General features: G+C 32.8%; 4 protein-coding genes across 8 annotated transcripts in view; all 4 read left to right on the plus strand.

Moving 5' to 3' along the window:
- The window catches only part of LOC122588406 (plastidic ATP/ADP-transporter-like), a 5,460-nt gene extending 3,654 nt beyond the window's left edge, over positions 1 to 1,806 (plus strand). Inside the window, exons 4-5 of the mRNA XM_043760511.1 lie at positions 72 to 419; positions 1,179 to 1,806. Coding sequence (XP_043616446.1) covers positions 72 to 419; positions 1,179 to 1,502 — 672 coding nt within the window. The 3' untranslated portion in view covers positions 1,503 to 1,806. The remainder of the gene's footprint in view (positions 1 to 71; positions 420 to 1,178) is intronic.
- A 3,308-nt stretch (positions 1,807 to 5,114) lies between these two features.
- On the plus strand, positions 5,115 to 7,530 carry LOC122588419 (coleoptile phototropism protein 1-like). Its single transcript, XM_043760529.1, has 2 exons — positions 5,115 to 5,936; positions 6,805 to 7,530. The coding sequence occupies exons 1-2, from the start codon at positions 5,187 to 5,189 to the stop codon at positions 7,357 to 7,359; spliced, it is 1,305 nt and encodes a 434-aa protein (XP_043616464.1). The 5' UTR covers positions 5,115 to 5,186; the 3' UTR covers positions 7,360 to 7,530.
- Positions 7,531 to 32,715: 25,185 nt separating this feature from the next.
- On the plus strand, positions 32,716 to 41,706 carry LOC122590094 (pleiotropic drug resistance protein 1-like). The gene is made up of 22 exons (XM_043762427.1): positions 32,716 to 33,274; positions 33,844 to 33,964; positions 34,066 to 34,154; positions 35,135 to 35,219; positions 35,324 to 35,483; positions 35,572 to 35,648; positions 35,735 to 35,788; positions 36,163 to 36,555; positions 36,687 to 36,968; positions 37,049 to 37,365; positions 37,477 to 37,637; positions 37,727 to 37,830; positions 38,280 to 38,430; positions 38,618 to 38,790; positions 39,180 to 39,512; positions 39,606 to 39,896; positions 39,985 to 40,068; positions 40,162 to 40,295; positions 40,379 to 40,606; positions 40,690 to 40,861; positions 40,991 to 41,245; positions 41,338 to 41,706. Exons 1-22 carry the CDS (start codon positions 32,892 to 32,894, stop codon positions 41,593 to 41,595), a joined length of 4,305 nt encoding a protein of 1,434 aa, XP_043618362.1. The 5' UTR covers positions 32,716 to 32,891; the 3' UTR covers positions 41,596 to 41,706.
- An 8,684-nt stretch (positions 41,707 to 50,390) lies between these two features.
- Positions 50,391 to 58,595, plus strand: LOC122590102 (pleiotropic drug resistance protein 1-like). Of its 5 annotated transcripts, none has more exons than XM_043762435.1 (23): positions 50,391 to 50,761; positions 50,855 to 50,975; positions 51,080 to 51,168; positions 51,559 to 51,643; positions 51,720 to 51,879; positions 51,965 to 52,041; positions 52,140 to 52,193; positions 52,579 to 52,971; positions 53,366 to 53,647; positions 53,726 to 54,042; positions 54,456 to 54,616; positions 54,706 to 54,805; positions 54,959 to 54,965; positions 55,164 to 55,314; positions 55,481 to 55,659; positions 55,927 to 56,259; positions 56,351 to 56,641; positions 56,730 to 56,813; positions 57,089 to 57,222; positions 57,324 to 57,551; positions 57,641 to 57,812; positions 57,901 to 58,155; positions 58,242 to 58,595. In XM_043762435.1, exons 1-23 carry the CDS (start codon positions 50,391 to 50,393, stop codon positions 58,497 to 58,499), a joined length of 4,302 nt encoding a protein of 1,433 aa, XP_043618370.1. In that variant the 3' UTR covers positions 58,500 to 58,595. The 5 variants fall into 5 exon arrangements, with proteins under 5 accessions (XP_043618370.1, XP_043618372.1, XP_043618371.1 ...); XM_043762437.1 differs by lacking the exon at positions 54,959 to 54,965 and having other exon boundaries at positions 50,391 to 50,439; positions 50,482 to 50,761; positions 54,706 to 54,809; XM_043762436.1 differs by lacking the exon at positions 54,959 to 54,965 and having other exon boundaries at positions 50,391 to 50,424; positions 50,467 to 50,761; positions 54,706 to 54,809.
- Positions 58,596 to 60,948: the final 2,353 nt, after the last annotated feature.

Genomic DNA, 60,948 nt, shown 5'->3' on the forward strand with positions numbered 1-60,948 from the left:
TAAAGCCCTAAGGTGCTAATTTGTTCATGAACTTGTTATATTGACTTGTGACACCCGTTTTGATCTTTCAGTATCCTAGTCCAAATGAATACTCTGCTTTCATGGGTGATTTCTCAACTGCAACTGGAATAATGACGTTCTCAATGATGTTGTTAAGTCAATGGATATTCAACAAATATGGATGGGGTGTTGCCGCCAAAATCACACCCACGGTTCTGCTTTTGACTGGGATCGGGTTCTTCTCTTTGATTTTGTTCGGTGATCCACTTGGACCAGGTCTCATGAAGTTCGGGATTACTCCTCTTTTGGCAGCGGTTTACGTGGGTGCTATGCAAAACATTTTTAGCAAAAGTGCCAAATATAGTCTCTTTGACCCATGCAAGGAAATGGCCTATATTCCTTTGGATGAGGACACCAAGGTTTGATACTTAAAACTGAAAACCAGTTTTTAACGTTATTTTAAGTTATCTAACTATAGAAAAGTGGACGGATCATTTGGGTTGGATAATGGACCAAAGAGTTTTGGGTTGGAACGGGATGATTTTAATTAATGATGATTCGGGTGGCATGGTGCAATGATGCAGACACTGCGAACCTTGTTTGTCATATGATAACAAAATCTTTCTTATTACAATACTAATCTAGTTCTTTTAATATTATTATTATTATTATAAATTTTTTGTATCGATCAAACGATTTAGAAAAATTTAAGCGTTATATATATAGTTCTTTCAACTTTCATCCTGTTCGGCCTGCTTTTGTTTTAGCTTAAGTTTTTGACCTGGCTCATTTGACTTGTGCATGACCCAAATTCGACCTATTCAAAGTAAATGTGACAACATAACCACTTTTAATGTTTAATTTATGGACCTAGAGGTGGCAAATGGGGAAGCCAGGAAGGTTGTGTGACAGATTCTGGGTTAGAATATGTTTTAGTAGGGGTTGAGTTGACTTTTGAAAATATATATGACTTATGATTAAAATAGCCATATTATTGCAATTGTAATCTAATTTATCATAATAAGGCGACTTAGGTCGTTTACATTAAAAAACACTTTTAGGGCTGATAGCAGCCCATTAGCCCTGTTCTAACCCGAATGGCCAAATCCAACCAATTTATAATTAAATGATTCACCTCTATCATGAACTTTACTGAAAAACCTTCGAACTTTTACCAGGTTAAAGGCAAGGCAGCCATCGACGTGGTATGCAACCCATTGGGGAAATCTGGGGGTGCTTTGATCCAGCAATTCATGATCTTGACCTTCGGTTCACTTGCAAACTCAACACCATATCTTGGTGGGGTATTGTTAGTGATCGTCTTGGCATGGTTAGGGGCAGCAAGTTCACTAGACAAACAGTTTACGGCCTTGAGACGAGAAGAAGAGATCGAGAAGGAAATGGAGAGGGCAGCTGTCAAAGTCCCAGTGGTTTCCTCGGATGAAGATGATAGCATATCTCTTGACAGTTCAACAGAAACATCGTCTCCTCTTGAATCTTGAAAGAATAAAGGATTTGAAGGCTTGAAGACTGTTATTATGAATCTTTTAAGTCTTTGATCTTCATATCATAGGTATGATACTATGATGTGTACTATTTGTTTTCAGGTTTATTCAACATCTAACTCTAAATCTGTGTAGAACCAAATAATAGCTTCATACTGTCACGGAATTTATTCAAAAATTCCACTGAAAGATCGACTCATTCAATGAGTAAAGTTTATGTAATACTAAATTCTTTACTTGTGTAAAAAATTCACTGTCATTTTTTTCCTCGTACAAAAATAGAACAGAAAATTAATATCTACTTTTGTGAGTAGCTATCACATTGCAAACTCTTATAACCCAGTTGTAATCTGATTTATGCTTATTGCTTATAAGGTACATATATGCATCAGTTATCTCCGTGTGATACATATAAGTCTTTGTTGATTCGAATTTAAAGTTACATCGACCTGCCTATGATTATCTCATCATTGGTACTAATAACTTCAGATATGACTGAGTAACTTCATCTTTGATCTAGTTAGTTACGGTAGAAATGTAGAATGTGAAATTTTAATAACTCAAGCAATGGACCACTGAAGAATAACATGATTACAAAACTGTTACGATCGACATCGAAATAAAAAACAAGACAAAAGATGGAAAGGTATACGTTAAGAACACTGTGAGAATACAAAAGAGGTGTGTATGGTGAGTTAAGAAAAACAACAATGCACCATAATTGTAGCACACTCTGAATGCGATGCCATATCAATGGCCTTTTCTCTCTTTTGTTTTTAACTAAAAATCTTTGGACTCGATCTCATTCTTTCTTTCCTCGGATCCAAATTGTCCCCCTTTCAATTTTGTATAATTATAATGATAATGGCAGATATAATAATATGCTTCATACTATTGTTTTTGTTACATAATAATTAGAAAATATACATGAAGACCATTTTTAAAGTGTTTGATAACATAGATAGTTAACAAAAATGTGAATCGACACAATTCTTTTTTCCACATCATCTTTGTTCAAATTCATATTACATTGGTCACAAGTAGCTACACCTCTAACATCATCAGCAACCGTTGAAAAAAATAAATTTTACTGTACTTAAAATTTTTTAATAGAAAGATATATCTAAAAGCAAGGTTTTTTTTGTGTTTGTTTGTAAACTCTTTTTTATTAACAAGTACCTCTTTAAACATTCGATATACATTCGATATCACTGTGCTATGTTATACTTTGAAAAACAACAATAGTGTACTAATATTGGTGTTTGGATTATATCTTTCTCAGACGATTATTTTGTATAACTTCACAAAGGTATGTATAACCTAGAGAACATAGGTTTTGGAGCTTTCGGAATTTCGGATATTTTAACTTATATGTTTATGTCGGGTTGTGAATCGGGTGTAATGCAACAAAATTTCATTAAAACTATCACCAGCATTTTTCGGCTATACAAATCGCCAATATTACCCACTAGCTGGCCCATTAAAGGTAGACGTGGCCGTATTCACAACATCCTTGTCAAAACCACTTTTAAGCAGGCCCGTGCCATAAATTTTGGGTGCTCGATATTATATTAATGGTGTCCATTAAACGTCAAAATTTGTCATTAACGGCTGAAGTATAGTAAGTATATATAAAAAGATATCAAAACAACCATAACAATAATGTCGTTCGAAAATATAAAATAACTATAGCAAAGTTTTCTAACTTATTTTTAAATGCATCAAAATTTAAGTTTTGATAATTAATATCATAAGTTGTTTAAGTCTCACATAAAAAAATTAATCAAAGTATATAAATCAATATATATGTTTGAACAATGAACACTTCCAGTTTACGTATTTACTCTTTGCGACTATCTGCATATATTAACGTCAAAAAATATAGGATGGGATTATTATGTATGGTATAATAATAAATCAATAATATAATTCATAAGATATTGATGGACTAGTGGACTTTAATATATGAGATAAAAACAACATCTTTTACCTATAGATATATCTTTAGCAGCAAAATTAATTTAATATATCAATATATAGAGTGACTCAGTGACATATTGTATATAAAATTTAGTGCCCCTTACTTTTTGATGCCCTGCTCAATTGAGCCTTTCGCACTTGCCCAAAACTGGACCTGCTTTTAAGGATTTGCATGAAAATCTTACAATAAAAGCTTTGCATTATCTAGTTTTAGTCCTAGCAAACAACTAATTTGCAATTAATTCTTCATCGTTCTTAAAGACAAGCAGGTTAATAGGTTTTCTTTGGATAGTGGGATTAATGGGATTTGGTTCCGTCTAAGTAGGTTGGGACAGTTGACACTTGATAGTAGCCATTAGTCATCAGATTATTCAAACAAAATTCAGGCTATAAAGAGTTTAGCTGGTCGTTAAAAAAAAATCTTACAGACTTAAATCTAGTCATGGCAAATTCAAATTATTTAAGACTAAAATTTTATTACTGTAAATTAATTAAAAAGTTAATATAATATAAATGAAAATAAAAAAAAATCAATATCATAGCATAATACCACTCTTAAGTGTTACCTCCTCTCTTTCAAATCCGTCAATACACCCCTATACATATATATATCAAAAGCTGTCGACCTGGGAAGCCGTCAGTTGTTACTCACAACTTTTTAGTCTGGCTAAAGAAATTGAAATATTATCTATATCATCTTATAAAAAAAATACCTAATGTTAAAAATTACATGAAAAAAATGTTTAAAATACCCTTAATGACTATATTATACTATTATCCTTTATCTTTAAAATATTTATATTAACCATTTACATCAATTAATTATATATCAATTATCATTTATCAACACTACTCAACGCTGCCTCTACCACTAATAGTTGTCCCCATCACCACCACAAACACCGCCGTATTACGCGGTAACCATTTTAGTATTAATAACATACATACGAGTACATTTATAGTTACTCGTAATATATTATTAGGTTTTGATAAACAAAGTCCTAAGAGCTTTCGTTAAGGTGCATTAATTAGTTATACTTTTACCATAAAATTCAGGAGTAATGGACTTTTAATATTATAATAATGTACAATATTTTTATACACGTTAAGTGAAGTTCTAAAGACTTCGTTTAACATTTTTCCGATATTATTATATATACTCACCCGTTATTATAGTCATTAATTAGGAAAATCTTATAAGAATAACCCGGAAATAAATCATCATCAGTCAGTCACGAGATGGAAACTCGTTAATTCATACCCTACAAATCCTATAAATCTGCATTATGATATATTGCCACTGACAATCACCCAGAAAGCTCATAATAATTAAAGTAAGGTTTTTGTTAATGACGGTCCTTAGGGTTGTCAGTAAAAATTAATTGGGTGCATTAAAATTTGTATCTTGCTGTTAGAAAAATCAGGGGCGGTTTTTAATATATAATGTACAAGTTTTTAAATATGTAATATGTTGTTAGTGACAGCCTTGTTATTATCATTTTCCTTAAAAGTAAATATATTTTACCTGTTCGATCACGAAAAGTTTTTGGAACATGTGGTCCGTGTTTTTTTAATATAAGTTTATCTAAATATATATAAGACATTCCCTATCTATAAAAATGACATAACATTATAACACGTACAAACACCCCTAGACAGACCAAAATACTCACTCCGGCCATTATCACTTAATTCACCGCCATGAACCACAACCAATTGTTACCGGAATCCGTCGCAACTAATTTCCCCATCGACAAACCAACCTCCCTGGCCGCGAAATGCTGGCTCGACGACACCTGCATTGCCGACCTAGACAATTTCGTAAAAACCTTGTCCGGGATTAAATCCAAAGGCGTCCGACCCGACCTAATCGGTTCCCTCATCACACATTACGCTTGCAAATGGATCCCCGAACTCTCGAACGATCATCATCAACCCCCGGCCTCCCCATCCGTCCTTAACTCGCCACCACAAAGTGCCACCGCGTCTTGGCTCAAAAGGCGGTTCCTCATAGAGACAATAATCACGGTCCTCCCACCCGAAAAAGACGCCATCCCATGCACCTTCCTTCTTAAGCTGCTCAAGAATGCCAACATGTCTGGTGTCGATATCAACGATCGAAATGAGCTGGAGAATAGAGTGGCGTGGCGGCTGGACCAAGCCACTTTGAAAGAGCTGATGATACCTTGTTTTAGTCACGAGAGGGGCACGTGCTTGTTTGATATCGAATTGATGGTACGGCTGGTGAAAAGGTATGTTGAATTCACCGACATTAATAATAGTGGTGTTGGGATGTTTAAGGTTGCGAAGCTTGTGGATGCGTATCTTGCCGAAGCTGCTGTTGATTCGGAGCTCTCCTTGCCGCTGTTTATGGAGCTAGCCGGAGCTGTTCCCGAACAAGCCCGTGCCACTGACGATGGCTTATACCGCGCCATTGATACTTATCTTAAAGTAAGCTAGCGACCTATATATATATATATACTCGAATAACCTGTTGTCATTTGAATCTTAATTTTTTCGATTTTTGAGGGGATAATTAAGATAGAACAACCAACACACAATCCACTAATCCAAAGGGTTTAGTTGAACTCACTAAAAGTACGTTTAATTTGTCCAATTTTAGTTTAAATTTAACCCTGTATGTATAAATTTGTTTTTGAATCTGTGAATTTTAATCACGAGTCTTATACTAGTTAATGATTTCACTTATGAATTCACTTTTATTGAGTGATACCTAAGTAAATTGATAAGCACCAAGATATCGATCACTCAAAAACAAACGAATCATCTATAGTTATTCTGCAACTTACCGTACTAAACAAATTTATTTGTTTGCATAACTAATTAACAATATGTAATCGTTATGCGATACTTGCAATACAGTTTTTGGTTTATATATAATATTATTATTATTTACATTTATATATCCGTTATATATATATAATATTAAAGTTGAGATAACAAATAGATATAATATTCTTGTTGTTAAATGTTTTAATTATTAGTAGTATATACTATGTTTGTGTTGTCAATTGTCACCAGTCATCACCACCAAATGACGACAGGAGCAAATAAGATAAAAGTGGCACATTATTATTAGAATTACTAGTTGGCCTTTTTATTTTGTTTGGCCTCCCGTGATGGATGTGACTAGCTAGCTTAGTTGGTCTTGGTTTTCCAAAGGCCTAGCTACCATATATGAACATGATTAAGTAATTTTGTTTTTTACACGTAGACATTTATAAAGCTATATATGTCTGGATAATAATTAATCATATCTAACGATTGATGACATTTCATATATATATATATAATATAGACCCACGTGAATGTGACAAAACGAGAAAGAAAGACGTTATGCAAATTAATCGACTGTCAAAAGTTGTCAATAGAAGCCTCCCTACATGCTGCACAAAACGAACGCCTACCGGTTAGGTCCGTAATTCAAGTGCTTTTCTCGGAACAAGCCAAGCTTCATTCTCATGTCGACTGGAGTCGCTCATTCAGCACTACCAAGAGCCCAACCCTCGGGTTGGACGCACACGACAGGTGTCATTCCTCACGAGATATTATGACGGTGCAACAGATTGAGATCAAGAAGTTAAAAGAACATGTTACAAAGTTAGAAAGACAATGCCACACGATGCAGTCTCAAATCGACAAGCTTTGTGAGAAGAAAAAATTAGGATTTTTCAATTGGAGAAAATTTGCAACGTCCACGACGTTAAGGACTATGAGCGTGGAAGTGGTCGATGAGTCGAGATTTGACGGAAAAGGGTATGATACAGGCAGTATCGGAAAGCAAACGCCTCTTATTAAGGGGAAACAAGGAAGGACCAAGACCCCGAAAAGATGGAGGCAGTCCACATCTTAATTTAATTTCGTTCGTTAATTAAGATTCTTTTTGGTCTAATGATATATGATTTGTATTATAGGAAAAATAATAATGATGTAACCTTCATCCGTTAAGTTGTTACTTACTATATATACATGTATTATATCATAATATAAGATACTGTTTTATATATATGTTTACTACTGTCAACAAATTAAACTGATTTTGGTTTTATATATACCTCCTAGTCTCATACCCCTACTTCTGAGGAAACTCCACCCCTGACTATATTTGGCATAGATGGTTTCACAGTTTCTTATCTAGCTATAAATCAAGTTTCGTACATAACTTCACGATTTCACTATGAATAACTAGTTTTAATTTGTATGTACACACAAGTATCACAAATTCTAACTTCAAATTGATTGCTTGATTGATTGATAGCAAAATGAACCGACTCACATTCACTCCAAGCTATTTACTGATGAAAAGAAAGAAAAAGAAAAACTCGGTTGTACTTGCAAATTGCAATTGTATCCATGGTAAAACCTTGGGCCTATAGGATTGGGTCCAATCTGAAAATAATATTCATTAGCGTTCAGATATTATGGGTACTTTTTATATTGGGCCTATATTCTTGAACTCAATTCTATATGCCCAAATCCCAATGCTTGTACAAAAGTTTTTAGCTCCGTAGTGTTAGTGTTATGTGGTTTGATTGACTATTTGACTACTTCCCTCTTCTTTTCTCTTTTTTAATTTTTTTAATTTTTAAATCTATGTTTTTACGGTGATGATTTTGAAGATGGTTTTCATGGTTTAGTAATTGGTCGAAACGATTTACTTTACTTGGTGGTAGGTTTTATGAAAGCACAAGTGGTTTTTGAGAAAGAAAAGTGACGAGTGAAGATGTCTTTGAATCTGTAATTTCTTTGTCTTTTATATGGTTAAGTTTATTTGATGTAAACTAAAATGGTTCCCGTAGAATGCGACAGTGTTTGTGACGGCGACAATGTGGTGGTCAGGGACGACTATTGGTGTTAGAGGTGGCGCCGAATGTTGTTAATAATTGTTGTAAAGGGTTAATAAAGATACTTAAAAAAAAAAACTGATATTATAATATAATAATTAAGGATATTTTAGACATTTCTCTCCTATAACTTTCAAAATGGGACTATCCTTTTTATGATATCGTATAGAAGTATAGACATAGACTAGTTAAGCTATCGTGGTTATTTTGGCGCATTAGTCTTATATCTATAATCTAGATCTATATTTATATCTATAATCTATACTCTCTTATAAAGCAAATTAGCTTTGAGTCATTAAGAACTTGATAAGTCTAAAATGCCCCTTACCTTAATACATCTTTCTATACCCACCTCTACATTTGGACTAAACTACCCCCGAATCTATCTCATTCTTAAAACAAAATTCCGCCGCAATGCGCGGGTATTATGTTCGTAATATATAAAGCAAACTACCCCTTCTCTTTTTAAGTAACTAAAACTTTAAAATGACCATATTACCCCTCTTCTTTATTTATTAATTTAAACATTTTCATCTATATACCTATAATACCCTTATCTATAATCTATATTATAAAGCAAACTACCCCTTCTCTTTTTAAGTAATTAAAACTTTAAAATGACCATATTACCCCTCTTCTTTATTTATTAATTTAAACATTTTCATCTATATACCTATAATACCTTTAATGAAATAACTTATAACACAGATCATCCAACTCTTAAATAATCATATTAACGCCTCTTACATCAATTAATTTACTTTCACTACCACGCCACCACCACCACCGCACATAGCCGCCGCCACTGTCATCGTCGTCATACCCTCGTCGCTACCACTATTCCTGTTGCATTGTGTGAGCATCCATCTAGTATATACTTTCTTGAATCGGCAATTTGCCAATGTTTCTATAAATAAAGAAACTCCAATAAATACATATGTAAAAGTGGACTTGAGAATTGTAAGGAAACCAGTTGATAATTTTTTTTTTATTATTATTGATTAGTCATATGAAACCCTTTTATTTGCACCCCTTTAAAATCTGCCGTTAGAATCGAAACCAAAAATGAAATGAGAGGTAGACACCTTGACCTTGTATGTATCACGCATGTATCCATATCACAAAAGGTTGTGTCTTCTAAAACCAACACAACTTTTCTCGCATCATTCTCTTTAAACCCAGTCACACTTTCTCAATTCATAAAGGCCCATACCAAACACTCCTTTACTAAAAAAAAGCCCACAAAATATCATCATCATTCACATTCACTGCTGATTTAATCAACAGTGGCAACCCCAATTCCCTCATTTCCGACCTATGTATGAAGCGAAAATTAATTAGAGAGAAAGCACATAATTTGGGAATTTTCTACCGATTGAATTAATTAGAAACACATAAACGGACGTTGTATGACCTAGAACGAACTTGGCATCATTACGTCCTCTTAAATTAGTTTCTTTTCAATAGTTTTTACAACTTACATTTTAATTCAACTACTCCAATAAAATTGAGTTTACTTCTGCAAATATGGAGATCCAATCACACTAAAGCATTGTATTAGTGGAAACCATAATTATCGACTCGTAACTTTTGACTTATCTTGAAAACATGTGACTTTGAACGTAACTCGACTCATAAGATTTAAGACATTTTCATGTACTACATAATATCATATAACTATGTATATGTGACATCTTTAGAATTAAAATACAAAATGATTATCCTAATACATTTATGAAAATATTATATGTTCGATACTTTAAATCATAATCTTACAGTAGTTTATCTTCAAATTCGTACTACAATGATCATATATATATATACACACATATATAGGAAAAATAATTATAGTACAAGCAATCCAAAAAGTAAAAAAAGTACAAGGGGATTTCTTCTTCCTCCATCCTCCTTCTCCGGCGAGACTGCCGCCGCCAGCCATCTCCTCCTTCTTCTTCAGCAAGACAACCACTGCCACCATCATCATCTCCGACCACCTAACCACCGTATCAAACCGGTATCATCTTTTGGATCGCCGCTCATCAAATCCATACGATTCCCATATGCGTCCCATGACAACCAGTTTAGAACGGATGAGGGTAACGCCCGTACCGTATACGCCCGAAAACGAACCTGATTCTCGCCGGCAAAGCCGCCAGAAATGTCGTCGTAGGTAGTGCGGTGGTTGTCTCGCCGGAAAAGAATGAAGAAGGAGGAAGAAGATCCAACGGTGTCTTGTATTATATATATATATATATATATTATACAAAATAATGTAACCATAAATATAATATTAATATATAACCATAGTATGAAGCTACAATAATTATAAGTTTCTGACTCGTATTGACTCAGCTCAAATTGACACCACGATTCGTAAGAGTCAGGTGAAAAAAAAGGTCATATAATGAATCGTCCCGTTTTTATTATAAATTGACTCGACTTGTAAAAGTAATAGGAAAAATACAAAGATTTTTTATATTGTTTAGTTACATGAATGACTCGTTTAACATATTCGTACGTTAATGATGTTGACATGAATGAATAATCCGAAATTTGCGATTGCATTATTGGGCCGCTCATATCTTTACATTAAAATGAAATAATGCATAACGCATTTCAATAAATATTCTTACAGATAACTAGATAAGAGCCTAATTGAGAATACGACACCACGGATTTTTTTTCAAAACTTTTTTTTTTTAAGGTGTATTTCAACTTAAATGTGGCTGGGACAATTTTAATCAATTATTGTTGGACTCGCGAGATGCTGAGCATAAGCTGCAGTCTCTCAGCCCCCTTCCTTGTGAAAAAATCACAGATGGGAAACCCAAGGATTATATCAGCCGAAGCTCGAACCCACAACCTTAGGAGAAAACCCACCAGGGCCCACATAGTGCGATGTGTAAACACCCCTGACCACTGAGATTTTTTTTCAAAACTAATATATTAAATAAACTTATTTACCCAAATAGTATAGTTTAAAAATATTTACCATTATAGATAAAACCTAATTTAATTTTAGATATATTGTCACAAATGGTCCCTTAACAAACCCGCTATTCCACTAACAAAATAACCTACTAGATTAGCCGCATACTGAACTCCCACACACTTTCTCGACTTTCATTAAGTATCACTGGTTCAATATCATGCCACACTGCATGAATATTAAGTTAATTATGTTCATTTATTTGTAGCTTCTATAACTTGGAAAAGAAAAAAAACTTCAAAATATACTAATAATTTAGAAAAATGTGAATAAAATATAAAAAAAACAATTTATTAATGAAAAATATCAGACAAACATTATAAAAGGAGAAATAATATTAGTACCATTCTTTTCAATCAATCTAGCATTAAGTATAAGAGCTATGTTAGAGTGACAAGTATTTTACAAACTAATTTTCACAAACATAGGTGACAATTGTGTTTGTAAAAATTTGTGTTTTGGTGGAAGTTGTGTTTGTAAAATGTTTGTGAATCTAGAATTACTCTAAATATAATATATGTAGCAGACTGTATAAGTAAGTAATGTAGTGTTGTGGTAAAAACTTCAAAAGAAATGGTACAATAATCACTTCCCTTATATAAGAAATACAATAATGGCTAGTCCCAATACTTGAGGACTTCAATTTCTCATTTGCCAATCTTGATTAATAGCAGCAGTTCAACATTGACTTGGGATAGACTACGTTCATTACCTTAATACTAATCTAAAGGCATAAATGAATTGGAAATTCGAAGTGGTGGTGCCTGTAATGATTGAAGTGATATTCAAATATGGGTAGAAACTAAAAACGATTCGAATATTAAAATAAAAGAAGATAGATGGAGAGTGGATGTGGAAAAGATTATTCATATATCACCTTGAAAGAATTATTCATACCAAGTTTTGTTGTTAAGATTAGGCTTTATTAAGATTGATGTTAAGTTAGGAATTTATAAATTTTGAAGATGATAAAAGAAGAAGAAGATAAAGATAAGGGATGTTTGATGTAATAAGACCAAATTGTTTTCATTATACTAATTTGGTAAATATTTTTGAAACTAACTCATTTTGGTAAATAATTTCTGTTAGAACTATCCCTCACCTCGATTGTATTTTTTTTTTAGTACAACAATTTATTAAGGGGGGGAGGAGTCATGTGGCTCAAAATCTCAACCCTCTCAAATCCTATCAATTACATCTCTCCAACTCATTTTTCCTTTTCAATCCTTCCAATCAACCTTCCCAACCATTTTTCCATGACATTCATCACTTTCACAAACCTCCCGATTTAGTTTTTTTAAAACAAGATAAAAGGCTAGTCAAAGTGCCCCCCTATTCAATCCCCTATTCCGATGAAAAAAATCTTCAGGTGATCAAGAGAGCCCCTCCCCCCCCCCCCCCCCCCCCCACCCACACACAAGCTCCCAACGAATTTTTTCTCTCAACTCTCCACGGCTTAAAGCCTTCCTAACCTCAACCCTCTATGATGGTGGTGGTGTGCCTGAAACGGCTAGGCTAACCCGCATGCCAATCTTCTACCACTCCCTTTCCCATAAAAGTAAATAATACTAAATGATTAAAAAGGTATCAACCATCGGCAACAAAAGAGTACTTACAACATGATAAGTGTATTTTTAATCAAATCGATCCACGAGATACTATTTTTTCTACTTCTACTATAGAACCACAAATAAGAATAGGACATAATGGATTCAAAGAGAGACTCTTTCTTCAACTTTCTAGACATGAAAACCTCGATTGTATTCTTTTAGTTTTACATATAAAAATTATTTTATAGTATAGATTCTTTTTTACTGTAACTAGCTTATAACCCGCATAACACGCGGAATTTGTATATATTTTTTTGCATTAAAAACTTTTAATATTTGAAAATTATTAACATTTAAATGGATATTTACATAATTTTGAATAACAATTATAATATCATATACATTGTCAAGTGAAATTGTTAACAATCATGTTTTATACCATAAAACTATATGCATGACATATTAAAGAGATATTATTATTAACATTAAGTTGTAACTATATCTCTACTCTTATCATAGGTACCAAATATGTTATTTTAATTCATGTATTTAAGCAATCACATTAAAAAACCATGTAGTATCAAGTTTTTTGAAAAATATTTTTAGTGTCGTTGAAATAAAACATTATTAATGAAAATAAAATGTAACTGAAATTTCTCGTAACAATATAATATTTTTAATGTTTATTATAGTTGAACACTAAAAAGGTAAAAAATAATAATAATAATAATTAAATCATACAACTAAAATTATTTACCAAAAGGTAATTAGTAAGGCTTACCTTTAACCTAACTCTCTAGTTTATGGCCTAAAAACACGGAAAAACACTACTTTTTGATTAAAACAAAAAAAAAAAAAAACCAAGAAAAACAAAAGGCCGTTATTGGTTATCAACAAATAAATAAACATATAGTAAATTTATCAAAAAAATATCATATTAAATTTATCAACCCAATTTTAAATTGAAATTTTGTCAACTATTCATTTAATGCCATTAGAAATAGAAATATACAATATATTAAACTTTGTATGTACGAAATATAATATATATTATATTTTTTTTATAAGTTATAACATCAAAGTATAAAGAGTACCGTTATTATAAAGATTTGGTTAATAAAGTTATTGAGTGGTATTGAATTAAACTATTAACTAAACTAAAATAAATAAAAGCTTGTAATAAATAAAGTATGAGGACTAAATATGTTATTGATCAATTTTTGGGTCAATGATGATGTCATCAAAAATATCTAATGGTGAAAAATAAAAAGTAAAGTGTAATGAATGATTAATACTTTTTCAAATTTGAATTAAGAGTTTTATTTAAATATATATTAAAAATTATTTAAAATCGAAAATTTCTCTAATTTATAATCTAACACGTCATGTTAAACTTTTGTAGAAAAAGAAGAAGGGCCCACCATGTAAAAAGGTGATGCATATTCAATATTATAAAACTAAATGAAATATATATATATATATATATTATATGCTTTCTTCCTCCTTCTCCGGTCGATGGCTTGCTTCTTCTCTGGCGAGACTGTCACCGCTAACCACCATCTTCTTATCCAGCGGGACAACCACCACCAACTACCATCATCTCCGACCACCCCCAACCACGAGACTGGCGCCGACAACAAGGGCTTCGCCCGTACGGTAGTAAACTTTCACTATCTCTTGGATCGCCATCCATCAAATCCATACAATTCCCATATGTGTCCCTTGACAACCAGTTTAGAACGGATGAGGGTCACTGGCCCGTACCATATCCACCTGAAAACGAACCTGATTCTCGCAAGAAAGTCGCGGGAGATGTCGTCGGAGGTGGTGGCGGTGGTTGTTTGCCGGAGAAGAAGGAAGAAGGAGGAGGTGTGGTGGTCGCCGGAAAAGAAGGAAGAAGGTTGTACTTTTTGTATTTTTTTTTCCTTGTACTCAAAATAACCCACCCTTAATAGTTCAACTTAGATCTTGATTAATTGATTTTCTGACCTCGAGAAAAAGGTGCAATATGATTGATATTATAAGCTATTTAATTATATTTATATCCGTAAACTACCTGCTGAAAATGACACTGAGCAATTCCTTTCATCCTATATCCATAAACTATAAGCTTGTGTTTACTTCTTGAAATAAAAATAAAAAACAGAAGCAATATTTCTAATCTCAAATGGATGTATAGCTAATCTACACCTATCTCATGCATGTTTTGTTTTTGATAAACTTAAATATTAATTGTTGCTGTTGTCGGTAGGTAGGGGAGGGGTGGGTGTGATACGGCGATTAGTTTAAGTTATTATTTTAGATTTGTCTTGATGAAAAGTTTAGTTAATTATTATAAAAGTAGTTAATATAAAAATGATAGTGTATTATTTTAAAAGGTAATTGATATTCGTACCATTCTTTTTGATTAATTTATAAGACTGTACAAATGATATAACATATTGTACAAGCAGTGGATGTATAAGTGTGCTACTAATATCATCTTCCATTTTAAAAATTAATAATAAATGTTGGTACTTGTGATACATTAATAAGCTAGAAAAATATACAATAAAAAATTAGGGATAAAAGTAATACAAGTAGTTTAAATCATCACTTGGAATTTCGAGAAAAAAAAAAAAAAAGTAACGCCCAATGTCGTTTTCTACGGGTTTGGGTCCCAATACCTTGACGGTGTATGAGGAGGTTAAGATGTAGACAATTTTACCCCTACCACGACGGTGTAGAGAGACTGCTTTCAGGTTTTATCTAAAGATAGAAAAGGACATCCGGCCTTGCAAGGATGAGGATAGAACCTATGACCTTTGTCTCCAGAGGCAAGGGTGTTATCACTTGATCCAACCTTGCTGCTTGGAATTTCGAGAAAAGAAGTGATAAATCCATTATAAATTTTAGTCACATGTTTTATATAATTATACTTCGTTCCATTACAAGGGTCTTATTTTAAATATATAAGGTTTTACTTTCAAACTTTGATCTTAAATAATATATATTTTTGTTTTAAAAAAAACTTTAAGAAAAATGTATTAATGAAAAATACCTAAAATACAATCAATTCATATAATCTATACTCCTTTATAAAGATTATGCACCCCCTCAAAATAGAAATAGTTACTCATATGTCACATACAAAATTACTAAATTGTCCCTTAATAAAAACCCACTATGGAAAGAGTTTTATAAATTACCAACTTTGCCCTTAGTGAATTAATTTACACCATAAACCTTTATTTTAATACTTAACACTTTAAGCCCTTATCTTTTAAAAATTTCCACCTACACCACTTGACACTACCACCACCACCAATAGTACCATCACCGACACCACTAGACCGTCTTTTCCACCACCGCCGCCGCATTGCGCGGGTACCATGCTCGTAATCATCAAATATTATTAAGTACAAAAAACATTATTTAAGGTCAAAGTTAAAAGTATTAGACTTTGAAAATATAAACATAACATTTATAATGGAACGAAAAAAGTATATAATATAATATAATATAATTTGTGTGAAGAGTTAAAGGATATTATTTTAAATTATATTTATCATTACCCTTTATTATAGATAAAAATAGAAAATTATTAAATGAGTTGAACAAACATAAATGACTTATGAAGTGTTTATTTTAATCAGATATTATTTCAATAGTTTATTTAATATTTACTATTACTATTACTATGATAGAAAATTGGAGTATTTCGTAATTGTGTTCGTGAAGCAGTATGGTTGGATTAATTAAACACTTTGGCTTTAGAGACAGGGGTTATAGGTTCGATCCTCATCCTATGCAAAGGTTGGAGAGACTTTTCCAATCATTTAGGTAAAACATGAAAGCAGTCTCTCTACTTAAGTAGATGTAAGGTCTGCCTACATCTTAACCTCCCTCATTCACCGTCGAGGTATTGAGGCTCAAAACCCATAAAAGACGGCACTGAACAATTTTTTTTTCTTTTCGTAATCGTGTTCGTGGATCGTTTTACTGGGCCCCTTTAGAGGTTTATGTAAGCTAGTGACATGTTAATTATTAACATGCATTATTGATTTCTGTATTCGTGATTTTACGTTGACTCGTAGCTAGCTATTTGCAAGAGTTTGTAATATTGGATATTTTTAGAAAAATGGTATATGTTTTTAGATCGAACTGCAAGGAAATTTTTTAAGAGGGGCAATTTAGAAAAAGTTAAATTTTTTTAAACCTAAAACCCTTTTCTAATTAATCTATAGCTCTTTTTTTTCTATAAATTTTTTATTTTCTATTTACATATTAAATAGATAGTTTATTTTAAAACTCTATTATAAATTTTTTTCTATCAAAACAAATCTTTTTAAATTTTAAATATATATAATATCCTTAAAATTTTCTCATAAAATATATATACAATTACCTTCCAATTACCTTTTTTAAAAATTATTATATATACAACCTAAATTTTTATTAATTATTCTCATTCATATTATTTCACCTCTTCCTATCTTTAATAAACAAATAAAGTTCAATAAATTTCTCAAATAAAAAAAATATACGTTTTTTTTATATAACTTTAATTTTAATTTTGATATTTTGTTCGTGTTTGTCTATTATTTTTTTTATTGAATTGTTATGTTATTTTTTTCATGTCTTTTGATTTAGTTTGTTGTCAATTGTAGTTATTTGATTATGACTTTTTCTTCTATTATAAAAGGGTTTATTTCTTTTAAGTTTGTTTTGTTCATGTTTTGTTATTTTTTACCTATTTTATTATCTATTATTATTTGAAATTTAGTTTTGATATATATACTTTGAGACTATTGGTCTATCAGAAAGGGCTATATATAGACCGGTACATAAGACATGCTCATAATATTGCTAAGGGAATTATTGATATTGGTCTAATTTGTAATATTAATTAATCGATGCATGCTTTTGTGTTTTAATAAAAAGAAAAAAGTCGATATTAGTATCACACTATCACGTCAAGATTTTATATATATATATATATATATATATATTTTTTAACACAGTTATCCACTTTCAACTTCAGGATTGCAATTGGCAAAATAAACAAGTAAAAGTCCACTGTAACGGGGCCACAGTCACACATGACAATTCGAAGTGATGTATATTATATGAGATCAGATGATCAATGATATTTATTAGGAAAAAACGATAAATAGACATAAAAATGTGTCTAAAAATCCACCTAAAATTTTAAAATTTTAATATTGTATTCTATTTAGTTTTTTTCTTAATTTTATCCATTAAATCTTTCAAGTGTCACCATCTTATTATTAGGTTAATTTTTAGGCATGCCAATTAGGTTAATTTATCATTATTTTATAAAAAAAAAATATAATGTAAGTCCCAAATAGATGGTAAACCCGACTGGCAAGCACATCTGAACTGAAATAAGACCAGTTCAAAATGACGATCCAGATAAGGATAGAACAATAAAGTAAAAGACTGAAAGTAAATTGCAAAAACTAAAAGTGTTGAAATTATATAAATAATATATATAAGTCAAATATGTACCATTGAGACACGATGTACATTTCTATGTATTTTATTCATTGATATAACATATATATACAAAACTTGTTGCAGGACAAAGATAAACACCAAAGTAATGTATCAAAACAACTTTGAAATACAAGTGATCTAATAAATTGGAAATACTCGTAAGAATTCGTTAGAGTATATCTCACAAGTTGCAATGCCAAAGTTTCGAGCAAACTTGCAAATTGTGAGAAACATTGTATTTATAGGCAAAGTCCATGATGACGTGGACAAGACTGTACAATACACAGTTGGGAAACATCTATACTCCTTTATAAAACAAACTCCCCCTCCTCCTCTTTAATTTTAAGAACCTGAAATGACACATTTACCCTTCATCTTAATATATTTTTAAAACATTTGTGATTTTTGACTTAGTTGACTTGTAATTTAATGAAATTGGAAGATGAATGAAATCGTTGACTTATATGGATTTGTGAATGTTTTGTTCTATAGTAACGTAACGTGAAGTCTAATTGTGTTTACGGAGTCGTTTTAGCGTTTAAATGGTTAACGTTTAGCTATTTGTCAAATTTAGAGGGAACGGGAGCCCAAAAATGAACTTCCTAGGCCGACCCCCATCTTCCCCTCACACACACACACACACACCACATTCATTTTCCTTATCCTCTCTTTCTCTCCTTCAATTACTTCTCCTTCTTCTCTTTCAACCACCACCACAAATCATCATAAATCCTCCATTAATACACCAATAAATTGTGTTTTATCATCCAACCTAACTAAATTAAGTAACCCTAATAATAATAATAATAATAATAATAATAATAATAATAATAATAATAATAATAATAATAATAATAATAATAATCATTTTTCAAGAATTTAGGTTTGAAAGGTGTTCATCCAAGGTTTTTGCTCTAACCCGAAATTTGAAGTCTTGAATCATTTTGGTAAGTTAAACTCATCTTAAATCTTCCCTTTTATGTTTAGAACTTCTTTACTAGTCATATCCAAGAAACCCTTGGACAAAAATCGGGTCAAAACTTGAAATGGGTCAAATTAGGGTTAATTTGGGTTAAGAACGATTTGGACATGTAATTGTATTAAAGGATTGGATTTGATGGATGAAATATGTTTAGTTATACTTAATGATGTTTGTTTAAGCCTAAAAGCGAGTCTTGAAGCAGTCACTAGTCGATTTGGATGTCAAAAATTGGGTTTTGGTTCGTTCTTGTTGCTGAACTGCTGCTGTTTGGCTTCAGTTTCTGGCCACAGTGGGAAGACCAGAACCCACTGCGGCGCAGTGGTATATCACAGACCTGACTTCTTCAAGTCTCACTGAGGCGTAGTGGGACTGCTTGATCCTGACTGCGGCGCAGTGAGAACCTGTGGCCCACTTGTCCTCTTTTGTCAACTTCAAACGCTCATAAGTTTTGATCCGTAAGTCCGTTTTAGGTGTACGACCTATCGTTAGAATCGTATGAGAGTCAAGTTTCTCATAGTAACATCCTTTTTATGAGAATCCATCACCATTTTTCCCGAGTCCCTCGTTTCTCCAACCGTGAATTCAACGTCCGACCTTGGGGTGTCTTGTAAAGGCCTAGGGTGACTTATATTGTAACGTAGACCCTAATGTGATAATTTAATATTGCTATAATAGGTTTGTGACCGTCGTGTTCCCCGCTTACCCGCTTAGTCACCTCCTACAACGCATAAGGCAAAGGTGAGTTCCGTAGCCCAATTTTCTCTTATATTTCGGGGTGAAAAGTGTACTCTTTACTTAACAGTTATCGGTTGATCTGATTGTTATGCCATGAAATGTGAAATGACGCATTTGAAATATATGTAAGTCGTAACGTATTATCGCGCAATGTTTATCATGTAAGTCGTCCCTATTATCGCGCAATGTTTATCATGTAAGTCGTGCCTGTTATCGCGCAATGTTTATCATGTAAGTCGTGCCTGTTATCGCGCAATGTTTATCATGTAAGTCGTGCCTGTTATCGCGCAATGTTTATCATGTAAGTCGTGCCTGTTATCGCGCAATGTTTATCATGTAAGTCGTGTCTGTTATCGCGCATTGTTCATCATGTAAGTCATGCCGGTTATCGCGCATTATTTATTATGTAAGTCGTGCCGTTTATCGCGCATTATTTATTATGTAAGTCGTGTATTGTTTAACTATCACTAAACGTAAACGTTGATTGTGTTGATTGGTACGAATGTGACTAGGTATTTAAAACCACGTGAATTGTTAACGGTTGTTATCCCGACACTTACTCTTATTACTCAAACCTACGAACTCACCAACTTTATGTTGACCCGTTTTAGTACACTTTTCAGGTGAACAGGTAAATCAAATACGTGTTGGATGATGATTGATTGTTTGCATCCTAGGATTGGACTTGGGCTTTATCATGGATCCGTGATTCATAGTTCCTGCTCATGGGTTATGCTTAGGATCATATGTCATCTTTTGTACTTTCTTTTGTAAACGTTTGATGGTCGTGCTCCTTATGCATTTTTGTATGGTTTTGGATTTGTAATTGGTTAAAATTTATGGATTCCCAATCCTTTTAATGCAATTAGATTTGTCTCTACTTAATTTTTATGTCGTGTTGTACTTTTCTTGTGATATCCCATAATTCCGCCTTGTTGGGGTGTTACACTACTTTATAGACTACGACTAAAATGTCATTAAAAAAAAATTCAAACTCTATCTCTCCTTCATGGAGAAACACATAGCTGAAACCCTAACGCAAAAAATCGTCCCCCCTTCATATCCTACACAACAACTCATCACATAATCACACCATCACCGTCGCGGTTACCGCTGCTGCATTGCACGGGAAATAATCTATTTAAGGAATTCATATTGATTCCTTAACTTGTGTATTTTAAGGTTAAGTGTAAAAGTCATTTCATGTGACATTTCACACTTTATTCCTAACTTTTACTCAACCTTATACTTTTCTAGAGATAGAACTATTATCCGGGTAAAAGTTGGTAAAGTAAAATGTTTCCTCGTAATCAGTGTAAAGTGTTGTAAGTAATTTTTTTTTTTTGAACAGAAGTGTGAAGTGTTGTAAGTAATTTACACTGAGATCCTTCAGTCTTCGATCAGATAGAATCTTCTCTGGGCTATGTTTCTGAGATGATTTTCTTTTTTTAGTCTTCAGTCTTCGACTTCAGAATGAATGCTTTTAGTTTGGGGCTAACCTAAACTGAAGTGAAGCTTCAGTGAACTTATTCTGAAATGGTTCAAAATTCTTTATAAGTATTATTCTCTGAACTTTAACTATTTATGTACAAATTATACTTGGTCGATTTTCGATCCAACATATAAGGCTATAATCATTTATTTAAAATATTTAAAAATTAGTATGTGAAAAGTTTTTACCTAAATTGAATATGTAACTAACCATATACTAATTTTTCTCTTATTGTTGTTATATGATGATATACGTATCTAGATCCGATTGTATCCGAATTCGTTAATCAAAACATCAAAGCTTGGAAAACAATAACGATTTCAAAATTTGATTCGATCACATTTAAGCATTGTAAATACGATATACTAGCGATTACTTAGGTAGGAGGGAATACATGTGATGTGTCATATTTTATACCATTTCCCACGTGACTTTAGAACCAATTATTCGTCATTTTAATAGTTTTATATCCAACATTCGATGCTTTGAAGGTGTGTTGAGTGTTTTCAGGTTAGAAATTGATTAGACGAATGAATTGGTCGATTTTGATGAGTTAAGGAAGAAACGGGAGAAAGATTCGGGTGAAATCACGCGAAAGATGAAGAAAACGAAATCTGGAAGTTGTAACTGCCGTTATCCCAGTAACGGCCGTTACATAGGTGGTTTGTGGTTTCTCCTGTAACTGGCAGTTAGAGAACTAACGGCCGTTAGAAATCAACTGAAGAGTAACGGCCGTTACCCCAGTAACCCCCGTTAGACCTCAAGTATAATACTAACGGCCGTTATCCCACTAACGGCCGTTACACGCATGTTTTGTACATGGGATTAGTTAGGGTTCTGCACTTTTGGACGAATTGAGAACACAATTTTGATAGTTTTTCTCATACTTAGGAATACTTTGGAGCAATCAAGTGATTAGGGTTTCGCTTATTTTCAGCTTTGGATTGTAATCATCATTGCTACCGGATTATCATCATTCATTTGGTATAATATGATTTCCTCTCTATTTGTTTGTTCTTGCATTTCTAATATAAATAGCTAAATCTTTAGCACCCGCTTGGGTAGTAAGCATGTCATAGGGTCGAATTGATGTTGCTTGCAAATGTTGAACAAGGTTTATATGTTTAATCGAAGATCCACATTTATTTGGATTTAAATTTAGTTTTTAACTTTTATATTAATTGATTGATAAATGTAATTAGAAGTTCGGGAGAACTCTATGTCATTGTCAATTGATTTATGAAATGGTGAATCGGTCTATAATTAACCTAAAATCGTTGGAGTTCGAGAGAAATCAACGATAAAGATTAAAAACAATTAAATTCATTTTGAATGTGTAAACGTCTATGATAGAGGGATCTGATTAGGCGAATAAGCAGTTCGGGAGAAAGCTTTCAAAAGATTAAATCATAAAATCAACTCAGGAATTTAATGCTTAACCGTTTAGAGGAGAAATTAAGTGCGGGAGCAATAATTATCTTTTGAGCAGTTAAAGTTTCAAGTATAACGGGAGTTCATCTTGTCTACTTTTTGAGTCGTTCAACAAAAGCAAGTAATATTTAGACCCGATGATTGGCATGTGAGCTGATCCAAGTAGGTGTTCATTTTTAAATCTGTGTTAAGATTCAACCAATCAAATATTCTTTTGCGATTAATCCTACGGGATTACTGACTTTTCTCACTAACTTTGCAACGTGACAATTCGGTCACAAAAACCCCCCCTTTTAATCTGAATCATTTTATTGTAACAATTGCTTATTAAGTCCTTGTGTTCGACCTCGGTTTACCAAGTCAACTATATTGCATACGAACGGGTTCACTGCCCGCAAGTGTGTAGTAGTCAGTAGCTAGGTATTTCGTGTTCATAAATTTAAGACTAGAAAATACACATCAACATGTCGGGTAGAGTTTTGGGTACGCGGTACCCGATCAGCTACACCACCCCCACCTATCGGGTATCGATCGGGTAGGAGATTTCGGGTATCAATTCGGGCTATGTAACCGATTGTTGGGTAAGGAATTTGACCATTGAAAAGCACTTCTCCCCCTTGTTTTTGTTTTTCTTTTTTTTAATCTTCCCGTTTTTGTATATATATATATATATATATATATGCAGGGGTGAGATATTTTAAGACCACCTCTTATTTTAAGACCAACTAGGACCATTGATTTTTGTACACCATCATCATCTACTACGATATACAAGATTTTTTTGTAAAAACACTAAGACTTTTCGGCGACGGGCCCACCAGAAAATCATGTGTAAGTTAAGTTACACATGTGTAAGTACTTACAAATGTGTAACTTACACATGTGTAAGTTAACTGACACATGATTTTTCTGTGGGTCCGTCGCTGGAAAGTCTTAGTGTTTTTACAAAAAAGTCTTGTATATCGTAGTAGATCATAATGGTGATGTGTAACTTACGAAAATCAATGGTCTTTTTTTAGACTTTTTTTAGTTGGTCTCAAATTATCTTTCCCCTATATGCATATATATATATATATATCTATATATATATATAAAATTTTTTTGCAGGTGATTTTTTGGAGAAGATAAACACTTTTGAAAATTACCAAGATCAGTCCCTGTAGTTTCAGAATTTTGTAAACATGTATGTGTTATATTGTTATATTATAAACTTTCAATTTTAACATTTTTAGTCTCTGTAGTTATTATGTAGTGTTTATTTAAAATGTTATGTATTGTTTTTTTAAGTGTTGTGTAATGTTTATTTAAGTTTTTGATAAAATGTTTTAAGTTAGTAATATATTTATGTAGAAAAAAATTAGAAAAAAAAGAAAAAATGGGTAAAAATTGAGTATGTATTGATTTGGGTAAAAATTAAGTAGAATTGAGTAGTTGTGAGTTAAAAGGTTTTGATTAAAGGAGAGATTAGGTAAGATTGAGTACTTTGTGGAGTAGTCCCTCCACCCTTATGAATTGTTATTTACTATCCACACTTAACCGAATCTCAAGGGTCCTCGCAACATGTATGCACTCTAACTCTATGTATACTAGCAAATTTTTAAAGTAAATGCATTCGTCATTCATGACTCATTTCTATTTTTCTTTTATTTTTGGAGTTTAAATCTTCAGCATTAGTAAGCGGTCACAGTTAGTTGTTTACAAATTTTTATACAAGCACATGTCATTCAATTCATTCATTCTATTTAAAAATAAATAAAATTTCTTTGAAGGAGTGATATGTAGTTATAAAGATAAATAATAGAAAGAACATATAATTTTAATGGTAATATAGTCAAAGAAATAGTTCGAAACAATCTATGAGAGTACCTCATTTAGGTTGCTTACATGTGAATGAAGAAAACTTTTTTTTTTAAACATCAGAAATTTTATTAAGATACTTTTCGTGTAGATGCCGAAAAAGTAAAAAGAAGTGTTACATCAAATACGAAGGACTAGATTGACATGAAGGCCACGATAAACTAAACTTTTTACAACGAAACGAAAGGCATAAAAAAGAAATAGAAACGGTAGAGTGAAATATGATCGTACTACAGTCATATTCCGAGTGATAAAGCACCTGATTCCTATTTTTCCAAAAGAGCCACCACCAACTCGATATAATGCCAAGAATAATCTGCTTGTACGAAGGAGAGCAATCTTGTAAATTTTCAATCCAAATGCGCATATCTGTAGGGGTGCCTTCTGGAATTTTAAGATGAAGCCATCGAGAGAGTAGAGTTCTAGTTTCGCTGGCAATCCTACAATTGTTAAATGTATGTTCTAACGTATCAAGACCCGAGAAACAAATAGGGCAGCTTAAAGATACATTGGGTATCCCGCGAATAGCCAGCAGGTTGATCTTGGATGGAAGGCGGTCGCGAAATGATCTCCAAGTAAAAATGTTTACTTTTTTCGATAGCCAAGAATTCCAAACCGTGATGAAATTACCAGATGGTAACAATTAATTAAGGAGCTATCCAATGCATGGCGAAAGTTAGAAACTTGAAAATGCTTCTCGCCACGATAGTCGTTCCAGATCCAAACATCGTTGCCATGTGACAAATGAAAGTTACCAATGAGCGTTTCCATCTGAACCAACTCCTCGATCTTGCTCCCTACCTGACCGCACCTTTCTGCGCCAATTCCAAGTACCATTCGAACCATCAATTCGATCCGTTGGAAACAAAACAGTCTTTCTCCAATTCCAATGCAAAAAGACGGGGAAACCTAACAGCAAGAGTATCACCTTCAAGCCAAGGATCCAATCAAAACTTTGTGGCAGGCAGTACCATCATGAACTCCGATCTCTTTTTTATAACATCACGTGAAATGGGAGTAATTTCATGAACCTGATTTTGTGACTTACATATTTGGAATGCAGTTAAATGCTACACCCTCGCTTTTATTCTTGCTGAAATTTGTGATGACAAATCTTTAATGTTTCGGCGCCTGGTAACCCGATCACTTTTTTGGTAACCCGACCAGACTTTTTGCAACGACTTAGAGAGGAGACCCGCTTTTATTCTGCCATATTTACCATTATAGACATGGGGGCCTACATTTTTTTCACTTTTTGCAGCGAGGGTCGCTGCAAAAAGTGGTAGTGGTCTAAATATTAAAAAAGAATGGTTGAGATATGAGTACGTTAGAATAAGAGAACAAGGTATGAAAAAGATAAAAGTGTACGTGACATATATAAGTTAAAAGAAGGTAAAAGGTGTGGTGTGATAGGTGGTTGTCAACTTCCTTTAGCTAAGATATTACTTTGGAAAAATAAAAGGTGCAAATATTTAATGTGACCTGCCTTGATTCACTAGGTAAATGAAGTTCAATCCACCTTTGCTCATTGTGATCGTAATCTTTTGTATCTAGTTCCTTGCTACATTTTTGTTAAGAAAAGCAAAGTATCTCATTAATTTAGATTTTGTGGCAAAAGTTTTGAAAACCGTCAATCTTAACGAGCCTACAATCGGATGCTTATCTATGAGACAAACCTGATGATTCATTCAATGATTGTGGTAGATTCGAATCTAAAACCGTGTTCTATTTATAAAAATGATGTTTTTTTTATTCATTATCAACTAACTACACATCATTGACCTCATGGTAGATGAAGATTTGATATTCAGGTAGAATTGCATATAGCTTGATGACCAAACCTTCTTGCTTAGAATATGGGACTCCAAGAGACTCAAGCTTAAATACGATTCAATGAAATAATTGGAACCCCTTACAGATTCTAGAAGCTGACCTTAACTAAGGAAAAGTATTGGCTAGTCTTCAAACCAAATTTAAGACTAGTTAATGGAATCACGTTTTTTGACCAAGGCATGAACCAAAATAATAGGAGTATCTATTCTTCTTCATTGACAAAGAAATCAAGACTGAGAGAAAAATGTTATGTGCTAGTTTCACCTTTTCTATGGTTTAATACATGTTAGAATTTCTTTTTTACAGTATTTATCAAACTTGTAAAAACAAAACCGTAACTACAAGAAAAATGTTAATTGGCAGAGTGGTTTTAATGTCATAAATTAGAGTTTTAATTTAAATTTTTGAAAAAATGTATATACAATCAGAGTAGCTACTTAAAAGTTAAAAACTCCGATCCACCTTTTATATGTAGGTAATATAAAAAAAAACTTTTATTTTTTTTCCAAAAGAATTTCTTTTGGTAAAAAGTTAACTCGGGAAAACAAGTTATATTTGGTTTGTTGTAACAGTTATTTTATCTTTTTTTTTAAACAACTTCGTTGTAACAGTTTAATCGGGATTTGCCTTCCTTTGCCCCACCTCAATATATGTTTAAATCAGATTCCTATTGGGAAAAAACATGATTTTGATTAGTAATAGTTTAGTAGACTAATTAACTTGGTGATGGTTATTTTAGAAATAATTATAAGAAAGTTACATTAGAAATGATCTAACTGTCCTTAATAGTACGTCTTCTCTTATAAAAATAATTATTAAAAATTATTTAATTTACATCCTAAACTCTTGTATATCTTTTGTAAGTTGTTATTTTTTAAAATATTTTAACCTACACCATTCGATACTGTCACCACCATCGATAGTCACCGCAATCAACATCTGTCAAACTCACCACAAGAGCGTCGGTACCATCACTGTCGACGTATTGCGCGGGTAACATGCTAGTTACACTTTAATTATGACTTCTAGCGGCTTTTCTTTATTACGACAAAAGTGTCTCTATGCGCAACAATATTATCATATCTAGGTCGTGTTGCGTTCTTTATACGGTGGCCCTTTTGTAAGTTTGAAACTGAATTGGAATAATACGTTAATTTCCTAACCCGAAACGTACGTGTGAACTTTGGCACTTTTATTCAACATTATAGAACTAATTAAGAAAACCGAACCCAATGCATGAAGACAGCTTCGGTTAATTAGTAATAAAGGTGTTTGTGTAGCGAAATAACTTGACCTTTGAGGTCAAACGTTCCTTTTGGACCGACATGGCTTGATCACCAGCACTTTTGAGTTGTGAACATATGATTGCCGTATTTTTTTCTAGTAGTTTAAAAACAAAAATTATTATACATTTAAAATTTTATTTTGTAATGCGAGTAGCCGAGTACACACTTCTAAAAACTAGAATAGCTATCGTCAATACATAATTAAATTAGGTACCTAGCTATCATTTAAAAGAGTTCGTTTCTAGCTTCCTATATATATTTATGATCAACTTTTCAAGTATAAGTCTTTGTCTAGTTAAATGAGTTTTATGATGCTTCATTTCTTTGAAGTAAAAAAATAAATTCATCGTATCACTATTATTTTTTAAATGGTTTTCGCTAAACATAGTTAATGAGAACAATTGGCATCTTTATTTCAATGATAATTATCATGTTGTCAGCCAATGCTGACTAGTCCAACTGGTTAAAGACATCTAAAGTTTTACTCAAGGTCTTGAGTTCGATCCTTAATTAAGGATGACAAGTCTTGGGGTTTTTCCTCCGAATACTTGTAGCGACCCATGGTCAACATCTCGTTGTCTATGGTACGTGCAAAGTTTCGTCATTATACAGTGAGGTTTCCCTGATATCGCATACCGACTGAATGTTCGAAAAAATTATCATGTTGCCATAATATTATATACGTGGTAACATATGTATTGATCATAAAACTTGTTCAAAATGAATCAGTTATTCTTTATTACGGTTATCGATTGAGTAGATGAATGTATGTAACACATATATTTTATCCAATACGAATCATCCGGTTGTTAGAACATTTAAATTTTTAAATACGCATTTTTTTAACACTTCAATAAAGACACAAATGGAAACAAGTCGAGATTCTACATTTTGAAAGTGGATTCATTTAATCTTGGAGAGAGACGGGACAAAATTTTGGATTTAATCCTAACTGACTAATTTATTATTTAAACGTAATTAGAGGAGGCGGCTGTCTGTTTCTTAAATGACTAGTTTCATTCAAATAACAAACCCCATTTAAAACAAAAATTATAATATACACACCAAGGAGGCGGCTGTACGCCTGTACTTTTGCTACTTGATAGAGCTATAATATAATGAGAAAGGAAATAAAAGGCTGTTAGACATTTAAGTTAAATGAAATATATTTTATATACTTTTTTTTAAAAGATAAAAAACATGAGTCCCATAAATTTATTTAAAATATTAAAAGATTAGTATGTGAAAGATTTTTTTACCCACATAATAGCCCCATACTCACTTTCTATAATATAATATACGAGTATATAATATAATGAAAATGAATTCTGTAACAACAATTGAACTTCGTACGCTTGTCGTCTTAATCATAGGTAGTTATATACTAAAGTGATTTATGATAGTTAATTACCATTTTTTATTTTGTTTTAATGGAAAGAGTCCGCCCGCCAAGAACGATCCAAGACAAAAAGACTTTGACCCTACGCGTCAAGTTGACATTTACAACTTCTCGAAAATAAAACAATTAGATAATGAAAATTAAATGAAATACTGTAGTGAGCAGCCTCTTGGTGGGATATTTCAATTGGTCCAATTAGGTACCCCATCGCTGGTCATATTTTACATATGCCCCACAGCTTAATAATAGTAATATAATATCTCATCCCTCAACTGTATCTATGGGATAGAACTTCTCTAAATTTAATTTAGTTAACTTTAATTAACTTTATACGTAAAGTTCGAACATAATCTTTAGATTAAAACCAGAAAATAAAACTAAAATTTAAAATAATCCAAAAAATAAAGATCGATCCAAAATTTTTATGTTTTACACTTTTTTGGTTATGTTGGTTATGTTTTACATTTTTTTAATCTTGAGTGTGCTTAATTAACCACTTCTATAAACATTTACCAAAAGTGAACAAATACTTAAATTGTATGCGAAACAAAGAGTTTATTTTCATTACTTCGCTAATAAAAGTAAGTACGTACATACGAGAAACCATATAAACAACATTTTTTGATATTTGTTTTTTATCTTCATATTTGAACAAAACTTAATCATACATGAACAAAAATAAATGTATGGTTTTCAAAATAAATAAAATAATGGTATCATTTTTGTGTTTGTAAATTTTAGTTAAATGTGATGATAAGTTTCTTTTCCTTTTTTTTCCCTTTGAGATTTAGCCCAACTGGACATTTAATACCCCTTATGTCTTTCAGCCAAATGTTGGTCACGGGTTCAAAACCTTTGAAAGGCATATTGGGAAGTCCTTGCCAATGAGGTAGGACATGAGAGTTTTCTCTAACATTTAGTTGGTTTCCTCCAGAACGGTAGTAGGACTTCCACCGTAGATTGATTGTGCTCGTGACGTGGTCAATCTCTACCGAACGATGAAGAGGTATGCCGCTGAGTCAAATCACCACTGCTGTTCAAAAAAAAAGTGTCCTCACTTCTTACGGTTCTCATTTTTATTTTTATTTTTATTTCTCTCTCTCTCTCTCTCTCTCTCTATATATATATATATATAGAGAGAGAGAGAGATCGACCGATGAGAATATAAGGTTATTAGGTACTTAGATCATCCACACTCTTAACCTACATCAACCCAACTTTTAATAAAAAATTAATTTCTTTTTCTTCCACCTAAATAACCCAACCTAACTCAACCTTTTACCCACATTCACAACTCAACTAAAAGACAAACCAATAAGGTTTATAAATAAATCTTAATTAATCGCATAATGAAAAGTGGCAAACGTTGGGTGACTCCTTTAAGTCAAGCCACCAACCAAGTTGTTATTTTAAGTGACTTTTTCATTTTTTAAAAAATATTTTCAGTGACCTACCTTTCAAAAAGGTTGGGGATGTGGGTGGTCTTAAGCTTAGGTGTGAAACACTCATATATTATTTTTTTTAATCCATAAAGTTCATGGGGCCCAAACATTTATTCATTAACCAAGAAATATTAAAAATTTTATATGTGGGGGGTTCCACACCTAAGTTTGGATACCGGACAACCTTATATTCACTTTTCTCATTTATATATATATATACACACACATATAAAAGTGTTTATATATAGGTAAGGTTCATATGATAAACATTCACATATAAAATATATAATATTAAAGTATAAATTATGTGTCCGGATTAAGTTGTTCACATACACCAGTCACATATGATCATAAAGTTATAATTTAAAAATTCTTATGGTTATTTCAATTCAAATAATTCTCGCATGAACTTTTAAGATACATATATTGATATATAATATATATAGATATAGATATAGATTTGATTCAGAATATAGTTGCACATATTATAGTTGTTTCATCATTTTGTTCTTGCCTACACATAAGAAGTTGAAATCAGTATGCTAAAGAAAACATGAAGTCATGACTCATGAATATGGTCTTTGTCTTAACTGAGTAGAACATGAGTTAGCAATTTTAGCATATGTGGTTTCTCTCATTAGGTTTTAGTATTTATCACGGTGGTTTAGTTATATTTTCTATGTATAATCATAGCTACACAAGTTTCCTTTCATAACATGTCTTCAGATTATATGTTCGTAGTTGATCCTTTCTAATATTCCTAAAAACAGTATTAATTGATTATGTGTGTGTGTGTTTGCGTTACATAATTATGTAAATAAAGATACGTAAGAGTAGATAGATAATAAGCCACTTGATCTCAAACCCATTTTAGTTCGAGATGGATGAGTTCTTAATACTTAGCTCAAGTTAGATCTCGATCAAAAGTTACTGCTCAATTATATTGGATATATGCTCCACACTTACGTAGTTACGTACATTACTCCTTTTTCGCAAAAAATATTTATTGCCTATCTTTTTATTTTGGTATGTCACAAAACAATTGCCCATCTAAAAAAAATTATATCATTAAAAAATCATTTATATAATTAAATGATAAATATGAATTATTATTTGTGACATAACGTAATGATTGTACATTTTTACTTTTTTAAAAACTATTTTCAACCTGTTGTCAAATGAGAATAATTTTGAATCAAAAGATATATTACCATTTGACACAGTTCCTTCATATAACTATATTTTTAACATTTTAGAGAAATATATGTAAAACAAACTTAAGTAGACGGACATGCATAATCCCTTCATATACCGTATTGTATCGTTCTGATTTTGTTTTTTTTAACAGTTAATTGGTATTCGACATTAGGGAACACCTCATCACATAATGATGAAGCTCTACACGTACTCTAGACTACGAGATGTAGATCATAAACCGTTACAGATGATCAGGGAAAAACCCACAGACTTGTCACTCTTAAGAATCGAACCTAAGACCCATGAAAAAAATCAGGAATGAATCTGTCAATTGAGCTGACTTCATTTGTAATCGTTCTGAATTATACACGAGATTAATTTTAATGGACATAATAAAATCCAAATTTTATTAATGTATATAGTCAAGGGAATGTTTGTAACTTTTTATAATTGTCATGTCCTCTTCTAGAACAAGAGAGGATTAATTACAATCAAGAAGGTGTGCTGTTGCTTCCTAATTCTATACTTTGACCACCTCAAAAAGTTGAATAGAAAATGTTTGATTTTCTACAAATTAAAACCTCATTTCTCCGTATCTATATATTCAAACATATACACCTTATCTTTTTGCATCTAATATAAATATCATACCTTTACAAACAACTAATAATATCTGCAAAAAGAGAGAGAGAAAAAAAAAACACTACATCACCTCTCTTTCCAAACATTCACAAATAACAATTAAATTTCCAATCTTTTTGCAAAACCCAAGTTCTTTTTGGCATAAAGAACATAACCCAGAAAATTCTTTGATTAAATTTTAGTGGATTTTGATTACTAGTGAAAAAAATGGATGGAACTGATATATATAAAGCTGCAAATAGTATAAGGCTGGGAAGTTTAAGAGTTGGAAGTACAAGAGGAAGTGGAAGAATAGGAAGTTTAAGATCAGGAAGTACTTCAGTATGGAGGAATTCTGGAATGGACGTTTTCTCAAAATCTTCACATGAAGAAGATGATGAAGAAGCACTTAAATGGGCTTCTCTTGAAAAGCTGCCAACTTTTGATCGTTTGAGAAAAGGTTTGCTTTTTGGATCAACTGGGCCATCTAATGAAGTTGATATAGATAATCTTGGACCAGATGATAGAAGGCATTTGCTTGATAGACTTGTTAAAGTTGCTGATGAAGATAATGAAAAGTTTCTGTTGAAGCTCAGAGACAGACTTGATAGGTACCATGTTTTTTCTTTTTATTTTAAAATTTTTGTCTTCTTTTTGTTTTAGTACAATAGTGTCTGCCTGATGCGCAGCGTGCTAACAATTGATATTTCGTACCACATAATTTAGTTAGTTTACCACACACTGGACACTATTTAATGCACAGTTACGGTAGATTAATGAAATTATGTGTTACGAATATCACTTCCCATACTTAATGGGTATTCCTGTAGCTGTATCTTAGGCTTATACCCAAAATATATGTTTACCTATGGAGGTTCAAATATGAGACCTAATATTAGGCTAGAGATGGTTATAATTTTAAGTAGTTAACTTTTTAGAAACTTTTACATTAAATATAAAAAAAATATTAATTTTTTTTGAAAACGGCAGTGTAAGTGACTAACGATCGGTAAATTCTTTGTGTTGGGTGGGAAAACCCGAAAAAGGGAAATTTTTTTAACTTTTTGTTAGATTGGAGAAGTTACTGTTTTGGTTCATATATAATAAGTATAAGTTATCTGTTCTTTTATTTTATTTGTGATCACGTGCTAAAATATGGTTCGGATATGAATGTTTATAGGGTTGGAATTGAATTGCCAACAATTGAAGTCAAATATGAGCATGTAACGGTGGAAGCAGATGTTAATACTGGAAGCCGAGTTTTGCCAAGTTTTGTAAACTTTCATATTGAGATAGTTGAGGTAAGAAAAAGAGGCCAAAAGCGATTTAGGCATGTTACATTATCATTGATGTTTATAATGATTTAGTTTTTTAATCTCTTTTCATGTTTTTTGACTTACAGACTCTACTCAATTTATTCCATCTACTTCCGAATAAGAAAAGGCATATAACTATTCTTGATGATGTTAGTGGTCTCATTAAGCCTAAGAGGTGAGCAGAAAGAACTTGAAACATGATGAATAGAGCTAATTGCATACAAATTAACCAACTGTTTCTGCAGTTTAGAATATTACTATTGAAGTTTCAAAAATTTTTTAATCAAGGACCAACTTTTAAAAATCACATACTAATAAGGTAATCTGACATTCTGACCAAGTAATCGGTCAAAATGATGATCGGTAGACAGGGACGGAGACATAAAATTTTTTACGAGGGGGCAAATTTAGAAGTCGTTTTTCATATTTATAAGAGTCGTATACGATAATATTAAACGCAATTGGGTCCTAGCTAGAGAATAGAAAATGGACGCCTAAAATAAATGATGTTACTAGCTAATCTCATGAATATTAATTAAAAAAAAACCCAAAATATATTAGTTTGTATGAAACAATTAGCTTTTTCTTACATTTAGTAGTTGGTTGTACTACACATTTATATACTTACTCAAATAAAGAAATTGCTTTCTTCAAGTTTTTTTTTTCTTTTTTCTAAACTCAAGCTATACTATCTCTCAAAACTAATGATTCAAATACCAATGACTTTCAAATAATACACTTATGACAACGAAAATAACATTTGGATGTATTTCCCTTTTATTTATTATTATTTTTTTTGAAGACAAATTATAAATATACTATTTAAATTGAAAAAATTTGCATTGTACCAAGATTGGAGTGGAGGCAACTGCCCACACTGCCCCCACCTTAGCTCCGTCCATGTCGGTAGATGGCCAGTAACTTTGGACCATGTTGACTTATGTGATGTGGAATAAGTAAACCGGTTATCTTAAGCAGGTCTATAGAATAAAATTATTTAAAAACTCCAATGGTTTTTTTGGAGGGGTAAAACAAATTAGTGATGCGAAACCCAAGTTGTTTAATCTTATATGCATCTAGCCTAATGAATACACATTTTTAAATTTTTTTTTTTCCAAATACTTGTACTGATTTATCAAGTGACAATGTATGTAGAATGACATTACTTTTGGGTCCTCCAAGTTCTGGAAAGACAACATTATTGAAAGTCTTGGCTGGGACAGTGGACAAGGAGCTTACGGTAAAATAAGAATCCTAATATAAATTTTATGACTGTCATAGACTCATAGGTTCAGTTTATTCGCCCATAATAGGATTCTAAGTAACCTGTTTATGTACATGTAGAATAAGGGTAAGGTAACCTATAACGGGCACGAGTTGCATGAGTTTGTACCCGAGAGAACTGCTGCTTATATCAGTCAAAATGATATCCACATTGGAGAAATGACTGTTAGAGAGACTTTGGCCTTCTCTGCAAGATGTCAAGGCGTGGGATCACGCTATGGTTTGTTTCTGATTAATTTTGCTTCAATTTTTTTTTTTTTATAAAGTTATTGAGTGTTATATAACAGAGCATATCCAAAAACTCACAGATATGTTAGCCGAGTTGTCTAGAAGAGAAAGAGATGCAAATATAAAGCCTGATCCTGATATCGATGTGTACATGAAGGTAAGAACTGATCTACACACAACAAGCATTTTAAATACTTCATGATCAAATTGCAAAGTCTTTATTATTCTTGTGTTGTTATTCAGGCTGCTGCAACCGAAGGTCAAGAAGCTAACGTCGTTACAGATTATACTCTCAAGGTGAGATGATGTAAATTCAGAGTTAGAATTATGGACGGGTCTAACAGAGTGTGATGGGTCAAAACACATTTAGCCCAAAGTACATTTTATCCAATTCTTTTTAGAAACCCTTTTACTATTAATTAGTGTGTCAAACAAATATTATTACAAATTTTATATCTAGTATTTTGAAGAAAACAACTCAAATGTTTGCCTGTAATAAAAGTAGACTTTGGACAACTTTTAGCCCATTTGACTAGCACCATTTTTAGCTTTTATTTTATGTAACGACATTTGAATAATGAGAGTTTGAAAATCTGAATCTCCCGATTCAACCCATTCATAGTTACACTAATCAAACTTGTGAAGTCTAACCTAAATGGATTGTCGTGCAGCTATTGGGGTTAGACATATGTGCTGATACAATGGTGGGGGATCAAATGATAAGAGGGATTTCTGGTGGACAAAAGAAGCGTGTGACAACTGGTGAAATGATAGTTGGGCCATCTAAGGTTCTTCTTATGGACGAAATATCAACAGGGTTGGATAGTTCTACAACTTTTCAGATTGTTAAGTCACTCAAACAATTTCTTCACATTCTCGAGGGTACTGCTGTCATCTCACTCCTTCAGCCTGCACCAGAGACATATGATTTGTTTGATGACATTATACTCTTGACCGATGGAAAGATCGTATATCAAGGCCCTCGTGAAAATGTACTCGAGTTTTTTGAATCAATGGGGTTCAAATGCCCAGAGAGGAAAGGTGTTGCTGATTTCTTGCAAGAAGTAAGTAATATCCATTTTTCAGTGATGTTCCTTGTGTCTATCTCATTAAGTTCTGTCAACATAAGGTGTCAGGATATATGACAGTAAATTAACATTTTAACGCTCATATTGTTATACCATTCTCGTTACAGGTGACATCGAAGAAAGATCAGCAACAATATTGGAAAAGAAGAGACGAGCCATATAGATTTGTGACTTCCAAGGAATTTGCAGACGCATTCCAATCATTTCATGTCGGAAGGAAGTTGGCAGAAGAGATTTCCATCTCATATGACAAAAGTAAAAGCCACCCTGCTGCACTCACAACTGAAAAGTATGGGTTGAATAAGAAAGAACTCTTGAAAGCTTGTACAGATAGAGAAATCTTGCTCATGAAAAGAAACTCTTTCGTTTATATTTTCAAACTGTTCCAAGTAAGTGTTCAAGGTCTCATTCTCCATGAATTTGTGACAAGTTTTTACTCAAAGTTCTAACCCATATATCATGATTTCAGCTAACCATCATGGCTTTCATTGCTATGACGGTGTTTTTCCGAACTGAGTTGCATAAAAGAACTCTAGAAGATGGAGGATTGTACAACGGAGCTCTATTTTTTGGTGTAACTATGCTCATGTTTAATGGGATGTCTGAGATTTCAATGACAATTGCAAAACTTCCTGTATTTTACAAACAACGGAACTTCCTCTTTTACCCCTCATGGGCGTACGCCCTTCCCTCATGGATCATCAAGATTCCTGTGTCATTTCTCGAAGCTGCAGTTTGGACATGTCTCTCTTACTATGTCATAGGATTTGATCCGAACATCACAAGGTAACTAGGTTTTTAGGCAGTTTTAAATTGCATTTTGAAGCTGATTATTCGAGTATTAGGACTCACTAATCAATTTCTATCAATGAAACTAACTTCTTCAAAATCTTGCAGATTCTTGAAACACTACTTGATTCTGCTGGTTGTAGGCCAGATGGCCTCTGGACTGTTTCGGTTCATTGGTGCATTGGGTAGAAATATGATTGTTGCAAACACGTTTGGTTCATTTGCACTTCTCATCATATTTGTATTGGGTGGTTTTGTCCTCACAAGAGGTATTACATTGACTAATTTAGAAACGAATAACTAACACAAATCTTTTACCCATATAGTCAAACTAACAAGTACATATTTCTCATTGAAGATGATGTCAAGGGTTGGTGGATATGGGGATACTGGACATCTCCAATGATGTATGCAATGAACGGACTAGCTGTGAACGAGTTTCTTGGGCATAGCTGGAGAAGAGTAAGTTACAAGAAAATTTATTTTTATTTGGAGATTTTCGTAGAGATGGCAAGAGGGATGAGTCAAGAAGGTTGTGTAATAGGTTGGAACAATTCAAAACGGGTCGAGTTGACCCAAATCCTTCAGACTTTTTCGTCCTGTTTTTTGAATGTCTAAAGTTGTTAGTACATTGATACAATTACTAAAAAATATTGTTTCTTAGCTTATAAAGTATAAAATTTTGACAAAATGATTCACATCAGTCTGCTAATGAAAAGTAGATTCTGGGCAACTTTTGACCTGTTGACGCGTTCCTCTTTCAGCTTTTTATTTTTTATTCAACCTGTTTGAGAAGCTGGACCATTCATAAGTAAACAAGTTGATATTGACACCTCTAGCTTTTAGTGTGTATAAAATTTTCTGTAGGTAATCATTATTTAAGCTTACGAGTTGATTTGATATTGTGTTAGCCCCAAAACGACTCAACATTAGGGAGAGTAACTATGAAAGGCAGAGGGTTCTTTGCAGAAGCATACTGGTATTGGATAGCAGTCGCAGCCTTAGTTGGATTCATTTTCCTGTTCAACTTCTGTTATGCTTTGTCTCTCGAGTTCCTCGATGGTAAGCGTTCCTATCTTCATTATTGATATAGGGATCTAGCTGTAAACTTTAAGTTAAAACACGTGATGAGACAAACTATGGGCTACTAATAACTTACATCATCATTTAAGTTCATATTGAAAAGCTATTTGGTTTGCACCGTGGTTGTCATTTTGTGAAAGCTAATATTTCTTTTCTGCTTCTACAGCTTTCGACAAGACTCAATCTAATATGTCAGCGGAGGATGAAACTGATGGGACCGTTGAACTATCATCCATGGGTGATGCAGGAACTCAAGAAAAGAAGAAGGGAATGATTCTTCCATTCGAACCACATTCAATCACCTTCGATGATGTCAAATACTCTGTTGATATGCCACAGGTAACCTAATTTGATAACTATACTTGTAGATGATCAAATTCCCACTAGAAATAAAAGGGTTTTACTTGAAGAAAGCAATATAGGCAGTTGGATGGGTTGGGTAATAGATCACAGTAGGTCCATGTTAAAACGGGTTATATCATACCAACTGATTTATGCTGGGTTGACCTGCAAACGTTTTATCTATATTTATTTTCTTTCATAAATAATAGAAGCTTTATTATGAGTTACCACAATATTATTACTGTACTTATATAGATCTCCGAAGGAGAATGACTTGTGAGTTTATACTTGCACTAAATAACACAATCTGATTCGACCTACTCAATAGTCAGTGGCAGCAAATGGTCACGTCTATTTTAACTGACTGGTTTATTAAACGATTCTAGGAAATGAAAGATCAAGGAGTGGGTGAAGACAGATTGCTTTTACTTAAGGGTGTTAGTGGAGCCTTCAGGCCCGGTGTTCTCACAGCTTTGATGGGTGTGAGTGGTGCCGGAAAAACTACTCTTATGGATGTGCTAGCAGGAAGGAAAACTGGGGGGTATATCGAGGGTGATATAAAAATTTCCGGGTATCCAAAGAAACAAGAAACATTTGCCCGGATTTCCGGTTATTGTGAGCAGAATGATATCCACTCTCCTCATGTTACTGTTTACGAGTCATTGCTTTACTCGGCCTGGCTCAGGTTATCATCAGATGTTGATGAACAGAAAAGAAAGGTTAGTTTTTAACCTGTGTTCCACAAGTTTTCACTCATAAAACATATACCCCCTTATCTACAGTTTTTGATTGTTAAATGTATTATTTTATAGACGTTCGTTGATGAGGTTATGGACCTTGTTGAACTAAATAACCTTAAGGATGCATTAGTCGGATTACCCGGTGTCAATGGTTTATCAACAGAACAGCGAAAGAGATTAACCATAGCAGTTGAGCTCGTTGCTAACCCGTCCATTATATTTATGGATGAGCCAACATCTGGGTTAGATGCTAGAGCTGCAGCTATTGTGATGAGAACTGTTAGAAACACAGTGGACACTGGAAGAACAGTTGTATGCACCATTCATCAACCAAGCATTGACATTTTTGAAGCTTTTGATGAGGTACAATTTCTAAACTTCACTTTATGAGCGGCGATCAATGATTTTCTACATAACGAACATATATATCTGACTATTCCTTGTTGTGCAGTTGTTCTTGATGAAAAGAGGAGGACTAGAGCTATATGTTGGACCCGTAGGTCGGCATTCTTGCCATCTCATCGAGTACTTTGAGGTATGATTATCAAATATAACCTGGATGGTTTTGTAAAATAGGGTTGTATCCAGATTTCTAGATTAATATCCTTGATGGTCTTTTCTGCCACAGGCTATCGATGGTATAAGTAAGATTAAAGATGGATATAACCCTGCAACATGGATGTTGGAAGTCAGTACTTCAGCACAAGAAGTCGCTCTAGGGGTGGATTTCACCACAATCTACAGGAATTCCGAACTTTACAAGTGAGTATCGATCAATGCTTACCTATCTTTGTAAATTTGAAAACTAGCCATCATCTTATTGACTTATTGGCCAATTTTTGCAGGAGGAACAAAGCACTTATTGCCGAATTAGGTGTACCACGTCCGGGGACTAAAGATCTATACTTTCCAACTCAATACTCACAGTCCTTCCTCATTCAATGCATAGCTTGTCTATGGAAACAACGGTATTCGTACTGGCGAAACCCACCATACACAGCCGTTCGTTTTGTCTTCACCACCTTCATTGGGCTCATTTTTGGTACAATATTTTGGGATCTTGGTGGTAAAAAGTAAGTATCCTTGTATTGTATATACTCAATAACACGGTTAGGGATTTCAAATTTTGTTATTCTGATGTTTTAATTGTGTCCAGGTCAACCACACAAGATGTTGTAAACGCGATGGGTTCTATGTACACTGCGGTTCTTTTCTTGGGAATCCAATATGCATCAGCAGTCCAACCGGTTGTTGATATTGAACGAACTGTGTTTTACAGAGAGAGAGCTGCCGGGATGTACTCTGCTTTGCCTTATGCTTTTGCTCAGGTAAGCTCATAAGTTGGTGTAAATCTAGAATAGGGGCGGAACCCAACCCTTTCTAGTTAATATTTTGAGTTCACTCATTTGACCGGTTAACATGATGTGAATAGATAACCTTTTCTTCTTGTTCTTCAGGTTCTGGTTGAGATCCCATATGTAGTAGTACAAACACTAATATACAGTGTGATAGTGTACGCTATGATCGGATTCGATTGGACTGTTGCAAAATTCTGCTGGTATCTGTACTTCCAACTTTGTTGTTTCCTCTACATGACCTACTACGGTATGATGACCGTTGCCATCACCCCAAACGCAAGCATTGCCGCCATCATTGCTGCTTCATTCTACGGAATCTTCAATCTCTTTTCTGGTTTCATTATTCCACGACCCGTAAGTTTTTATATCAATATCACTTTTTAGATTTTACTAGTTAATGATTTCGTCATTTTGAAAATTTTTCTTATGTTATATGAAAAAAACAGGCAATTCCAGTCTGGTGGAGATGGTACTACTGGGGAAATCCTTTGGCATGGACTATCTATGGCCTGGTTGTTTCACAGTTTGGCGAGTTTGAAAATGTACTTACAAACGGTGAAACTGTTAAAGGCTACTTGGACCGATACTTTGGTTTCAAGCATAGTTTTCTTTGGCCTGTTGCTGGAGCGCATATTGGACTGGTCCTGTTCTTTGCGGTCATCTTTGCTTACTGCATTCGATCCTTTAATTTCCAGAAGAGATAGTTTTGTTCTATTAATTTGTCTGATAAAAATATATGTTTATTTGTAACTACTTGTAGTAAACTTATGATTTGTAATCAATAAATAAAATATTAAATATTCTTGTTCCCAGAACATAGTTTGTTACTTAAGAATACACTTCATCAATACAAAATGATACTTTGTTAATCTATTCTCTAACCTGAAACTTGTTAGGCAATGCCAAGGTGTCCACATTTGTATGTAGGGATAGGTTGCCGAAATCTAGTTCTACGGTCGATTAACACGACTCTTTGTATGTATTGATTGAAATAACAATTAGTTCGAGTGTTTTGTGATGTTAATATTAGGAAATACATACTTGAATAATTACCATCGAGTATAAGAGCAGACCGGCATAGAGTTTCGCCCTCTTGACCTCTTGTTGACAGTGTCGCAACAACTTCAAGGACTCGAGAATCTGGATACGCAGGAACCTAGAGTTGGCATTTATATTAGATGTTAAAGATGTTACATTAGTAGATATATATACATATAAAACAATTCATGGTTTAATGAAACACTGGAATGCAAGTCAACCCAATCAAAAAATAATTACCAACTTGACTTCACCTATTCAAGCTACTCAAAAACTGAAATGTCAAAAATCATGTCTGGCTAGCGGCCTGAAGCTGGAGATAAGCTAGGAGCGAGGGCTTTATTTCTTTTCTTTTCGTTTCTAACTTTTATTTTATGAAACTGTGAACTCTATATTAATGTCTCAAAAGAAATACAAATAAAGGTAGTTCAATTGGGACAGATGCAATTATCCAACGTGCAAAGTGCAAAAACAAGTTTTAATTTTAATCATTTGGAATTAATCACGGGAAGACCAACGTATTTTTCCATTTGTATATAGTTGTCTATTATACTTTTTTATTGATGAGGCTTACCCACATACTTTTCTTTTTTGTACACGGTTGACCAATATTACCGACTATCATAGGTAAACCGGTCAACTTTGGGTCAACCGTGTACAAAAAAAAAAGTATGCGGGTAAACCTCATCAATAAAAAGTATGATGGGCAACCGTGTACAAATGGAAAAGTACGTTGGTCTTTTCATGATTAATCAAAAAAAATAAGTAGTGATGTATGGCTAAAACAATATTTTATACGAAACCCAAAATACAAAAATTTTAAACATTTTGACGTTGTGGATGTTGCATATCATTGCAACCCAATAATAATGAATGTTGGTGCCCGACCTCAAAACTTGTTTTTTCTTTGTAACGAGGTCTTAAGACCCGTGCGTTGTACGTCCGAGATGAATTATATTATTTTTCATTTTTAACGTGTGGTTTAAATATGATCTATATTAGAACGATGTTGAGTTGTGTGTAAGAGTATAGTTATAATATGGACATAATTATGAAAATAAAATGTAAGGAAACAATTCACAATATAATATATAGTTGTGTTGATTAAAAAGTACATGTTTACGAACGTTAATTAAAATTGGATTAATCACGGGAATACCGACGTACTTTCCCATTTTTACACGGTTGCCCATTATACTTTTTTATTGATAAGGTTTGCCTAGATACTTTTCTTTTTGTACACGGTTGACACAAAGTTGACCGGTTTACCTGTGATAATCGGTAATATTGGTCAACCGTGTACAAAAAAAAAATATGTGGGTAAACCTCATCAATAAAAAGGTATAATAGGCAACCGTGTACAAATTGAAAAGTACGTTGATCTTCCCGTAATTAATCCCTAATCATTTTTGGGAGCTTTTAATGAGCTGAAACTTTTGATCCCATATACATAACAAAAAAAAGCTACCATTTTAAAAGGGGCGTGATAACTTGACCTTAGTTTTTTGCTCAATGAACCCAAAAGTCAAAAAAGTAGTATTTATTATTATATTTTTTAATTTGTTTCTCTTTCTCTTTCATCACAAACTTACTTTTTAGTTTTACAAAACTTAAATGAATTTTCATTTTTGATCGACGTTGAAGTATCAATAAAAAATAAACCTAAATACCTTATACTAGATAGGGTAAGTGGGTATCGTTTCCACGAGGAGCGTCTGTGGTTATAGTCAAGTTTTAACAATTTCTGTGAATTTTAAAGACAATACTAAAAGTAATTTTAATTAACTAAAGCCAAGATAAAATTAATTAACTAAACTTAACTAATAAAACAAGACAAATTTAAAAAGAGAAGTTGTAAACAATAATGAAAAGTGCATCCCTCCCGAATCCCAAAAGTTGCGTTAATTTACCTAATAAACTTTACCGAGTATTTATTCTAAATTACATAGACATAATTTTATTACTTGACAAGAACAGTTTTGGGCACAACCTATGTTAATTATATGACCTGTCTTAATCCCTAAACTAGGTGGACTCGGCACAAATCATTAACTCGCAATAAGTTGTCTTACGAAAATCCAAATCAAATAATAGTGAATAAATACTCAATCAGTCATATGAGTTATAATTTAAAAAGAACAATATTTACGCGACTGAAAGTAAAGTTCATCAAATAAAATTAACTAACAATTGTTCATCGGGAGAAATTACAAATCCTTAGCCGGACACTCTTATTTCCCAAATCTCCAACAGCCACCCTCCTCTTCTTTTAACTATATGCCCTCTTCCGGTTTTTTTTTGGTAACTTTGACAAGCTTCCATGGTTCAACACATTCAACAAGTTTTTTTTTTTTTTTTTTTTTTTTTTTTTTCATTAGGTTGAATATGTGAACTTGTTTTTCCTCAAGCTTTTAAACCAACTTTTTTTTATTTGTTTGAATCCTTTTTTGGTTAAATAGTTCATCTTTTTTTGCGAACATGATTGGTTGTTACAGATGTGTATAGATCTTTGTTAAAGTTTGTGGTTGGGATCGATTTGGGTTGAAAAGTGATGGATTTAGATTATTGGAGTGGTGGCCGGTGGTGGTGAGCGATGGTGGCAGGTGGTTTTGGTTAGATGTAGCCAGCGGTAATGGATGGAGGTTTGATTGGTGTTGGTTGGTGGTAAAAACAAAAAACTGCTACATACTATCACCGTAAGCAAATAGAATGCCTTGATGTTAAAAATTAAAATGAGTATATATATTTATTTTTTAACATAATTAAAAATGTAATTTTGCCTTGTTGGTAAAAACAACTTTTCCAGTAATGTCATCTAGTAAATCGAGCCATGCAGAAAAACAAAAATAAAAGAAATATTATTATATTTATTTTTGACTTTTTGGGTATAGTTAACAAACTTTTTTTTTTTTTTTTGGTGAAAAAGAAATCCACGACTCAGGAGGAGTCTTTTAAAAAAGGGCATTTGCCATATTGGGGTTATATAAAATTATAAATGCTACATAGAGATATTGGGCTATTCTGATATTCATGTTGGTTGTATAAATTAGCCCAAAATGCCCAATACATTTTCTTTTTAAAAGTGAATTCCGCTTGAAACTTTGTGTCGTGATTCGACAGTGAGAGGTCTAACATACGTTGACTTAACCGGGTCCGCGCTAGAGAGCTCCATCGATGTAGAAATGCCTATTTCAAATACCCAATGGGGAAAAACCTCCTACTAATCCGCCCGAACGCACGACGATTAATAGGGATAAACCCTGTCCCTTCAGACTTGAACTTGGGTGAACCAAGCCAAGCTCTCATAGAAGGATTACCTATATCCCAAAATACTCGATACATAACATCCTAATAAAAACTCAAAAGTTAAATTACGCATGTCATCCTCAATTAAAACTTTTTCAAACTTTTTTTTTTCACCGGTACATCCTCATCTTAAATCATCGAAATCATTTTTTTAAGGGAAAATCCAACTCGTATTTTTAAGTTATACAAATATCTAAAATAAAACACAAACAACTGTCGTGAGACATTTTGGTGGTGGTTAAATTATTGTGGTGTTGATACAAATGTATGTACAGTACTTTTGAGTTATTATTTACTACTAGTAATTAACATGCCTTTTATATTAAGCATACATATGCCACATTCACTCTCAGACGCAATTTATCGAATGGGTAACTTCTCGAGAGATTTTAGGATCGATATCTTTCACGAGTATTTTTCCATGTGATTTATTAATAAACTACAAAAAATAAAAACGAGGTTAATAACTGTTTTTAATTTAGTATTCAATTCAAGCGTCGTCCTTGATCAAATTTTATGAGAGAAAGTATCCGGGCATTTTGGTGGTGAGATGGTGGGGTGATAGGTCTTAGGAGGTGATAAGTCATTGAGTGTGATAGCCAAATATTTTAGCCGTACGGGCTTCGCCTCGGATTTAAAAATTCGTCGAAAATATATCGAATGACATCTCTAATGAAAGAACATGAAATTTTAAGAACACTCATACAATTTTTATAATTTATCTAAACGGTTTTTGAGATAAAATATTTTGAATGAATCATAGGAATAAAATAGTCCGTGGAGGAGAGAAAAAAAATAAATGGTTGAGATTTGAGAAGATAAAAGAAAATAAATGACTGAGATTTAAGGGTATTATAGGTATATTAGATATAAATGTTTAAATTAGTGAATAAATAAGAGGGATATATTAAGTACTTTAAATCATCTTTTGAGAATTTGAAAAAAGGTACTCCTCTTTTATAATGCATTATAGATTATAGATTTATAGATATAGATTATAGATAAAAATCAATTTATAATACAAGTACATATATACATGCAAATATATATACAAAATCCAACCCAATCATATACTCACTTGAGTGGATTATATACCACTTATAAAGTAGAGAGTTCATATGAGTCCAAAAAATAGGTGATTTTTTTTTATAAGATAGTATAAATAACGATGAATTGAACATTTAAATTATAGACGAACCAAAAGAAGTCATCTTGATGCAAAATGCGTGCAAAACTGCAAATAGTTAATCCTTGTGTATTCATTTAACAATATAAAAATAACAATGTATTGTATGATCTTTCCATAACCAATTATAAATGAAAATGGAATCAACCATTTCCTAAGTAAGGGTAATAATCATAATTGGAATTTTCTAACATGTGTCTACAAGATTTATACGGTCAATGTATGTTTCTTAAAATATAAAAACTATTTCTTAAAATGATAAGCTTTGTGTTTTATTAAAACTAGACGAATACCCGCGCAATGCGGCGGTATAGGTCGGCGGCATGTCGGTGGTGCGGTGGAGACTTGTAGTGGCAACGGATGCGAGTATAATAGATAATTGATGTAAAATAATTCATGTGATTTAAAAGGTTATAAAATGTACGTAATTTAATAGATAAAAGATGTATACAACAAATATTTTAAAATATTAAAAGATTCTAAAAATAAAATATCTAATTTGTTTTATAAGTAATTATATATATATATTAAATGTATTTATTTATATCTATCTTTAGAAAATTAGTTTATTAATATGTAACTTGTGAGCAGATATTATAAAATCTCACAAGAACAAATGTAATTTACTTTTAAGTTTTATTAATTGTTGGACCTATTTTCATGATAAGCTTAACATCAGTAGTATAAAGTATTGAACCACCGAATGGAAACAACCACGTGATTAGAGCACCGATAAAACAAATAGGTTCAATCTATTAGAATCTTGATTAATATTAAATCGTATTTTTATATTTTTATAAAAAAAGGAATCGTATCATATAGTATGGAAGTGATATATACACCGTTGTAAAACACGGTTGATAATGTATTGTTAAAATTTGATGGTGTAGCCGTGTAGAGATTATTACTTTATCATTAAACTTTAAGTAGTCATGTTAATATATATATATATATATATATATTTATTGTGGTTATTATTTTTGAAATGTTTTTTTTTTTAACATTCAGTTGGGATACAATGTAATGGAAACCTCAACGTATAATGGTGAAACTCTGGACGTACTCTAGACAAATGAGATGTAAATATTTGGAGGGAAATACTCCAAGGCTTGTCATTCATGAGGATCGATTTCAAGACTTTGAGTAAAACCTGAAGTGTTTCTGACCAGCTAGGTTGTTCTTGTTCATCGTTAACTATTATTTTTAAATCATAGATTATACAAGTTTAATAAAAAAAAAAAAAGTAATTAACAAGGCACGTCTGGCATAAATAAGATAGGCTGTTCCTGTTCATCGTTAACTATTATTTTTAAATCGTAGATTATACAAGTTTGATTAAAAAAAAAAATAAAAATTAAGTAATTAACAAGACACGTCTCACATAAATAGGCTTAAGTAATTTAAAGCACATGGTCATAGCGTGCAGGACAGCAATCTATGCGCTAAGCATGCAATTATTCATATTTTTTTTATTTGGATACTTAGACTTAATCAATAATTACATTTTGACAACAAATATAAAACGTTTTAATTAATTAACTAATAGGATATAATGATATAAGTACTAATTCTCGAATAACAAACCTATACATATATGGTAGACGAAACGGGTTATTATATTCTGTGATGTCTAAAGAAAACTAATACTCTACCAAATGAGCAACATGGTCAACTCGTTGTTGATTTTTGTTTAATATATTTACATAACTGAAAGGGACTTTAATATATTTTTTTCGAACGGTGGATCTTTAATATTTTAATCTGCATTTCTTTACATTATCTGACGGTATTTTAAAATCTTATTACTTGATATGAGTAATAATAATATGCATTTAGTTGTCCGTGGTAAAAGAAAGGTAAAAAAATTAAAGATGTCTGACCATCGACCATACATGTGTTGCATTTGGACAAAAGTGGATTAAATGGCAGTTTTGGCACCATCCTAATATTCTATTCTAATTATGGAGAAGAAATAAAAATCAGTGATGTATGACGAATTGCTAAATTTAAATGTGTTGCATTTGGACAAAATTAAGACGACTTTTGCCCATGATTTCATTGATTTGAGATGGGAGATATATTATTCAAATCTGTGCAAGTGAAAAAAAAAAAGAAGCAAAAAACTTTGAACGGGTTTTTTGATTGTGAAGTTGTAAATACCTATTAATTAGTATTTATCTACTAAGTACTACGAGTATTAGTCACACATATAAGTTGCTTGCTATATTGCTAAGCTTGTTGTAGTTTGAGCCTTGAGGGATACTGTGGTAACGATGATACATATCTAATTAAGGGGTTAAGTATCTAGAAGTGTAAGTAATTTTTAAATTTTTTCTATTGTGTGAATGTTACTTTCATTTGGTTCATTGTATGTAACTAACCTGTTAAATTTGAACGATTAATGTAAAATTTTTACGTTGACCAATTAAAAACTTTTACGTGGCAGCTCATATGGTGTGTCACGTATACACATTTACATTAATCGTTCAAATTTAGCGAGTTAGTTACATACAATAAACCAAATGAAAGTTACATTCACATAATAGAAAAAGTGTAAAAGTTATTTACACCCCAAGGTATTAAACCCTAAGATAAATTATATACCCGGGCATATATAAAACGATATATGTATACTTCAAACACAGGCTCGGTATTTAGTACATAACAATTAATGGTAACTATAAAATGACAAAAATATATTTGAGTTAATTACATGGATGGTCCTAGTGGTTGAAGTCGATTTCACTTATTTTTCTTAGACTTTTAAAAATTACATTAGCGATAATTGTTGCTAAATTTTGTTTCAATCGTAGTTTGTAGATTAAAAAGAGAGAGAATGCTAGATCTATAAACATATTACAAACAAATGAGTACAAACATATGTGACATGTACCAAAAAGCAAAGAAAGAAAGAAAAAAGACAAATTGATTTGATTGGTGGAATAATCATTTGTAAACTTTTATTTGTAATTAATTAGTTTTTCAACTTAAAAGAAATAACACACAAAGTAGAATTTATATTTAAAAAAGACCATTATCCTGTTTCTTTCGTTTTTATATATAAAAGCTTAGTATAGGATCTGCGAAAGTGTTATACTATACATTTTTAGAATTAGTGATAATCCATATAATTTTGAAAATGAGAAATGATGAATGAAGGAATTCAAACAATGTTAAAAGAACCATCTATGTAAATAGATGTGCTATTATCTATACTATATTATAAAACAAATTCTCCCTGTTTAAATTTTAAGTTTTAATATTTATTTTTCCAAAATGTCTCTTATCTATTCTATATATACCTAAAATAACATTAATACGTTTCTCTCTTTAATCTCAACCAATTATTTTTTTTCTCTCTTCTCCATAAATCATTTATTCCTCTAACTCATTCAAAAAATTTTATCTCAAAAACTATATATCGATAAGTTATAAAAATTATATAAGTATTTTTGAAATTTCATGCTCTTTCATTAGAGATGTCATTCGATATACTTTCGATGAATTTTTAAATCCGAGGGCGGAACCTGTACGGTTAAGGCATTTGACTATCACACTCTATGACCTATCATACTTTATTACCTATCACCCCACCATCTCACCGCCACAACACGCGGGTACTTACTCTCTTCTATTAATTATGGCAATGTCTCGTTCCTTGAACAAAGGATGAAGATTATTTTTTTTTTGAAGGGTTGTTCAAACTAGCCATATGTCCACGTGAAAGGGATGGTTTTATCATTTCTATATAATTTGACCACTTCAGATCTCATATTAAGGAAACTTTGCTTTCAACAAAGTCAACTATCTCTTATAATTAGCTACTCGTATAACACTAGTCGAATCAGTATATATAAGTTATATATTACAAACAAGTTTAAAAGACAAGAGTGCACTTTATATACATAGTTCTTAAACTTTATAAAGAAAAAAAAAAGACACCATTTTGATTAGTGTTTTATAGTAAAAATGGATGGAAGTGACATATATAAAGCTGCCAATAGTATAAGATTAGGGAGTTTAAGAGCGGGTAGCACCCGAGCAGGAAGCTTACGATCAGAAAGTACTTCAGTATGGAGGAATTCTGGCATGGATGTTTTTTCAAAGTCTTCCCATCAAGAAGACGACGAAGAAGCACTTAAATGGGCTTCTCTGGAAAAGCTGCCAACTTTCGATCGTTTGAGAAAAGGTTTGCTTTTCGGGTCAACTGGACCGTCTAATGAAGTTGACGTAGACAATCTTGGAGTAGATGATAGAAGGCATTTACTTGATAGACTTGTTAAAAATGCTGATGAAGATAATGAAAGGTTTTTGTTGAAGTTCAGGGACAGAATTGATAGGTGACAAAAGCGTACTATACATGTCATTCGTATTTTGTTTCTCTAGTTCTCTGCATTTTAAGTGATAATTTGTTTTGTTTGACATTTTTACAGAGTTGGCATTGAAATGCCAACAATTGAAGTTAGATATGAGCATTTAACTTTGGAAGCAGATGTCAATACAGGAAGCCGAGCCTTGCCCAGTTTTATAAACTTCTACATTGAAGCTTTCGAGGTAAGAAAAAAGATGTCAAGATCAACATATATATATTTTTAGACATGGTATATACTCATATGATGGTTTTGAGGATCAAGTTTGTTCATGTTTATGTCTTGTAGGGGTTCTTGAGTTTATTCAATCTACTTTCAAATTCGAAAAAGCATATAACTATCCTTGATGATGTTAGCGGAGTCATTAAGCCTAAGAGGTGAGCAGAAAGAACATCAACTACTGTAAAAAGTGCTATTGCATAAAACATCACCATTCACCAATTGTATAAAAGACTGTAAAAAGTGTATTCCAACATTTTCTACAACTAAATGCAACCTAAACTTTTGAAAGGATACAAAACTATCAAAGATCTATAGAAAAATGTTTAATTTATGGCAACAACATTTTAACCAAGTTGACTTCTTTTGTGACTTGGCATCAGAAGGCAAGTTATTTTGGTCTATTCGGGCCTCAAACCAAATGGTTACCTGAACAGATATTAGACAAAAGTTGCTTAGCTTTTTATGCAATTAGCCCACACAAATTCACCTATTTTTGATTCTTTTTCTAGCTAATTGTACTGATATCTTACGTAAAAATGTTTTAGAATGACATTACTTTTGGGTCCTCCAAGTTCCGGTAAGACATCACTATTGAAAGCCTTGGCCGGGACTCTTGCCAAGGAGCTTAAGGTAAAAAATATACACATACATTGTTTTTCACTCATTATGAAGTTCTAATTAATTAATTTGTCTTGGGCATATGTAGAAATCCGGTAAGGTAACGTATAACGGGCATGAGTTACATGAGTTTGTGCCAGAAAGAACTGCTGCTTATATTAGTCAAAATGATGTCCATATCGGAGAAATGACTGTTAGAGAGACACTGGCTTTCTCTGCAAGATGTCAAGGCGTTGGATCACGTTATGGTTAGTTTCTTAGAATATATGTTTTGTTATTCTTTCTACAATTTTGAATATCCGTATAACATAAGTCATATCCAAAAATTTGCAGATATGTTAGTTGAGTTATCTAGAAGAGAAAAAGAGGCAAATATCAAGCCTGATCCTGACATTGATATCTTCATGAAAGTAAGAAATGATCTATATGTTGTGACATAACAATTAAGCATTTTGAATCCTTCATGATCTATATCTAAATTGTTTATCATTGTTTTCTTGTTATTTAGGCTGCTTCAACCAAAGGTCAAGAAGCTAGCGTCGTCACAGATTATACTCTTAAGGTACAAAGTTGCAAAATTTGAGTCAACGAGATACATGGTTCAAACGGTTTGTGTAATGGATCAAAACATATAACTTTTGTCTTGGGTTGGATCGGGCAATCTGTGTTCAGTTTAGAACAAGTAGGGTCAGGTTGACCCGAAATACCTTTTGTCTTGGGTCAATTCCTCTTATATAACTTTTATATGTCATTTTGCTTTGATTTGCTTTATACCATCCATTTTAAGCCAATTTGTTTTGATTTGCTTTACTTTTAGTTAATTTGTATGTGTTAACACGTTTAAAATGTTAGTGATGTAACATAACCCAATCAACCCATTCATAAGTATATCAGTGTATGGGTCGAAGTTGTTGCATGTAATGTAAATGGTCTAAATTATCATGCAGCTTTTGGGGTTAGACGTATGTGCTGATACCATGGTAGGAGATCAAATGCTAAGGGGAGTTTCTGGAGGACAAAAGAAGCGTGTGACAACAGGTGAAATGATAGTGGGACCGTCAAAAGTTCTTCTTATGGACGAAATATCAACAGGATTGGATAGTTCTACAACTTTTCAGATTGTGAACTCACTTAAGCAATTTGTTCACATTCTCGAGTACACTACTGTCATTTCACTCCTTCAGCCTGCACCAGAGACGTATGATTTATTCGATGACATTATACTCTTGACTGATGGAAAGATTGTATATCAAGGCCCGCGTGAAAACGTGCTTGAGTTTTTTGAATCAACAGGGTTCAAGTGCCCTGAGAGGAAAGGTGTCGCTGACTTCTTGCAAGAAGTAAGTATTAATTGTCCATCCTTTCATAATATTATTTATGCCTATCTTTATATATAATTATATATATAAAAAATATCAAACGATCAAACCAACAAACTACCCACCTCCATGGTGGCCTAATGGTGAGGCACTGCAAAAGTCTCAAAAGAGAGCCAGTGTGTTCGAACCTCCTTAGTAGAACATCTTGGGATTGGGTTGACCAAAGAAAAAGTCAACCAAATGGTAAGATATTTCTGATGACTTTGCAATAATAGCTCTTTTTGGAGTAAACTTACAGGTAGAAAAAACATTAGTCATTTGTTTTCTATGCTTAATATGATCAGTCTGACATTTGAGTTACAGTAAATTAACATTTTAACTCTCATATATAATGCTTATACAATTCTTATTGTAGGTGACATCAAAGAAAGATCAGCAACAATATTGGACGAGAAGAGACGAGCCTTATAGATTCGTGACTGCTAAGGAATTTGCAGACGCGTATCAATCATTTCATGTGGGAAGGAAAATGGGGGAAGATGTTGCCATAGGATATGACAGAAGTCAATGCCACCCCGCTGCTCTCACAACTGAAAAGTATGGTTTAAGTAAGAAAGAAGTTTTGAAAGCTTGTACTGATAGAGAAATCTTGCTCATGAAAAGAAACTCTTTTGTCTATATCTTCAAATTGTTCCAAGTAAGTCCTCAACACCTCATTTGTCATAACCTTTCAAATAACTAATACTCAAAGTTTTAAACGATATCATGATTTCAGCTAACAGTCATGGCACTTATTGCTATGACGGTGTTTTTTCGAACTGAGATGCATAAAAGAAATGGAGAAGATGGAGGATTGTACAATGGAGCTGTTTTCTTTGGTGTGGTTATGCTCATGTTTAACGGGATGTCTGAGATTTCAATGACGATCGCAAAACTTCCTGTATTTTACAAGCAAAGGAACTTCCTCTTTTTTCCCTCTTGGTCTTATGCTATTCCCTCGTGGATCATCAAGATTCCTATTTCATTTCTTGAGGCTGCGGTTTGGACAATCATCACGTACTATGTCATAGGATTTGATCCTAACATCTCAAGGTAACTAGCTTTCTAGACTGTTTGCACTTTCATCCTGGAAGTGATCGTTGCAGGAAAATTCCTGTCCCTGAACACAGCTTCTTGCTTAAAATCCAAAATGAATCACACTACAATTTACGACTTCTCCTATTTTCACAAGAATTCCTTCATGGAAAGTTCATTCTTTATTTCAATAAAAAACCAGAATCAACCAAATTCTCAATCATCTCCCATTTTCTAGTTTTAACAAACTTAAATAGCACGAAACATCCAAACACCATCTATTATATAACTTATGCTGGCAGATTCATTACATCAGATTATCTGGTAGTCACTATTGAATATCTTGTAGTCATGCCACTTTCAAAACGAAAATTGAAACACCCCTAAATGATAATTTCTTTCTTTTGTACTAACTTTCTCTAATTTTGCAGATTCTTCAAATACTACTTGATACTGTTGCTAGTTAACCAGACGGCTTCTGGATTGTTTCGGTTCATTGGAGCGTTGGGTAGGAACATGATCGTTGCCAACACATGTGGTTCATTTGTACTTCTCTTAGTATTTGCATTGGGTGGTTTTGTCTTGATACGAGGTAACTACTTTAGAAACGCAAGATGTGATTCTATTAGTTGTTTTAATCAACTACTAGTATATAAGAAACACATTTTTTTCTCATCCAAGATGATGTCAAGGCTTGGTGGATATGGGGATACTGGACTTCTCCCATGATGTATGCAATGAATGCGCTTGCTGTAAACGAGTTTCTTGGCCACACTTGGAGATCGGTAAGTCATACAAAGCTTTGTTAGGCGCAGTATTGGTGAAAATTGGTTTGGTTTTGATTTCTGTTAGTTGTTCCAAAACTAAATGATACATCAAATATGGGTACGAAATCAATATTACCAAAATAATACTAAATCCTTGAATAAAGTACCCACATGGTTTGTATGACGTAAATTTGGAATTAGGACAACTTTTAACAGTTTGATCGGCTCCTCTTATAACTATATCTTCTGGACCCACACATAAGTAAATGGGTTGAAATGCCGAAAAGGACAGCTCTCTAGTTTTGTGTGTGTATCATATATGCATTCATCATTCTAACTTACATTTTAAATTGATTTTTGTGTCACAAATAGCCTGCGAATGGAACAACGTTGGGGAAGCAAATAATTACAGGCAGAGGGTTCTTTGCAGAAGCTTACTGGTATTGGATTGCAGTTGCGGCCTTATTTGGATTTATTTTCGTCTACAACTTTTGTTATGCTTTGTCTCTTGCCTTCCTAGATAGTGAGTTTTCCTATCTCTTTTTTTCTTGATGCAAAATGCTGTTATGAACTAAAAGAGTTAACAGACTTGAGTTGAGATTCAGATTATATTAGTCTAGGGTTTTCACCTAAACCTATAGTCATATTGTAATGACTAAATAGCTAATTTAACTCTTCTGTTTCTGCAGCTTTTGAAAAAACTCAGGCAAATGTACCAGCCGATGATGCAACTGATGCGGGCATGGAATTATCATCTATGAATAAGGAAGATAGCAGCAGTCAAAACAAGAAGAAAGGGATGATCCTTCCATTTGAACCACATTGCATTACCTTTGACGATGTCAAATACTCTGTTGATATGCCACAGGTATTAACATAGTTGAAATTTTGGATGAGTTTAGGTCAACAGGTTTGGGTTGAAACGGGTCAAATGTCAATATGAGTCGACAGACATAGGCAAGGTATTAGAAATATACATATAAAGCTTTCAGTAGATAAAGGAGGCTTATGTATTAAATATACATATTTGCTAATTTTTAGTCCTAGAACAAAATCCGAATCATCTGATTCTTAAGTAGACGGGTCCAAATGGTGCCGTGTAACTTTACTGACCCGTTTATGAAAACGACTGTAGGAAATGAAAGACCAAGGGGTGGGTGAAGACAGATTGCTGCTACTTAAGGGCGTTAGTGGAGCTTTCAGACCTGGTGTTCTAACTGCTTTAATGGGAGTTAGTGGTGCTGGAAAGACTACTCTTATGGACGTGCTAGCGGGTCGGAAAACTGGTGGGTATATTGAGGGTGATATCAAGATTTCCGGGTATCCAAAGAAACAGGAAACGTTTGCTCGGATTTCTGGTTACTGTGAGCAAAACGACATTCATTCGCCTCAGGTTACAGTTTATGAGTCATTGCTTTACTCGGCCTGGCTCAGGTTAGCGTCAGATGTTGACGAACAAAAACGAAAGGTTAGCAATAAACCCATGTGTAACGAAGTTGCTTTCTCCTGTTAAAGAAAAGCCCCTTGTGTTTTTTTATTCTGATGGATAATTTTTACAGATGTTTGTTGATGAGGTTATGGAACTAGTGGAACTAAACCCACTTAAGGATGCATTAGTTGGATTACCTGGTGTCAACGGTCTATCAACAGAACAGCGAAAGAGGTTAACCATAGCAGTTGAGCTCGTTGCTAATCCTTCCATTATATTTATGGATGAACCAACATCTGGGTTAGATGCTAGAGCTGCAGCTATTGTGATGAGAACCGTTAGGAACACAGTGGACACCGGAAGAACAGTTGTATGCACCATTCATCAACCAAGCATCGATATTTTTGAAGCTTTTGATGAGGTATAGTTACGGAATCACACTTTGTTAACAACAATTCAACTATTTCTACATTACAAATGTATATAACTAGCGTATACTGGTTTTGCAGCTGTTCTTGATGAAAAGAGGGGGACAAGAACTGTATGTTGGACCAGTAGGTCGTCATTCTTGCCATATAATTGACTACTTCCAGGTATAACACTCTCAGCTATATAGAACAGAATTATAAGCTGTAAATGACTAAAAGTTGCATGTTGATGTCAGTGAAGTAATATAGTTGACGCTCTCAATTAATAGTTGACGACAGACAAAATGTCTCCTTTTATGATATATCTGTTTTAACTCGACCCACCCATCTTGTCATTATTAATATAAGTTGATTGCACAACAATCTAGAGGACTAATATATAACCAAATAATATAAATTTTTGTTATCTGCCCAAATGCTTATTTTTTTTACCCAATCAGGCTATCGATGGGATAAGTAAGATTAAAGACAGATATAACCCTGCAACCTGGATGTTGGAAGTCAGTACTTCAGCACAAGAAGTCACTCTCGGGGTTGACTTCACAACAATTTACAGGAATTCTGAGCTTTACAAGTAAGAACATTACCAATCAATCCCTTATACTGTACATTGTTATTGTTATTCTTTGTCAGCATAGAAAAAAGTGCTAAAACTTTTGGTATAAAATATCACAGGAGAAATAAGGCCATGATAGCGGAATTAAATGTACCACGTCCGGGGTCAAAAGATCTGTTCTACCCAACTCAGTACTCACAGTCCTTCATGGTTCAATGCATTGCATGTCTATGGAAACAACGTTACTCATACTGGAGAAACCCACCTTACACCGCCGTACGTTTTATCTTCACCGCCTTCATTGGAGTCATCTTCGGTACAATGTTTTGGGATCTTGGCAGTAAAAGGTAAATAGCTACCATGTTTTGGATCTTGGTGGTACAATATATGGTACATTGTTTCAATTTCATTAGTTTGATGTTTTATTTATGTTCAGGACAACCCAACAAGATCTGGTAAACGCGATGGGGTCCATGTATGCTGCAGTTCTTTTCTTATCAATCCAAAACGCATCAGCTGTTCAACCAGTTGTAGATATTGAGCGAACCGTATTTTACAGAGAAAGAGCTGCCGGAATGTATTCTGCTTTGGCATATGCTTTTGCCCAGGTAAGTTCATAATATATAAGTTCGGTAACACTCCAAAATTTGTTTTTTACAATACTCTGTAACAATTTTTTTTATCTGTTTTCTACAGGTTGTGGTGGAAATTCCATACGTGTTGACACAAACAGGAGTATATAGTGCGATAGTGTACTCTATGATCGGATTTGAGTGGACTGTTGCTAAATTCTGCTGGTATTTATACTACCAGTTCACTTGTCTCCTTTACATGACCTACTACGGTATGATGACCGTTGCTATCACTCCCAACGCCAACATTGCCGCAATCATTGCAGCCTCATTCTATGGGATTTTCAATATCTTTTCGGGATTCATCATTCCACGACCTGTAAGTTTCATTTCAACTTCACTTTTTTTTTTTCAAATTTTCAATCTATCATTCTGAAATTGTCGTCTGTTAAAAAAAAAACGCAGAGCGTTCCTGTTTGGTGGAGATGGTACTGCTGGGGAAACCCTATGGCATGGACTATTTATGGCATGGTTGTTTCACAGTTTGGAGACTACGACGACGAACTTACAAACGGTGAAACTGTTAAAGGTTACTTGGACCGATATTTTGGTTACAAACATAGTTTTCTTGGAGCTATTGCCGGAGTGCACATTGGATTAATATTGTTTTTCGCGTTCATCTTTGCTTACTGCATTCGATCCTTCAACTTCCAAAAGAGATAGTTTTCTTTTTCCTTTTTTTTTTTTTGTAATTTTGGACGATAAAAATTACATCATATTGTACAAGTACTTGTATTAAAGTTTGATTTGTATTACAGCATTGGATTGAATAAGGTTATATCTGTTCTTAAAAGGACTTACAAAAAAGTTTCTGATTTGTACATGACGGAGATACTTTTATTATGATATTTTGGGAACATTGAAATAAAAACACTTTTCAGAAGTAATACTGTAACAGTAAGAACACTTAAAATTAGGGTCACTTACTTCAACACATTAACGCTAAATAAAAGATATTTCACTTTTGTATTTTGATTTGATTATCAATATTGGGTGATTTCCTCCCTTGATTGGTGATTTTCGGGTTTTAGGGTTCCTCGCTAAAATACACTAAAATGGCACAAATGAGGGTCTTGAATCTTCCCCATAGTGTTATATCTGAAAATTATACTGCTTAGTGCTTACCCGTCAACTTTAATTTGTTTCTTTATTTCGACTCAAAACTAGTTAAATGTCACTTAATCAAACAAATACATGTCAATATGTCATGCTCATACATCTCGTTTAAAAATTTAAAATCCGAGTAAAATATTTGAATGGTCATATTTTAAAATGTATATATCTTATTTTAGACCGCTAAATATTTTTTACCTATTTAATCAATGAACTCTTATCACCTAACATTTTTGATAAGTAACATATTTACCTAATTAAATATGCATACAAAATTACAAGGGAATATCTTTATCTTACAATTTGTGGCATAGGTGATGTACGGTTTGGACACATGATACCCAAACTAGGTAAGGAAGGAAATCTTTTTCTTTTCTTGTTAATTTTATATTAGAATTTGAGCATTTGATACCATGGGTTGGAGTTCAAGTTTCATATTTCCCAATTCCTATCACTTATCTATCTATACTACCTAATAAAACAAACCATTTTTTTTTTTCCTTTAAACTTTTTAACTTTGAAATATGAAAAATATTTTTCTCCTTTATTCACTAAGTTAAACATCTCCATTTAATATACCTATAATACCCTTAATGAGATAATTTACATCATAGATCCCCAACATTTAAAGTAACTACAATACCACCTTTAACATCAATTACTTTTACATTCACCATCATTGTCGCCCCATCACAGTCCCTACCGTCACCCCACCATTGTCAACACCACCACCTCCGCCATCATAAATTTTAGAGTTACTTTTACATTCACTACCATTGTATAACGGACTTTTAGAAGGAAGTCAATACATAAATTTTAGAGTTAATTTCTCGGATAATCCTTGTGGTTTACCCAAAAAGTCACGTTTTATCCTTATGGTTTAAAAACAACACGAGTGATCTTTTGTAGTGTTGTAAATTTGAAGTTTTTACCCTCTAGTTTTACATATGTATTATTATTATTTTATAATTGTAATCTTTTAGTTTCATATATATTAGGAATAAATCATTTTTAAAAAACTAAAATTTTATAAGATGCTCCATGAGAAGTTGCATGAAAAAGGATGAGATTCTTTTAAGTTGCCTAATTTGACTATAGTTATCTAACCCGATTATATTTTTTATTTTAATCATTAATTTTAATTCAAAGTTCAAGATTATTCTAACTTCACCTTCAAGTTATTTCCAACTTGAGGGGATCTCAACTCCATAGAAAAATATAGGCATTTCCTTGGAAGAGACATTATTACATGGGGAAAAACGTCTATGTTAAAATGTCTTACTCTTCATAGTCTAAAACGCGCTTGTGTGAAGATGACTAATGCACCTAGCTATTAGCTTAGTTTACTTTGATCAACACATCTTTATTTCCTCACCCAATTTTTTTTTTACTGAAGATAATATCTCTCATAGGTAAATTCGACCTTTAGGAACATGGCCCTACAAACTTTTTTTTTTCCTAACAAAAACTATAGAAACGTCAAAATCACCCTACTTTTCTGTGCTTAAAACTCATAATTGCACGTTAAACTATCAAATATTTTTTTAGAAAGGAATTATAAATAAATATAAAGAATAGAAATCAAAAAGGATCTTTATTATTATAATTTTAACTTTTAAGTATATTATAAAAATATATATGCACATGCAAACAAATATCGGCGTGGCACGAGCTGTTACCTTTGTATAGCATTAGACAAGATGATATTATTCATTTTCTCAAGTATTAACATCGGGAATTGGGGATATGATATTCACGTGTTATAATACATTTTTTATTTTGCTCAATACTAATAATTAAGTTATAATTCATTAAATTTCTCGATATATTAAAATGGGATAATGATAAATTCATATGTCAAATTTTTAAGATTTTAGTTTAATTTTTATACATATGAGTTAAGTTGATTAATCATTTTTCATTAAAATGTAGTCTCCGGCTAGCTAGAGATGCAATTATGCTTGCTTTTCAAACAAAACATTAAAATCTATCTGTAAAT

The sequence above is a fragment of the Erigeron canadensis genome, chromosome 2 (assembly GCF_010389155.1).
Source record: "Erigeron canadensis isolate Cc75 chromosome 2, C_canadensis_v1, whole genome shotgun sequence".
Taxonomy (NCBI): Eukaryota; Viridiplantae; Streptophyta; class Magnoliopsida; order Asterales; family Asteraceae; genus Erigeron; species Erigeron canadensis.

Coding starts and splice junctions, on each gene's coding strand:
- LOC122588419 (XM_043760529.1), top strand. CDS start 5,187: ATGAACCACAACCAATTGTTACCGGAATCCGTCGCAACTAATTTCCCC. Junction 5,937..6,804: donor CCATTGATACTTATCTTAAA/GTAAGCTAGCGA, acceptor TATATAATATAG/ACCCACGTGAATGTGACAAA.
- LOC122590102 (XM_043762434.1), top strand. CDS start 50,391: ATGGATGGAAGTGACATATATAAAGCTGCCAATAGTATAAGATTAGGG. Junction 50,762..50,854: donor TTCAGGGACAGAATTGATAG/GTGACAAAAGCG, acceptor ACATTTTTACAG/AGTTGGCATTGAAATGCCAA. Junction 51,644..51,719: donor CTCTTGCCAAGGAGCTTAAG/GTAAAAAATATA, acceptor GGGCATATGTAG/AAATCCGGTAAGGTAACGTA.
- LOC122590094 (XM_043762427.1), top strand. CDS start 32,892: ATGGATGGAACTGATATATATAAAGCTGCAAATAGTATAAGGCTGGGA. Junction 38,791..39,179: donor ACTCTGTTGATATGCCACAG/GTAACCTAATTT, acceptor AAACGATTCTAG/GAAATGAAAGATCAAGGAGT. Junction 41,246..41,337: donor GTTTCATTATTCCACGACCC/GTAAGTTTTTAT, acceptor TGAAAAAAACAG/GCAATTCCAGTCTGGTGGAG.